The 72,089-nt window shown below is 37.0% G+C and overlaps 2 pseudogenes; both read left to right on the top strand.

Annotated features, from left to right (window-relative positions):
• The first annotated feature begins 19,341 nt into the window (after window positions 1-19,341).
• Window positions 19,342-19,812, top strand: LOC140498506 (PAT complex subunit Asterix-like; annotated as a pseudogene).
• Window positions 19,813-52,293: 32,481 nt separating this feature from the next.
• On the top strand, window positions 52,294-53,563 carry LOC140498505 (V-type proton ATPase subunit C 2 pseudogene; annotated as a pseudogene).
• Window positions 53,564-72,089: the final 18,526 nt, after the last annotated feature.

The following is a 72,089-nucleotide window of genomic DNA, read 5'->3' as shown; positions in this document are numbered from 1 at the left end:
ATCTTCCTGATTCCAGGACTAGCCTTCTATCTACTGTAAAAGCTATCTGGCTTCAGATTTCTAATTCATGCATCCTTTTGGAGTATATTATGGTGTGAGGTAAGGCTCCATTTCTAATCTGGTCAAAATGCTTTACTAGTTTTCCCAGAAATTTTGGTCAAATAAAGAATATTTACCACAGTAAGTGGGGTCTTGGGGATGCTAAAACATAAAAACATCTTCTATTGTGTTCTTTTGCTCCTCTACATGTGTTCTGAATCTGTTCAATTGATTGACCTCTATATTTTTAACCAGGACCAAATCATTCAATTGATGACTGATTTGTAGGTAATTTGAGATCAGGTACTGATAGGCTCCCCTTCCGTCCCACTTTTCTTTATTTCCCACCAGCTTCTCTGCTTGTTTTCAGTTCCATGAACACATCAAGTGTCCTCCAGGATAAGGTCATCATCCAAAGTCTCTTGGAGATTGCTGCAGCTTTGGTACTCAACACCTTCTCAGTGCCCTCAGTTGCCTCTCCTCTCTCATTAGAGAGCTAGACTCCTCCCAAAACCTCACTTTATAGAGGTCTCAGAAGTTCCAGCCACCTCTTTGTTTCTCACCAGCTGCTCTGCTTGGTTTCAACAACATGACCATCATCAGGTACCCTCCGGTGACCCCTTCTCTTTCTACCTTTCCATCTGTCTTCCATATAAACTCCTTGAGGACAGGGACTGCCTTTCTTTTTTTTTCTTTGTATCCCCAGATTTCAGTACAGAGCCTGCCACATAACAGGCATTTAATAAATATTTTTTGACTGTTATTATCAGTGAGATTTTTGGTCTTTTTTTCTATATATGTGACATATTTTGTAAAAGAAATTTAACTCTATGGAATAATCTTTTAGTAATTTGCTTTCATACTGAATAGGTAAATTAAAATAGGCCATATTGTCATTTTCATCCTATTGGTTTAGATCTATGCATGAGCAATCAATTGTCAAATTATTTTGGTCTTTCTTATTTCTGCAGAGATTGGTTTTAATTAATACAAACTCTGAATGTATCTTGGTAAAATACACTTTTTCTAACTTCTTTCTAGTATTTTTGGTATTATACAGATGTTGATACTTCATATGGATTTATTTTCCATCATGAAACTTTGCTGAATTTATTAATTGCCTCAATTAATTTTAATTGACTCTTTAAAGTTTTCTTGAGGAAATTATTTTTGCTTAACTATGCATATGAATAGTCACAAAAAAAAAGTTTTTTGTCTCTTTTTTTTCGGTAGAGTGAGGGAAGGGAAAGAAATAAGAAGTAAGGAAATAATAAATATAAATGTTAGTGTGGACAGTGCCACCACTGGGGAGCCAGGCTGATGCTTTTTGAAATGCCCTCCCTTCACTTTCCTTTGAAGCACCACAGGATTGGAGGGAGGGTTAATCCAGATCCAAACTGGGGATCATCTCATTCAACTCTTTCATTTAACAGATAGCAAAACTGAAGCTCTGAAAGGGAAGTTGTTGTTTAGTCATGTCCAAACTTTGCAAAAAATTTTTAAAAAAGCTAAACAGAGGATTTATTGCTCATAGGTAGATGAGGCAATGGGATAAAATGACAATGTGACCTTAATATAATCATAAATTAAAAGGTAAAATAAGGAAAAGAAGAAAAAACTTGTAAAAATAGAGGTGAAATGTTGAATAAATTTTCAGATGAGACCAATGAATTAGTAGTTTTAACGTAAAATTTTACTTTGTTGCAAGAGACCTCTCAAAAAGTGAGAATAACCTACGTGTAATGTAAAAACAAAATACATCAATAAAACTTTCAAAAAGAACTTCTTATCATCTGAAAAAAGTGATCATTTTGTCTCCTATTTGAATGGGTTTATACTCTCAAATGTTCTTTCTTATTTTATTGTAGAGCTGGCAGTTTTAGGACAATGCTAAATAATAATGGTGATAATAGGCATCTTTGCTTTACCTATGACCTTATTAGAAATGCCTTTAACTTGTGCCTATTACATAAAATGTTTGTTTTGTGTATTAAATTGAGAATATAGGATCCATTAAGAAAAAGCCCCTTTATTACTATGCTTTATTGTGTCTTTAACAAAAAGTAGGTACTATCCTTTGTCAACAGCATTTTCAGTACCTATTGATATAAGTATTTTAAAATTTATTTACATTATTAACATGATTTATTTTATTTCTAGTCTTCCTTATTTTGAACCAATTTACATCTCTAATATCCAATCTACTCATATGTGAATTTATGCCATTCAGATTCATGGCTACGTCTGTTAATTGTGTATTTCTATCTCATCCTGAGCTTTTTCCTCTCCTTGCTTTCACCTTCTCTTTAATAATAATAATAAGGTAGTAAAATAAAGAACTTGACAGATACTTATGATCTATAAATTAAATAGCCTGTTTCCCCCCCCCTTGTTTTTTCTTCTACCTGCTCCATCCCTTACACCAATTTTTTCTTTCCTATTAATCATCATTTGTTGCTCCTATCTGTGACTTTTCAGTATGTCTTACAGTCATGACTATTCCCTAACCTATCTTACCCCCACTCTTATACCCTTCTCCTCCCCTCCCTTGTTCCTATCTCCTTCTACTTTTTTTAATGTAATGTATTCTTAAAACATTATATTTAAGTGTGTATAATTGTATTCAATCTTACTTTATCTAGTTCAGATAAATTTCCCTTCCTCAGTATTTAAGTACTCCTCTATTATGTTGTAGTGATTTCCCTGTTATTCCTCTTTTCTTCCTCAATATGCTCCCCTGTCTTCTCCAGAGATCATCAAAATGGGGGAGGGGGAATGATCTTCTAGTCCATCTGCCATGTTTACCCTTCTTTATGACTTTTGAAGATATTAGGCTTCCAATATTTGTTTCTTATCATATTGTTAGCATAAAAACAATTCATTCACACTTAGTACCTTCCAAATGAACAATGTATATACCTTTCTGTTTCCCTGGGATCTCCTGTTTCCATTCAAAATGTCTATTTATATCTGGCCTTTTCATTAGAGGTGCTTGAAAATTCTCTTTTTCATTAAAGATTAATGTTTCTCCTATGAGATTATGCTTGGTTTTGTCATATAGGCTATTCTTGGTTGCAACCCTTAATCTTTTGTGTTTTGGAAACTGTGTCATTTTCCTCTCCTTTATAGTGGCAACTTCCAATTATTGTGCTATCCTTAATGTGGCACCATGTTATTTGAACTCTGTCTAGTTTGTATTTTTTTCTTTGACCCAGAAGCTCTGAATTTCAGCTATGATATTCATGATAATTATCATTTAGGGTTTCTTTCAAGAGGCAGCCAACGAATTCTTTCTATATCTACTCTGCCCTCTGTTTCAAATAGATCTGGAAAGTTTTCATATGAATTCTCATATCCAGGTTGGGGGGAGACATGATTTTCAGATAATCTGATAATTCTTAGATCATCTCTCTTGACTTGCTTTCCAGGTCAATTTCTTTAACATCATATTTCATAGTGTTTCCCATTTCTGTCCTGTTAGATGGTGAGCTCCTTGAGAGCAGGGGCTTAATAAATGCTTATTGGTTGATTGTTTTTTCCATCTTTTGATTTGGTTTTAATATTTCTTGTTTCATTTAGTGACGATTTTCTCTTTGACCTATTTTACTTTTTGTGGCTTTCCATTCTTGGGTACAGGTTAGCCCACCCCATCATTCTTAGGTTATCAATGCTGTTTGCCATTCTTTCTTTGCTAGTTATTATACTGTATATCTTGTATGCTATTTCTTCCTTGCAATCTCAAATCATGGTGGCCAGGTCATTTTTCTTTCTCTGAAGTTTTGCTTGCACTTGTTGTGGGGTCATTCTCTTCTTTATGGAGTGGCATCTCCCAGACCCAGATATTTCCTCATAATATTCAGGATCTTCCTTGATTTGCATATCTCAGTAGCTTGGTATCTAGGACAGAGGCACTGTTCTTGGGTTAAGAACTCTTCCCTCCTTCCTGAATGGCATGGATAGGCCCTATCTAGTCCTGAGTGTGATACTGATACTCTCCTTCTCCAGGAATTATTTGGACTTTTCTCTTGCTATATTCCAGGTCCAGGTTACCTGATTGTTATATGAGGTCAAGTTTGCCTGGATGCCATTCAGGGTCCTTCTATCATGGCCAGACTTCCAGGTAGGATTGTTCATGAGGCCTTTTTCCCCTGCTGCTGTGGATATTTCAGAGCCAAAATTAGGATCCCAAATGAAGTTGGCATGCTAGAGCAATGGCTCATATCCTAAGACAAAATTTAATAAGTTTAACACAAAGTATGATATCTGGGTTTTAAAAATTGACTGTATTAATATAGTATTTGGCAGTGATATTGCCATACATTCATGTATAAGAAGTAAAGATCTTAGTGAATTTCAAACTCAACAAGAATCAACTTTCATATAGCATCTAAACAAGTAATTCAATCATATGCGATTTTAAGATCCATAGTATCCAGAATGCAGAAAGTGATCATTCTACTGTACTCTGCCCTGCTCAGACTACCCCCTCAATATTATTTTCCATTTTGAAGTCAGAATTTTAAGATGGAAATTGATAAGCCATAGTAAGTAGAGAAGTGGGTAATTAGGATATTGAACGACTGGAAACCAATGTTTATGAAGACTATTTGTAGTAACTGAGGTGTTTACTTCAGATAAGAAGAGATTATATTATATAAGTATCATTTGAAGCCACTGGGAATTTTTGAAAATTTAAGGAACACATAATAGGTGTTTTCAAATACTCAAAAGGTTGAGAGGCATTTGACTGTTTCTGCTTAATCTCAGAAGACAAAACTAAAAGTAATAAATAAAAACTGTAGAGAGGCAAATTCTAGTTCATTTTAAGGGAAAACTTAAAGGTTAGGCAGTGCTATGTGCTACTTCAGAAGGTAGGTTGTTGTCCTCACTAATGGTCTTTAAGCAAAGACTAGACTGTTCTTTGTTAAATAAATTGGAGAAGACTCTAAATTGCCTCTGATGTCCCTTGTGTCTCTGAGATTTTGTGATTCTATGAGTTAAAAGCCAGAATAAATGAGGCAATAGTAAAAGCATATCTAGCTGCCCTCAATGAGTTAAAATCGCCAACTCTGGAAGACCTACATTCCAGGACCTGAAACAGCTAGCAGATGTGATTGTTAAATGATAAGTGATATAAAAGATCATAGGAAATCCGGGCATGGCAGAGTATTCCTGTAATCCCAGGTACCAGGACTGAGACTGGTGACTAAACTGATCATGCATCTGCACTGTCAGAAATCAATAAAATAATAAGAGGCCAGCAAGCAGCCTAAGAAGAAGCAAACTAACCCAGGTCAGAAACAGTACAAGTCAAAGATCCTGTGCCAGTTGATGCTGGTATTGGGCTCAAGACAACCCCCTATACTCCCAATCTGAGTGAGAAAAGAGGAAAAAAAGGAAGGGAGGGAGGAACAGAGGGAAAAAGAAAAGGAGAAAATTGGTGAATAGGAGCAACCCTTTGAACCATAAAAAAATGAAATGAGCATAAGGATGATGTATATTATGGGGGGAGAGTATTTGAATATTTAGAAAGTGAGGCATCAGTTGGTAAAAGCCACCATGGTTTCATCAATCTTATTTCCTATTATGATATAGTTATTAAACTATAAATCAGGGGAATGCTGGGAACATGGTATATGTATACTTTTATTTTTAAAAAGCATTTACCCAAATTTCTCATGATTTCTATTTGACCAAAATGGAGAGTTTGAAGCTAGATGGAAGTCTAATTGGGTGGATTCAGAATAGATTTAGTCACTGGACCTAAGAAAAACAATCACCGATGAGTCAGCATCAACATAAAAGAGGGACCCTTCTGTAATTTCCCAGGGATACTTTACCCTGAGCTGTTTAACATTTTTATTGGTGATTTCGATGAAAGTACATGTTCCATGCTCATCAAATTTTCAGATGGCACAAAGCACAATGAGATGGTTAATGCATTAGACGACAGACTCAGGAACCAGATCTTAACAGGCTAAAATGATGGACTTTTGATAATAAGATGAAATTTCATGAAGATAGGAAATGCTAGCTATCTTTGATTACAAAGCTGTCATCTAGAAAACAAGACTTGTTCTGGTTGACAACAGAGAGTAGAATTAGGAACAGTAGGTATAAATTGCGAAGAGGTAGATTTAGTAAGAAATATTTCTAACAATCAAAGAAGAAATCTACAGATATATAATAATGTATATAATGATCTCTCTCAGGTAATCTGTTCCCCCTTATTAGGAATCTTCAGGTAAAAGCTAGATGATTTTATTATTAATATTGTAGATGAATTCCTTTTCAAATACATCTTGTGCTAAATGACCTCAGATTCCAAATCAATATTTCCCCCTCCCTTTCAAATCCTTCCCTCTTCCAAACTTCTTAATCACTATCAAGACACAACTCTCCTCCCAGTAACCTAGATTCACAACCTAAGTGTCATCCTTCATTCTTCAATGTCTTCTCACCCCACCCACTTCCAATCAATTGTCAAGTCCTAATGATTGTACTTTCACATTATCTTTCAAACATAGGCCCCCTTCTCTTCTGATACTGCCATGTTTCGGGATAATGCCCTGGTCACCTAATGCCTGAGTGATCACAATTTATCGCCTCCTGTTTGGTCTCCCTGCCTCAAATTTCTCTCCATTCCAATCCATCTTCTACTCATCTATCAAAGTGATCTTCCTTAAACTCAGACCTAATCATGTCACCTCACTATCAATAAACTCCAGTGGCTCCCTATTACCCCTAGGAATAAATATTAAAGTTTCAGTTTGTCATTCAAGACTCTTCAAAACCTGACTCCCTCATACCTTTGCTGTCTACTTATACTGTACATACTTATACTGTACATATTTCTAACATATTCTATGATCCAGAGACACTGTCCTCATTGATGTTCCTTGACTAATACACTAACTTGCTCTTCTCTCTGCCTTTTTTCCAGTTTACCCCCATACCTGAAATTCTCTCCTTCCTCAAACTCTTATATCCTGCCTTCCCTAGCTTCCTTCAAGTGTAAATTAAAATATTGCCTTCTGCAAAAAGCCTTTCCCCATTTCCCTTAATGCTAGTTACCTACAATTTATTTCATAGGCCTATATCTTTAGGTCATCTACCTATTTGTATAGCTAAATTCTGATATATAGATTATATCTTCTTTTACACGTTTGTTTTCATGTTATCTCCCTCAGTAGATTGCAGGCTCCTTGAGGAATGGGAGTGTTTGCTTCTTTTTGTATCCCTAATGTATAGTAATTGGTACATAGTTGGAACTTAGTAAATGCTTGCTGACTTGGTGATTTTGTTTGTGAATCCAATCAATCATTGCCCTCTAAATTCTATATAGAAACTCCTACTCTCACCAAGAACAGAGATGTTATAGGGGATAATGTACTACCATGTGCTGGAGAGGGAAAATGTTCTTCAGCATTTACACTTGCTATATCTTCACACTAAATATCTTTTTGTATAAGCAAAAATAGATAGATAGATGAATAATTCATTACCCTCAAAATTTACAAGGATATTGCTTAAAGACCTTTTTGTTCATTTCTGAATGAAATTATATTTTAACTCACAAACCTGTTCGCATTTCACACCAAAGTTAAAATATTTTCCCCTGTTGAGATCTCTATTCAAGGCATATTACCTTACCTATAGGAATAAGTATACCTGCTAGTAGAAATAAAGGAAAATTCTAACTCGTTAATTTACTGTTTTTTCATTCTGGCTCTCCATCATTAGCCAGTGATTATCTCTCCCTCAATCTTTAAAATGGAGATAATGTCTACACTACATATCTCCAAAGGTTATTTTGTAAGGAAAGATCTTTGTAAAACATTAAATGATATATTAAGTATTAGTACTAGATTTATAATGATGTCTTTACTATTATTAATATTATTTAAAATTTTTTGGTCTAGAATTTTAATTTCATTTATGGTATAACGAATACCCCAGTGAGGAATCTCTCTCTACTAATGCAAATCAGGAACTGTTCTGCAACCTAAAGTCTTCCTGAGTTACCTGGAATCCTGAGTGGTTAGGAGACATTTTGAAAGTCACCCATCCGGTATGTATCAGAATCAGAAATTGAACTCAGGTGTCCCTAACTCCAAGACTGTCTTTTTACCCCCTACACTTTAATGTGAACTATGTTATTATCTGACCTTGGAATATATTTTGCAAAAGTTACTACACCAAAGGCACTGTGGTTCAGGTGGAAGCAGAATAGTCTGAAATAAGAGACTTGTTTCTTTTGTTTCCTCCAGGCAACCACTCCCTATGGAATAAAATTTCGGGAAGTGAAGAAAGGAAAGTCAGCAGGGAATAACTAAGAAAATTAATTAGCAAAGACTTTGCTAGTGACAAGCCTGTCCAGTGTAAAATGACAGCTTGGAATTCCAATGGGTATAGTTGTTCTGTAGACAAAATATTCATTTTAAGCCATTCCTCACCAAAATTTTCAGATTAGGAATTTGTTTTTTTTTTTCTCATCATGACAAAATTTCTGAGTAGTCACATAATACTAGGTCCTACCTCCATTCTGTCATATAACAAAACAAGAGTTTCCTTCTTGGGGTCCAATTCGATTAGATATGGCTGATATGAAATTAAATTCTCTTTTGGGGAAAAATTGATGTCATTGTCTTTCTTCTGAGATCCTTGATCACTTTCTAGTACATTCAAACCGGTTGAAATTTGCAAGGGAATGCCCAGATTCCTTCAAGTCTCGTTTCATACCTCTTCTTTCTGGATTCTGCTAGTTGTGAGTCACCCCCACCCCGCCCCCACCAATCCCCAGGAAGTCACTGTCCATTTCTTTTGTATTTATTAACTGTGCCCTTGTTGTATTCACACAGCAGAACACAAGCTCCTTTGGGGATAGAAACTATTTTTCATCTTTCATCTTGCTGTCCCCAGCACTTTGCATAATACCTGGCACACAGGATGTATGTGTGTGTATACTACATATGTGTGTGTATGTACTTATATATATATATATGTATGTGTGTGTATATATGTGTGTGTATGTATATTTATGTATATATGTATATATACAGGTGTGTGTGTGTGTGTGTGTATAAATGTATAGTGCTTTCTATTTCCAGGAATTCTTGACCAAAGGTGTGCAATCTTCTTGGTTTTTTTTAATATTTTACCAATTATATTTCAATATAACTTGTTTTTTTCATAATTCAATATATTCTATCATATGCATTTAAGAGTATTCTGATAAGGGATCTACAGGCTTCAACAGTATACCAGAGGGGTCCATGACACACAAAAAAGTTAAGAACTTCTGATTTAGACAAACACAGGGCAGATAGGTGGTACGGTGGATAAAGTTCCTGGCCTGGAATCAAGAAGACTTCATCTTCCTGAGTTCAAATCCTGTCTCAACACTTACTAACTCTGTGACCTTCAGCAAGTCATTTAATCCTGTTTGCTCCAGTTTTTTCATCTTTAAAATGAGCTGCAGAAGGAAATGGCAAACCACTCCAGTATCTTTGCCAAGAAAATCCCAGATGGAGTAATGAAGAGTTGGACATGACTGAAAAATGACTGAACTGAAATTTAGACAAACAAAACAGGTGGCTTAAGTTAGCCAACGTTTCTTTGTTGGAGAAAGAATGGAAAGAGGACAAAGTGACAAGTCCCTATTTGCCTCTCCTCTCCTACTATCCTCTACTTTCTGATAACTCAGATTGTCTACTATATCCTGTTTATGTCACCCTCAGTTTGAATCTCTTCTTACAATTCAGAGATCGTGCTACATGATGGTGATGATGATGGTGCTGATGATGATGATGATGGTGATGATGATGATGATGGTGATGATGATGATGGTGGTGATGATGATGATGATGATGATGGTGGTGGTGATGATGGTGGTGGTGGTGGTGATGATGGTGATGATGATGATGATGCAGCATCAGAATAGAATTTTAGTGTAGTACCTCAGCCTCTTCTTGGGTGAGATAAGCATTTCTGAGCTATCCTGGGAATCTAACTACCATTTACACCATTGTTTCAATGGGAAAGATTCACTCAATTCCAAAAAATTGATTTATGAACTAATTTCTGAACTGGTAACTTCCTGTACTTTATAATAGACATTGAAAAAGTCATTTTTTAAAGGCCCAGAGGGGAAGAGGCAAGAATACTCTTTCTCACTAGCCATATCTCTGAATTCACACAGGAAAAGTTTATTCCTGAGGGAGACTGACCTCTAAAAGTAGCTTTAAGCTTTTTCTTATTTCTAGCTCATTATGCTCCCACCCAAGAGTAAAACTGTGGAGAAAATTTCTAAAGTAAACTTTCTGAATAGCTCAATATTGGTTCCCCCAAAAGGGATTAACAAGGTTGCTTCTAGAAAGGTATTTGATGAACAAAATAGTACAAGTGTAGGATAACTGTTTACTTGCTCCCCTACCAAAACAATGCTCAAAACACAAAAGTCTCATGATGATCTACATTGATGAACATCAACAATATAATATCATAATCCATCAACTCTTATTTTGTACCCCTAAGGTCTTGATAATTAAAAATATCAAGATATCCAAAAGAGTTAGTGGGACAGTTGAATAGGTGCCTTCACCATGGAGCTATACTGTATCAATATTTCAAAGTCCAGATCTTCTGGCAAACCAGGAGAGGCTTTATCTCATCCTCCTGTTTGGTGTCATCTTCTCCAAGAAGTATTCTAGCTGCTTCAGGAAACATTTCCTTCAAAACATTTAGCAATCTCTGAGGAATCCAGGAACCCCTTAAATCCCAAGACAGCCACTATGCTGGAAAAGACTTTGCAATCCAGTCTTAGAATCACTAGATAAGCATACACTTTCACTGACATGTACCAGCAGCTGCCACAACTGGGGAAGAATCCTATCCCCTTACACACATCAAAATCCTAAGGGAGAATTGATTGAGTACTGTCATACATTCAGAAGATATGAAAAGCTATTTTCTCTCCTTTTAAACTTTATTAAGTATTTTGCTTTTTTGTATTTGTATCCTTAGTGTTTATCTCAGTACCTGGCTTATAGTAAGCACTTAATAAATGCATTTCCATCCCCTGAGCCCTGGGAAAGGAATTAGTTCATAGAGAACAACCAGAAGCATCTGATTGCACATGACCTTTATTAAGACTCTGAAGCACAACTTACCAGAAGTTTCTAGGACATACACTCAGTGACATGCATATTCCATAGGATGGACCCCACAGGTACTTAAGCATGCACCGACCATTTGTAAATATATCCATCCCTTCTCCCGATCCCACAATCCTTCTCTTGTAACAAAAATAAATTAAAAAGAGAAGGGAAAAAAGCAACTAAGCAACCTAATCAATATAATTAATAGAGTCTGAAAGTATGTACAATGTCCTCCTACCAACTTGCTACCTGCTGTCAGTGAAAGGACTGTAGTGTATTTTCTCAACTCTTCTTTTAGTAATCTGAAACCTACTCTTAGGGTGACTCATTTCAAGACAAAGTCATCGATGATCACTAGACATAAACATCACCAATGCCACTGAAAAAAAGAGTGAATTCTGTTGTATGAAGAAAGGTATGACTAGTCATTTTATCATGACTTAGATGCAGGACTCCCAGCAAGAATATAGAGAAAGGAGAAAGATTAAACTGATTTTCTAGGTAAAAAAGGACTGTATACCATCATACACAGAGAGGCCAAGGAGGGGAAAAAAACTCCTTATGACTGTGATTGTTTAACTTTTCTAGGCTCTTTGGAGAAAGAGCATCTCCCAGTGTTCCTTCCCAGAGTTTTTCAGCAAGACAACCCCTCACTGGAATGGTGCTGGGGACAGCTCCTTTTGGCTCCGTGTGGAGAGAAGTCTCTGAAATCTGGAATTATACCCTGGGGACAGTTGTTATGAAAGGGGTGTGGGGAGGAGAGCTCATGCAGCTGTTTATGACAGGCTGTTTTCCAAGTAGCTTTCATAGCAATTTGACACTTGTGAAAAGATATGATAAAAGCCATACTATGATACAGAACATAGACATGTACTGTGAGAAAGCCAAAGGCACAAACAAGGAGAAGGGAGTAAATAAAGGAAGACTGACAGACAATGACAGTACAGAAGGAAGGACTGTGGAATAAGAATTGTTGTATGGAACTATGTTAGACACACAACTATATTTAATTCATCATTTAAATACAGTAACATTCATTATCTCAGCATACAAATGAGTAGTAGTTATACCTTCCTCGGGCTGTTCCTAAACAAAAAATTTACAAAATAGTAGTAACAACTTATACTTATTTAGCTATTTGTCACCAAAATTACTTTCTCAGATATTATCTCTCGCGATAATCTCTCGCGATACTCACAAATAGTCAAGGAGGAAAATAGAGCAGGTGTAACTATCCTCCATCTTGTGAATAATAATAATGATGATGATAGTTTATATTAACAATGTTTGAAGACATACATGCATTTCCCACAATCCTGTTAAGTAGGCAGCTCAAATACAATTAACTATTAATAACAAGAACAGAATACTTTAAGGCTTATAGATGATTCTCAAAACACCTACTATGCCCTCCTCTCTCCAATGCAAATGCAAGTATTATTATTCTCATTTCATAAATTAGGAAACTAAGACTGAGAAAGGAAAGATGACCAGACCCTAATAGCATAGCTAATAAGTGCTAGAGTTAAAACTTGAATGCCAATCTGGCTCAAAAATATAACGCTATCTAATTTACACTATACTGTACAGTTTATTCTAAGTCCTCCCTTCCCTCCCCTATTCCTTCTCTTGCTGGCAACTATCCTCACCTCAGTTAGGCATCTAGTGCCTGCATGCTGTTTCCCTACCAGCTATGAAAATGTCCTCCCAAGAAAGGACCAGATAGGTAAGCTTGCTCTTGCTATATTGTAATTGATTAAGTCTAATATCTTAACTGTCTTATGAGTATTTGTGCACCAAGAGGACAAAATTTTAAACCAAAGTGATGAATTTGTAAATAGTATTTTATTTTTCCAATTACTTGTAAAGATAGTTTTGAACATTCATTTTTATAAAATTTTGAGTTCCAAATTTTTTCTCCTTCCTTCCTTCCCTTCCTCTCTCCCCAAGACAGCAAGCAGTCTGATATAGGTTATATATGTGCAATCATGAAAACATATTTCCACATTAGTCATGTTGTGAAAGAAGAAACAGAACAAAAAGGGAAAAGCCATGACAAACAAACAAAAAAAGGGAAAAAAGTATGTTTTGACATGCATTTAGACTCCAAAGGGATGAATTTAATGGTGGGATTTCAGGCCTCAGTGATATGGCACATGAGATGTTGGGTGGGGAGGAAACTCAGAAGGAACTTTTGCTCCCCTTAATCTATATCATGCCTAATCAAGAATTCCACTTACTAACATGACCAGCCATGAGTCTATTACATCCTAATTCTTGCCAACAGGCGTTGTGAGCTAATTTAACAGGTCAGCTTCAGATAAACAGATCAAAGTTGAGTCTGGAGTATAACTGCATCATCACTTATTCTTTCAACTGCAATACACACCACGGATGGACCCTGGAACAGAATAGTTCGCAAATTCTGACCAACACAGACACCTGTGAAAACCCTTCCCATTCATCACAGTAGAACAAAAGAGGAAGAAAGACCTGGACCCAACGACATGGGCATGGAAACTATGCCACTGCTATTGGTCCCTTCACCAACAAACCCCTCTCCCTATGCTCATTCTATTTATTCTCACCACATGCTCATCTGCAACCTGACAGTCTGATCCATGATTATCCAGCTAAATTCCTGTTCTTTTGATCCTAAAGGCAAAAGTAGATTAGTCTCTACTCTAATCTCCTCTTCCCCACAATCTTGAAACCACCAGATGATGCAAGGGAGATCTGTATTCCTGAAGGTGGAGTACCCTATTTTTCTTACTCTAGTGATAGTAAAATCCCCCACAATATGCATGCCAGATTTTCCCACAAGAACTTTCTGTCTTTATATATTATCTTCATATAAAAGAGGACAGATAATAGTAATGCTCTATTTTGTAAAGACATACCATTGAGTTAGTTTTCCAATGTGTGATATATTCATATGCTCTTCCCTGGGTTCCTTTTGTAACTACCTGTGTATTTGTAAGATGACTGCTTGAGGTAAAAAGGGCAGACCCTGCCAGGGAGACAGAGAAAAGTCAAGTAGACAAAATGAAAAACTCACTCATTCCCCAGGGACTCATTAGCACAGTAAGCTTGCCAGTTGAGATATTTGGCCACAGACCAATCAAAAATGAGATGAAAGGGCTTCTGTAATATTCTGTGGCACAATTTATGACACAGTTATGACAAATGTCTCAGCCTATTGCTTTAACCACTTCCTACCCTTTTCTTCCTAAAATGCTATAATGTGATGTCTCATGAGGATGGCTGGATAAAAGTGTGCCTATATTTTGGTATCTACTTAAAAGTAGATGTAATGACTCTAATAGTAACTTCCCCTCCTCAGTTAAAGATGAAGCCCCAGGGAAGCTCAACAAAGTGTCTCTAATGGATACATAAAATCATATACAATCCTTGAAGATGCAATAACAGAGATAATTTTATTTTATGACCTTCTGATTATCACTGTGGATCAAGTCATAAAATGAGACATTTGCTATCCATTGCCTTTGTTCTACACAGACTTCGCTACCATGAAATATGTATTGCACAGAGTACAAATGGAAGCATTCCCTAGTAAGTTTCTCCAAATTCTCTAATTGATATGAAGCCCTGAAAACTACAGAGCCTTCCAAATGAATCTTAAAATGATTCACAACTTCAGCTTAACAATCCAGACAGGAACACTAAGTAGAAGAAAAGTACGTATTGTCTGGTTAAAAATAGGTAATTAGCTGAACAACCCATTGATCTAGCCTCAAACACAATTTTTCAATGCACTGCAGATGGACAGTGACAATACAGAATTAAACAAGAGGAAGAGAGTGGGCTGGATTGCATTTGAAAAATTATGTAATACATTCAAAGAGTCCAAACTTCTGCCTGAAACAAAAACTCAACTTTTAATACCAATATTCTTCTAGTAATTCAATATGGCTGTAATTTATCAAAGAATCACAATTGTGGATACTCAAAAGGCAATATAAATGTATATGGTAAGTGTAAGTATGCCACAATATACTATTACCAGTGATGAACTTCACATAATAAAGAGTGAAGAGAATATTACCAGAGCCTCCCAAAAACATCCTGGAGTACCTATTATAGGTATTTTTTTATTAAACCTATCATTTCATTTGTGGAACTGTCATGTCATGAAAGCAAAGTATGCAGCCTGCATGCTGCATCTATGTTCCAAAAGGTTAAGAGAAAAGTACCCAGTATGTCTAGTATATTACCCGTGAAAACATTTTTAGGATATGAAAAGTATCACACAAAAATAGAAGTTGTAAATGGATTGTGAGAGCACCACTGCAGAGATGCACCACTGATGACATCATAGATCCACCAAACATTAAAGCATAACTTCCAGCTCTCACACTAAGGAAAATCTTCATGAAAAGAACCCTCCTTTCCTCCCGCCACAAAAAAAAAAGAGAAAATGTAAGCATTTTGAGGGCAAGTAGTATCATTCTTATCTTTTCATCACCAGGGTTTAGTACAATACCTTGCATGTAATAGGAATGCAATAATTTTTTTTTAATTGAACTGATGGATAGACTTAAAATTTCTACAAACATTTGGCCTTTTTCATTTTTTAAACCAAAATTATACTTTTTAACATTGTTTCTATTGTGTGCCCACTTTGTAAGGAATATATGAAGGACTGAGGTAAATGTTGACTTAATTTAAAGGATCTTTATAGAATTTCATACTCCCTCTTCCCCTACAAAAGGTATTGGGCATGAACTGTAACTATCTTCCTTGTGGTTCAACTACTTATGCTTATCATGAACCCTACAAAATAAGATGACCTAGTATCCCTGAAAATTATGTTTCTTGATTCCTGAGAAAAATAATGAGAAGTCAGCTCTGTCACATCCTTTATTATCATTTTGAGGGGAATCTATGAACCATCCTTCCCTTCAGGTATGACTATTTTGTGTCTTCTCCTTAATTTATAATGGGAATATCAGCATGAATGTCACTCATTTCCCTCAGCAGTATATCCATCCACTCTTCGGTCATTGGACAAAGGTCTCATATTGAGAATGTGAATACTTAAATTAACATTCATAGATGGTCTAAAAACAGATTCTCAGCATCTGCTCCCTCCTTTAAAATTTCAAACTGCATAGTTTCTTCAGAGGGTTAGCAGCTTACTGATGAATTATTTTACCATGACTCCAAATTCCTTCTTCATTCCCTTTCTAATTTACATTTTTCAGCTGTCTCTGGATGGTTCCTTTTAGTGAAGATTAAGAAAAATAAGCCTTTACCTTTTTTCTTTGTTCTCAAACTAAATAACTCATACTGTCTCAAATAGTAAATGTTCTTCCAAATGACCTTTCATTTTGTCTTTTATGGAAAGTTTTCCAATTCATCTTAATTTCTTCCATTTTAAATCAGTCTTCATCATTCTTTTTTCTTGTGCTTTCCCCCTTTTCTTCCAGACAAGCCAATTTTACTTTATTCTGTATATTTGCTTCAACAAGTCCAATAGGTAGAGCCCAATAATAACTGATGCCTATTTAGAGTTTTAAACTTTACAAAGTATATTACATATGTTACTTCATTTGAGCCTCATAAACACATTCTGTGGTAAGTATTATGGGTATTTTTTTGGATTACACCTGTGATATCATTGGTGAGGAAAATCATTCTACCAATGAAGATTGGTGCTTGCTCTGAAATTTATAGTCTTGGAGAGTTGCCTGGGGCACTGAGATGCTAGATCACTTTCTCAGAGTCACATCACTAGTACATATGAGAGACAGGACTTGAATCCAGGTCTTAATGATTCTAAGATTGATCGACCATCCACTATTTCTTATTTCCTTTTTATGATAGGTATTGTTATCTTCACTTACAAGTGAATTAATTGAAGTTCAGAAAAGTTAAGTGACTTGCCCATAGTCACTGTCATAAAAGGACTTTGAACCCACATCTTCCTGACTTAAAATTCATTATGCCATACCACCTTTCATATAAAATTCATTTATTCATTTCATATAAAATTCATTGCTACTACTGATTAACCAAAGTATCACTTTATTTCAATACTTTGTGGATCCATGATTTCATTTATACTTCATCCATTGATGCAGGTAGCAACCTTTTCATACTTTAATAGATGTGTGAATGAGGCATTTTGATCAAAAATAAAAATTGACACCTAGTAGTCAACCCTCTCCCTTAATTTTTGTATTAGAAAAAAAAATCAATAATCTAGCTCATTTTCAAAGCCTTTTGAAACTTTAGAGAGCACTTGAGGACATTATGCTGTGTTGGCCTGGCCATCGAGAAAGCCAGTGATCTCCTCTCACCAGACTGAGTCATCAAAGCAGGACTTCAGTGGAACAGATCATTGGAGGGAGTGAATTCTTGGCTGTACTGAGCATTACTCACTGCTGGTAGACTGTCAGTGATAGGCTCCTATCTCCTGATGTTAAGTAGATGACATTCAATTCAACAAACACTGGATTAAACAGATAGAATGTAAGACTCCTAAAGGCAGGGACCTTGTCATTTTCATTTATCTTCATAGAGCACTTAGCATAATGCTGGGGAACATATTAAACACTTAATAAATGTGTGTTTAATGAAACTGAATGGATAGAAACCAAGTTTAGTTATCTCATTTTGGTTATAACGTTATGCAAATAATTAGCATTAGAGCTAAAAATTAAAGTGAAGCCTAATGAATTACTTTTCTGTCTTCTTCCTTTGTGAGTGATCTTTCCATTGATCCCCATGGTACTATCTACCTCAATGATACCTCCCTACTTTAGTAGATATTCTTCATGAGTCTGTATGGCTAAAAAATAACTTCTTTTCTTGGTCAAACCTCTGATTAGGAGCTCCCTGTACTTAACTAGGATGATAATCTTTTAAATGAGAGAAAAGCAGAATATCTACTTTAAGCCTTTACAGCTTGGTAGGATACTCCAGAGTTAAATTCTGTTGTGACATTGCCTTCAAGAATCCAAGGTCACCTCTATTCCAACATGAGACATCAGAAGGATGTTAAGAAATAGCCCTTCCAACAGCTACTAATTTTTTATAATAAAGGGTAATGGAACATATTGATTCCTACTAATCAATTTCTTCTTTCAAGATATTCCTGAATCCTAGGTGGGCACTCCAGGAGGTGACTGCCTGAGATACAATTCATAAAGTCAGACAGCACCTTGAGTCAGTCTATTCAGGCAACACTCCCAGCTGCAAGATAAGATTGGGAACTCCATTTTTACATTTGTGCTAGTAGCAAGAAATATGCTTTCCCAATATATCTCTGACACTTTTAATAAAGAGTTCCATCTGTAAAGTATTTATCCATCATTAGGTACTAACATATGTTTGCTTTGGGATCACATGTTAACAAATGCAAGCAGGCAGGCTGCAGCATAAGATCAAAAACATTCAATTGTTTCAGAGTTCACCAGGATTGATATGGTAGGTGCTTATGCCTGTATGAATGCAATACATATCCCTGTATGAAAAAAGAGCCAAATGTTAAATTGAATTGTTCTGGAACTTGGGTAAAGGTGATGATGGTGATGATGATGATGATGATGATGATGTAAAGATTATTATTAAAGGTAAATTGGTCTTTCCCATTTCTGGTGCAGATTCTCTCATTAGTACCTAATAACTGAAACTGAATTCTGAAAATAGTTCATAGTGTTTAAAAATATATCTGTTACAGCTCCTATGTAAGAGTCAGATGATTTATAGATTGGCAGATGGTACCAAAAGCTGATTAACTCAGATAAATGAAAGTTTGATTCAGGACCAGAAAATAATGGAATTAAAAATAGTAGGTCACAATAATAGAGCATTATAAAGTTTTTTTTCTTAAATTCCCTCACAAAAGCCTTTTGAGGTAGATAATGCAAATATCATACACATAAGGAAAATGAGACCAAGGAAAGTACAATGAATTGTCCAAGGTCAATAAATGTCAAGGCAAGGGTTCAATACCTGGGATTATAACTTCAGCTTCAGGTTCTTCATTAATATGATCCGCTTCCTCAAAATTTATTAAGTTGAAAAATAGCTTGCAAAAGTTTACCTTTAAAACTAAATGATTTCTGGCATGCCTCCCCAACCCCCCGCTGCACACTCCGCCCTTCCTGGCCCGGCAATGTCTACTAACATGTCAGACCCCCGGCGGCCCAACAAGGTGCTCAGGTACGAGCCACCTGCCTCGGAGAACAGCCTGGCCCTGGAGGATCTGACCCCAGACTACATGAACCTGCTGGGAATGTGTGGCCTCATGCTCAAGTTGAAGTGGTGTGCCTGGATTGCGGTCTACTGTTCTTTCATCAACTCTCACCAACTCTCGAAGCTCTGAAGATACCAAGCAGAAAATGAGCAGCTTCATGTTCTCCATTTCTGCTGTGGTGATGTACTACCTCCAGAACCCCCAGCCTATGGCACCCCCATGGTAGACACCAATCTCCTAGCTCTTCAACCTGGACCTCAGAACCCTAGGGCATTTACTATTGGTTACTGGGCCAGAATAAAGAAAAAGCCAGAAACTGGTTTATTCGTTACTCCTGTGTTCACCTCCCAGCCTCTGCTCCAAATCTGGGGCCTCAGACTGTGAGTCCATGGTGGAACGTCCCTAATCACCTTCACTGAAAGATTGCATGTTCTTGGGCCCTGATCCTGTCAGTGTCCCGCATCCCCAAATTCCTCTCCAGCTTCCCTGCCCCAGGCACCTTGGAGAGAAGGGGCTCCTGTGCCTGCCTGGCCTCTCATCGCAGTGTCTACCCTTCCTCCTGGGCCATGGTCCTTGCCAGGAGGCTGAGACTGGGGACAGATGCCCTGGGGCAGGGGCTGGGGGTGCGGAGCTTCACCGCTTGTAACTACTTGTAGTAACCAATACAGACAAATGTATAAGAAAAAAAACACTAAATGATTTTATTAATTTCATGATTTTAACTTGTCTGGGTTCTTAATCACTTCACTGTTATTTAAAAGACAATGTTTCCATCGTTATTGTAATCAATGATCATTTTATTATTCTCAGCATCTGTATTAATATTATTTTACTTCAGCTGAAGCTTAATAAATTCTGCTTCAGAACTTTATTTTAATTCTGTGTGTGTCTCTCTGTTTCAAGTGTGTTTCTTCTAATCAGCACATTGTTGGATTCTGGTTTCTAATCCATTCTGTTATCCATTTCTGTTTTATGGGTGAGTTCATCCCATTCACATTCATAGTTATGATTACTAACTGTGCATTTCTTTTAATCATATTATCTTCTGTCTATCCTTTTCTCTCTCTTCTTATCCTATCCCTCCTCCAAAGTCTCTTTTGTTTCTGACTCTCTTATCTGCCTTTCCTTTTATTACCACTCACCCCCTTTTCTTTTATCTCCTTCCTTCCCTCCTACTTCCCAGTGGGGTAAGATAGATTTCTATTACTAAATGAGTATGTGTGTATATATATATATATGTATATATATGTATATATACATACATATATACACATGTTTATATATATGTATGTATATGTGTTCCCTTTTTTAACCAATTTAGAAGTGAGTTTCAAGCATTGCCCCTCCTCCCACCACATTCCCCTCCATTGTAAAAGCTCTTCCTTGTGCACTTCTTTTATGTAAGATAATTTTCCCCATCCTTCCTTCCCTTCCCCCTTCTATCTTCCTTTCCTATCCATCTTTTTAGACCATATCAACATAACTGATCCACTCCTATATCATCTGTCTATGTAAGTTCCTTCTAACTGCCCTAATAATGATAAAGTTACCCAGGAACTTTTATCCCTTGATATTTCTTCTTAGGGCCCCTCCTCCCTTGGGATCAGAAATGATACTGTTCCTTGGGGTCAGTGATCCCTTGGTATAAGAAGTGATACTATCCCTCAAGGTTTCCCCTCTCTATTAACTAAAAATGCTCCTTTCCAACCTTGAACTATGACCCAGAAATGGGGATAGACAATGAAGTTGACAAATAGAATTGGCCTTGTGTCCAGTGTTAGCACAGGGTCATCCTGGAATCTCTTTCTGAACAGCTACAGGGTGCCTTTACTATCTGTGGCTAGAGAGTCCCCAAACTACCGCTACTTCTGTCACTGCCACCTAGTCCCACCACTGGTGTTTCATCTAGATGGATGGGCCAGTCTTCTCCCACCATGTCACAGATGTCTCTTTCTGACTTCCTATGTTTTCTTGAGTTGGAAGAATGTCTCATTCTGACCTTTTGTTGGTTCTACCATTCCAGAATTTTATTTGAGGCAGTATTTTAAAGTTGTTTGGAGGGGAATCTTTATTAATATTATTGTTATATAATACTTCTAATTTTTTTATGGAGTTCAGATAGAAATACTCTGAGAACAAGTCTCTATCTTGGTGTTATTCTTTTATATCTAGTGTAAGGTAGATGGCTGCACATGAGTGTGTGATCAAAAAAGTGATCACTTTTAATAAATCAATCAAAATATTGGGACATAAGTTGATTCTTTGTAGGCTCAGTAATAGCATGACCCAGGCAACTTCACTAGTAGTCAGGATATGAAGAATTCATGTAACTTGACATTGTCAGATGGTTTAAATTTGTTCCACTGTCTCTTTTAAATTTTTAAGTCTTTCATTCTGTATGTTTTAGAGATTATGAATATTCAATTTGGTTACATGTGATTAAAACATTCTTCTTAATTTTTATGCATCAAAGTTATGTCTGGGAAGGCATAGGAAACATCTTTTACTGATGGTCTAGTTCAGTAGTTTATTTGATGAATTCTAAAAAATATTTTGAAGTTTCTATTTGTAGTATGATATGAGATTTATTGCCTTAGTTTATAAAGGATAGCAAGATTATATTATATAATTCTAGCCATCTGGCTATCTATTTCTATCTAGATATCCAATAGATGTTCTTTTTTCTCTTTTTTGCAACCTTTAGTGATATGTTTTATTGTTTCTACCATTTCTTGCATAATCTACATTGATCAATAAATCCAAGGTCCCCAAGAATAAACTTTCTGTCATTTCTAGGGACAATTACCTGATCCTACATAGTTGCCATAAACCCTCTGTTTCTTTAAACAAATCCTTATGAGTCATTCATTCATTTACTACTTCCCTATCAATATATTATTGCTTGAGTCCATGTAAGAATTGCTGATAGAGCAATTGTTGATACCATTGTGGTATATGAAACTTTTCATAAGTTCAGCCCAGAGACAATGCCTTTTTAGGTATTTTCAAGAAACCCAATGGTATAAATCCATTGGTTTCTAAAATGAGATCTGTTCGTCCCAAAACAGTTTTTTAACTTTATCACATATTCTGAGAATATCTACCAATCTTACTCTTCCTTTTTATGGCAAAAGTGTTAGGCTTTTTGTAGCTGCCTTGGGGTAAGGAGCTCTATGTTTCATTAACGTTGCATAGGTTCTGGTTTGGCTCCCTTTCTAAATCTACCATGCTCCATCTTAAGCCTATTGCTGGATTAAGTGTTAGTTACTCCAAGTGTGCTTTGACTCCAGGATCCATCAATCTCTTAATAGACACAGTTTCAGCTCTCTTCTTGATGATCAATGTGTTTTACTTTGAGAAGCCTAAGGTATTTATGGTTCAATTTGACCTCCAGATTAAAGCTCAAAGCCTTCACTGTCTATTCCTCCTTGGCACTGTGAATTTTTTTACATTTATTGGGGAGAAATGGCATTTTAATATTATTGTAGAAAGTTTTCACAAGAGATAGTAGCCATTCAATGTGTTTTGAATCAGAGCAATATAAATTGATACCAATCCTATAGAGTTAACGATAAACATGACATTTTGTCCAACTCCTTCTTTGAGTTGCAAGCTATACTTGGCTCTATTCCAAAGTGATGACAATGGATTTAAGGTTAGGAAGAAGTATAGAGAGTTTAAATTATCTTCCTGGAATATTCTAAATTTTATACAATATATTCTACGTTACTGAGGTGGTGGCACATTTCTAATAGAGGACATTGTTTCAAGTAGACAATAAATGTTTTAGCATTCTTACCATGTTTGGATCTAAGACGTAGTTCTTGCCCTTGTAGAAGTTTACAGTATAGTAGAAAACATGCAGACATCACTCTGACACGCAGTATAACCTAATTACAGCAGAGCTGTTTGCAGAAATGTGCAATCACCATCCCATCTGAGCCTTAGCACAATCCTATATAATGGTACTACAAGTATTTGTTACCCTCATTGTGTGTAAGAGGAAACTGAAATTAAGAGAAGTGACTTCCCCAAGTTGACACAGCTAGTAAGGTCAGATCTGATCCCATGTTTTTTGGGCTCAAGATTGAATCCAATATTTACCATGCCTTGCTATTTCTCTGAAGGAAAGGTATTGCTCTCAGAGCTAAAAAGGAATCTTTGTGGTAACAAGCAGAACAGGCCTCTAGTGGGAAAGGAAAGATGATGAGAAGATAGAATGAGGCTAAAGCTGCTGTTGGTAAGATCTTTGAGATGCTTCCAATATTCATAACACGTCTCATGTTACAAACAAAGGTTATTGGAGTGCAGTAAAATAATTTTCTTAACCTCCTTAAGGGAAAAATTTTGTATTTTGAAAATGTAGAAAGGATGAAAAGAAGAGAAGGAACATATCAGAGAGGTTTTAGATATCTAAAAGAATCTTGAAATTCCTAATAGATGCTTTGGGATTCAACTCTTCTATCATTTACCCCCCAAAATGAGAAATTACTTTGTGTGTGTGTGCCATTTCCATTTTAAAGCAATAGAGATAACACCACAAGCCACCAGAAGAAACATCAATCACTTTAAATGTTCTGTAAAGTAAAATAACCCTATCTCTCTCTAGACATATCAGCCAGAAAAATCATTTTCCCAGTCTCCTCTCTACTAGTATCAGTCAGATTCAATCTGATAGGCAAGAAGGAGGGGAAGTAGTGGACTGAAGAAATGGAATATTACTATCAAGGGTCATATTTTCAATGTCCATTTAAAATTCCTGCTTGTTCACTTCCAATTTTTCTATCAAACCTTTAAGCTTAAGCTTAAATCCCCCAGCTTATTGCTGGGCTGCTGTCTACATGTGTGTCTATTTCCAATATTAACCATTTCAACATCCTAACTGAGGACACAAAATCCTAAAAAAAAAAATCCCCATCCCTTTAACATCAAGATATTTTCAAGCTAACACAGTAGCATTATGATTATCAATATGAAACGGATTCCAGAAAGGATTTACACTGCCTAAAATGATTTAATAAACTGGACATCTGGTATCATAGAAGATAAGTGAATCCATATATTATTTAACCTAAACATCTTAAACGCCTACAGTCTCTAATGGAGTATAGCAAGGCTCTAGATTTGAATATGTCCTATTCAATATTTTTACCAATGGCATATGTGCCTCTAAAATGTCATATTTATCCAGTGACAACATTCTACGAAACAGATAATATACTGGATAAAGAAATCAAGACACAAGAGAATTACAAAAGGCTAAAACAATATGCAATCTAATAAATGAAATGAATAAGGATAAATGTAGATCCCTGCATCTAGAACTAAAATCATTTCCTCATATGCATAATATAGGACATTTACATGAACCTTGTAAATTTAATATGAATCACCAAGGTGACATTCATACTAAAAAAAAGCTAATTCAAATCCATTTTCTGTTAGAAGTCTTTCCCTAATCTCCCATTATGCTAATACATTCCCTCTAAGGTTAACTCCAATTTATCCTGTCTAGAACTTGTTTGTGCATAGTAGTTTGCATGGTTTTCCCTATTAGATTGGGAGCTTCTTAAGAACAGGAACTGTTTTTTTTTACCTTTCATTGTACTCTCAGTACTTAGTATAGTGCCTGGAAACACAACAGGTACCTCATAAATGCTTGTTAACTTGACTTAGGCTTCATTAGTAGTTCTACAACCTAAGTGAGATAATAGTCCTACTGGCCACCATAATTTTAAAAACTTTGAAAAACTAGAGAAATTCAAGAGCAGGAGGACTTTGATATTCAATGGATTCAAAATCATGCTTTGTGAGGATTTGTTGGTACCGCCTGAGATAGATTGGGGAAGATAAGATAGACTCATTCAAATCTTTGAAGGGTTGTCATTTCAAAGAAAATTCTATTCCGTGCAGCGCCAGTGGGGTGGCATTAATTACAAGGAGACAAATTTTGGCTCAGATAAAGAACTATCTTGACAATCAAAGTATTCTAAAGTTAAAATGGGCTATCTTGTAGGATAGTGAGTTCTCCTGCATGGAATTAATTCCATAGTTCATAGGTTAAGTGTCCTCAGAAATGATCTAGACCAATCATTTCATTTCACAGATAGAGAGCTGAGGTTCAGAGAAATTGAGTGACTTGGTCAAGTCATGCAGATAATAAATATACTGAGAAGGAAGTTGAAGTAGCTCCCTAAATTTCTCAAGTTCACTCCAACTCTAGCATACATTGAAAGACCTGGGTTCTACTTCCAGTTCTGTATAACCTTGGATAGGTGTTGACATGCATTGGTAGAAATAGCATCTTCTCTTAGAGTTCTCTAAACCATTGAAATTACTAGACTATTTTTAAGAGCATAAGAGTGGAAAAGGAAGGAAGGAAGGAAGGGAGGAAGGAAGGAAGGAAGGAAGGAAGGAAGGAAGGAAGGAAGGAAGGAAGGAAGGAAGGAAGGAAGGAAGGAAGGAAGGGAGGGAGGGAGGGAGGGAGGGAGGGAAGGAGGGAGGGAGGGAGGAATGGAGGCAGAAGAAAAGGTCATTTCCAACTGGATAATTATTTCATGTTTGCATCTGGGTACTAAGGAAGCTAATCTTTCAGTTGTGTTTTTCCTGTATTTGGAATGGTCTTGGACTGTATTTCCTCTTGTTAATGTGTTAACACCTCATTTTTTCAAAGATAAACTCACAAAAATCTTGGAAAAGCTTTCAGTGTTTTCCCATAAGTATCTCCCATGGCTCATTTGAAAGGATTGCATTTCCCTTTGGAATCTGGAATTGTGTTTCCAAATCAGTTCAACTTTGTCAGATTTTCTTTCATTCAAGGAAAGGAACAAACAGAATCTAAAAGTATATCCTGGATCACAAACCAATGGGTCAAAAGGACCAAAAATGATAAAAGGAAATGAAATTCAGACCTGGCCTACAGTCATTAGCAAAAAGACACAAATTGCTAGATTAAAGTTTAAAATAAAGATCTCTGGTACAGAAAGAGAATCTACAAGTATCCTAGCAAGATTCAATAGAGTTTAGAGTGAGTCTATACCAGGATTTCTCATTTCAGGGTTTCAAGTTTCCTGCTGGCTGTTAACTGCACCACTCCCACTTTCTGACAGTCTTGGAGGCTTGTATGTCATTATAACCACTGGCAACACACTCATCATCCAGTGATTATTTCATTATTCTAGTAGTACTTGCTTGAAAGAGCACACCCAAACTTCAACTAACTTCAATATAAGGAAACCAGTCCAAACATAAGCTTTCTGGTTAAATACAAGATCTCTCTTTTGACAAGACAGCTCTTTCTGAAAGACCGCTATACTGATATGACTAGGCTCCAATACCCAAACAAATGTTGTTTTAAATATGGTAACAACACAAGACCTTCAGGATTAACTCCTATGGGGAAACACCAAAAACTGGGTCAAAGACTCACCAGTATGAGGCTGGGGAAATGGTTGACTTCCTCATTGAGAATGAGATTTCCATTGACCTTAAGGCTGTTTAGTTCTTGGCCAGTGTTGGGAAAGGGTCACATGGGGAGCAGATTCAAAGTAAGAGGATGAGGAAATTAAGGTATTTAATGAGGGCCAGATCATCTAGGAAGATCCAAGCAGCATATTCCATGTTAATCCAGCTTGGTGGAATAGAGGAATAAATGAAAGGGGGAAATCACTGCTTGTGGTTACTACAAACTGTAAATAAAATAGGGTCACTGGCAGAGATGAGATCAGTCCTTCGGCTTAGAAGGAGCCAAGGACCCAATTTGCTGACAAATTTAAGATTGCCTACAGTGATGCAGCTTAAGGGTATCATCCCCAAGTGGCTTATTTTCCATCATTCCCAATATATAATATATTGATTTATTATCACAATAAATCAAACTTGTATTCATGTATCAGGGGACAACAGGGAACCCACCAAGACTGATCAACCAACAAGGAAAATCCTATTCTACATTTAATTCTCACTTACAGAGAGAGGAACTGGTGACTGAGGTAGAAATGAGAGGAATCTTCTAGGGGAAGAAACCAGTCCATCTCAGAATTTGTGATACAAGCTCTTCTGTTCAGCATTTGAAGTCCATCTCAATAAGGATCCAGCCTCCCTTCTCAGGCTGATTACACATTGCTCATCTTCACACATTTGCCAGCCAAACTAGCCTACCTCCTATTCCTCACATAGGACATTCAAGGATCAGTTGGGGGAGGGAACACAAGTAGCAAAAATCAAAAGGGAAGAGACTGAGCAAAGTACATTACATGTCACAGTTAAGAGTTTATAGATAACCTTGGAGTGAACAGTTTCTTTTGAGGGCTAAGAACTGAAACCAAATTAGAAGGGATTAAAATATGAGTGGTCTATGAGGAAGAGGGAGTAATGTTCCCAATGTTTCTTTTTCCCCTAAGAGTTTCATTGCAAAAAGGAATGGAATAGTATGAACAAGTAAAAGATGGTATGGTCAAGTGAAAGATCACATGGTTCAAGTGAAATTCTTTGAGAATAGTGATTATCAATTTTTTTTCTTTGTGTCCCCAAAGTCTTGCACAGTGGCTACTAAGCAATAAGCACTTACTAAATGCTTACACTCCACTTTGTACTTGGCTATCTTGCCCACTTTTAACTCCACAGAACAAGATGCCCCTGCCAGGTACCACCTGGTATCTTATCCTCTCCTCCTTTCATGCCTCTATTTGTATGTTGTCTTCCTCTTTAGATTATAGAATCATTGAAGGCAGGAACTGTTTTTTAAAAACAGTTATCAGGGGGCTGAGCCAAGATGGTGGAGTAGAAGGACAAAGCAGTAGATGCTCTTCCCCCACATCTCATAAAATACCTGTAAAAATGACTCTAAACAAATTCCAGAGCAGCAGAAGCCACAAAATGGCAGAGTGAAAGAGATTTTTCAGCCCAAGATGGCCTGGAAGGCCAACAGGAAAAATCTATCACACCAGGCTCAGAGCAGAACACAGCCCAGCCTTGGCCTCACACTGAGGCTCAGATAGGTCTGGAGCAGGCTTCAGGGCATGGAATCCTAGGTAGCAGCTGCAGTTGCCAGATTACTCAACCCACAAATGCCAAAGACAGCTTCAAAGGTCAGTAAGAAAGCTGTTTCACCTCTGTGAGAAAGGAACAGAGTCTGGCCTCACCCCAGGCAGTGGCAGAGTCCATTTTTGGAGCCTTGGGGTAAAGACACTGGGGGAATTGAGCTGCTGATCTGGATCTCAGCCCTGAGTGGTAGAACTGAGGTGAGGAGGAGCGTTGGTGTGGTGGAGCTAGTGGAGGCCCTGGAGAGGGAATTCTACTCAGATCCTGGGCAGAAAAGCTTGGGGTTGCTGCCAGACCAGAGCACACTCCTCTACCTCAATTGCGCCACCTTGGAGAAACTGAGAAGTTACAGATCCCTAGAGTACAACTTCCTCTTGACAAAGGACTCAAAAGTCAAGTAACTGACTGGGGAAATGCCCAAAAAAAGGGGAAAAAATAAGATTTTAGAAGGTTACTTTCTTGGTGAACAAGTATTTTCTTCGATCCTTTCCAGTGAGGAGGAGCAATGCATACCATCTGAGGAAGACATAAAAGTCAAAACTTCTGCATCCAAAACCTCCAAAATAAATATGCAAAGGTCTCAGGCCATGGAAGAGCTCAAAAAAGGATTTTGAAAATCAAGTAAGAGAGGTGGAGGAAAAGTTGGGAAGAAAAATAAGAGCGATGCAAGAAAATCATGAAAAGTGAGTCAACAGCTTGGTAATGGAGACTGCAAAAAATGCTGAAGAAAATAACACCTTTAAAAATAGACTAACTCAAATGGCAAAAGAGGTCCAAAAAGTCAATGAGGAGAAGAATGCTTTAAAAAGCAGAATTAGCCAAATGGAGACTGCCAAATGGAAAAGGAGGTCCAAAAGCTCACTGAAGAAAATAGTGCTTTAAAAATTAGAATGGAGCAGATGGAAGCTAATGACTTTATGAGAAACCAAGAAATTACAAAACAAAACCAAAAAGAATGAAAAAAGAGAAGACAATGTGAAATACGTTCCCTCCTTAAGCCAAATGTGATGAGAGCACTAGCATCACTTTTTCCCTCTCGCCACCCTCCTTTCCCCACTCCATCAAAAAAGCTTTTTTTTGCCTCTTTTATGAGAGATAATTTGCTCTATTCAATTTCTCCCTTTCTTCTCCCTATATATACCTCTCTCACCCTTTAATTTTATTTTTAGATATCATCCTTTCCTATTCAACTCACCCTGTGCCCTCTGTCCGTCATGTCTCTACTCTCAGTTTACATCACTAGATACTTTGGGGAGTTTCCAGGACCACTCTTTGGGTTAAGTAGTTACCTCACTCCCAAATGAAGAGCTCCTTTACTCTGTATTATCTGATATATATTCTCCTCTGCATGTCTTATCTGATTTCTGTTGTGCTATGATAAATGAGTTTTGCTACAGTAAATAATCTGAAGGACTTCAAGAGTGAACAAATAAGGAGGCAATTTTGGCCCAGTTAATTATTTCTCCTCACACATATGTCTATTTATTTTCATGTCTATTTATTTTCATAAGAAGAATTAAGTCAAACCCCAAAAGTCAATATATGAGAAAGAATATATTGATGAGTAATTAAATATACAACCTTTGGTTCAACATCCTTTTCTTCTCTAAGAGAATGTATCTTGTAATGCTCACAATAATGAAATATATCCTAGGCTTTTTAAAATTTATTTTATAGCCTTTTCTTGGAAACAACACTGTTTCCTATATTCTTTCTGAATATTAGCCCTTAAATTGTCCTTTTCACATTACACAAAATAGTAATATATTTATATTAAAAATAAAAATTGTATACCACCTTAATTTATAAATATTTGCTAGTTTGGATTTTCCAAAAGACTGTAACATTTATTCACTAAAAAATCCAGAGTCAAGAATAAATCATGTCCTGTGGTTGCAAGATAACAATCCAAATAAATTTTTTTTCTCTGATCTAATTGTTCCTTATAATTATATTGACTTGACTGTTCAAATTCGATTCACTGGTGTGAGAACAGCTGTCTTACCACTAGAATTGTATCTGGTCGCTGTTTTATACTTCAGATAAATAGCCAGACTCTACCTGTATTAGCATTCACTTGACTGTTTGTGTGTCTGGATAATAACAGCCCTTCAATTAAAGACTCTCAGAATGGAACCCTTTTTCATATGAACTCAAGGAGGAACAGGGAAAGGGAGAAATATTAAACACTTGAAAGTGTGGATTTGTACACATTTGGGCACCTAATGTGCACTCTGTGGAGTATACAACAATATAAAAGACAAAGTTTTTACCTTTAAGAAGCTTCCAATTTAGGGAGGAAGATGAAATACAGATAACTGCTCATTAAAGTCTTATATAGTGGTTGTCATAAAAAGAATCAAATTGTCAGCCTGGTTCAGGAGAGAGATCACTTTGGATTGGGGTGACAACATAAGTCTTCATGGAAAAGGTAGCGTTTGAGATGAGTAAAAAATAGATAGGATTTTAATAGGTAGGGAAAAAAGAGTAAGGTTTTTCAAGTAAGGGAGATAACATGAAGGAGAAGGAAAAGGTCAGAAGGCACAAAGACTTTTGGTCAAAGAGCAAGTGGAATATAGAAGTCCCCAAAGGATGAACAATGAGTAAAACAATAGGTTTTCCTGGATTTTTTCAAATCTTACCTCAAGTCTTACCTTCTATAAAGAGCCTATCCTGGTACCTTTTAATTTTAGCATTTTCCCTTACAGATTATCTCCAGTTTGTCCTTTGATTGAGCATAATTTGTTCATATTGTCTCCCATTCTATATAGTAAGGTCCCTTGTAGTAGAGACTATTGTCTCCCTTTCTTTATATTCCTAATATTTAGTATAGTTTCTGGCATATAATAAGTACTTAATAAATGTTTACTGTCTTTTTGACCTAAAAGTTTAAACTTAATTTAGTAGGCAATTGGAGTCATCAAAGATTTTTGAGAAGCATACAGTGATTGAAGAATGCTATTAAAAACATTAGATAGCACAGGAGTAATGGAGTCTTCCTTAAATGATAAGTAACATCCATCTAAAATCATCAGAAAGCATTATATGAAATGGGTATAAGCTAGAAGCATTTCCAATAAGATCAGGGGTGAAACAAGGATGTCCATTATCACCAATGTTATTCAGTATGGTACTAGAAACATTAGCATTAGCAATAAAAGAAGAAAAAGAAATAGAAGGAATTAGAATAGGCAAAGAAGAAATAAAGCGGTCACTCTTTTCAGATGATATGATGGTATACTTAGAGAATCCTACTAAAAACCTACTTGAAATAATAAACAACTTTAGCAAAGTTGCAGGATATAAAAAATGCCACATAATCATCCACATTTCTATATATTACTAAAAGCTCAACAGTAAGAAAGAGAAATTCCATTTAAAGTTATTGTAGACAATATAAAATATTTGGGAGTCTACCTGCCAAGACAAACCCAGGAACTATATGAACACAATTACAAAACATTTTCCATCCTAAAAGGTCAGATCTAAATAACTGAAAAATATCCATTTTTCATGGGTAGGCTGAGCTAATATAATAAAAATGACAATTCTACCTAAATTAATTTACTTATTCAGTGCCATACCAGATCAAAAACTATATTAAAAAGCATCAATCATCAAAATGCTTGTTACTAGCTAAGAAACAGAGTAGTGGATCAGTGGAATAGGTTAGGTACATAAGTCACAGTAGTCAATGACTATAATAATCTATTTGATAAACCCAAAGACCTCAGCTTCTAGGATAAGAACTCACTATGTGACAAAAACTGCTGGGAAAACTGGAGAATAACATGGCGGAAATGAGGCACAGGCCAACATCTTATAACATATGCCAAGATAAAATCAAAATGGGTACACATTTAGATATAAAGGCTGATGCTATAATCAATTAGGAGAGCAAGGAATAGTTTAGCTGTCAGATTTATTGATAAGGGAAGACCAAACAAGAGATAGAGGATATTATGAAATGCAAAATGAATAATTTTGATTACATTAAATTGAAAAGATTTTGCATAAACAAAACCAATGAAACCATGATTAGAAAGGAAACTAAAATCTGGGAAACAATTTTTACAACCAATGTCCCTGATAAAGGCCTCATTTATAAAATAGAGAACTGAGTCAAATTTATAAGAAAACAAGTCATTCTCCAATTGACAAATGGTCAAAGAATACAAGCAGGCAGTTTTCAGAAGAAATTAAAACTCTCTCTAGTCATATAAAAATTCTCTTAATCACTATTGATTAAATAAATGCAAATCAAAACAACTCTTAGGCACCACATCCCACCTATCAGATTGGCTAACATGACAAAACAAGAAAATGATAAATGTTGGAGAAGATGTGGGAAAATTGGAACATGAATTGTTGGTAGAGTTTTGAACTGATCCAACCATTCTGAAGAGCAATTTGAAACTATGCCCAAAAGGCTATAAAACTGTGAATACCCTTTGACCCAGCAATACCACTCCTTGGTCTGTTCTCCAAAGAGATCATAAAAATTGGAAAAGGATCCCATGTACAAAAATGTTTATAGCAGCTTGTTTTGTGGTAGCCAAGAACTGGAAGTTAGGTGGATGCCCATTAATTAGTGAACAGCTGAACAAGTCAGGGTATTTGATGGAATTCTATTGTTCTATAAGAAATGATGAGCAGGCAACTTCAGAAAAACCTGGAAAGACTTACATGAACTGATGCTGAGTGAAGAGAGCAGAACCAGGAGAACATTGTACACAGTGGCAGCAACATTGCTCAATGGACTAACTTTGGTGGGCAATGAAAGGATCTAAAACAATTCCAAAGGAGTCAAAATGGAAGATGCTATTCACATCCAGAGAGGGAGCTATGGAGCATACTATTTGCATAGTCTTTAAGACCATAAGCTAAGACTTATAAGTAATAGATTCTCAATCAACATCAATCAACTCACAGCATGAGTTTTTTTATACTAATCGCATTACTAGACCAGAGTAATATTAGCCTCTAGCTGAAACAGAAATTAATACTAATGGATTCTTCTGTTTTCTCTGTGTGTGTGTCTCTCTCTGTCTCTGACCGTCTATCTGTCTCTCTCTATCTCTCTCTCCGTCTCTGTCTCAATCAATCAATAGAAACAGATAACAAGTAAGAATATATCTTTAGCTAGTTCATAAGTCCCAAAATATGTTTCCTAAATGATTCCTGGTTGGACTGAGGACTAGAATGAAATTTATAAGTATGAAATGCTGGTGGCTATGTAACATACCCAGAGGCAAGAAAACAGTATTTTTATTCAAGTGATTTTATTGCTAGAAATTGACTACTTGAGAACATTTGACAGAATCCAATCTGTAACCATTCTATTCCACAGCTCTGATTCATAAAGGTCAGGAAACCCCTCCTATGCCTCTTCCCCTCATCCATAAAAGTACAAAAGGACAGTTCATGTAACCAGATCTAGACTCTGACTAGCTATGTGATGTTCAAGAAATCACTTAAACTCTCTTGATCTCAGTTTCCTCATCCATAAGTGAGGGGAAAGTGAGACTATTAATGGAGAATTGATTGTGTTATCAATGAGAAAAACAACGATGTGAATCCCATCAAGACATTATCTTTTAAAAGTTATTCCACCGAATGGTAGTCAATCCCTGAAGTCTCTATAGAAAGAATCCATTTGGAGTTCTCAATCCAATTCAACAAACACTTATTAAGCACATACTAGACTCTGGGGACACAAAACCAAAAATGAAACAGCCAATATCCCATTGGGAGCAGTTGGGAATGCATAGAAAAAAAAGTAAATACCAAGTAATTAGAGAGAACTAATAAGTAGAGAGAGAGAGATAACCTCTGGGAGAAAGACCCTGTCTAAGAGGTAGCACTTGGGGTGACTCTTAAGAAAAGTCAGTGATTCTTAGAGGTAGAGACAGGCAAGAAAAGAGGGTATGCATTCCAGGCATGGGAATCAGCCTATGCAAAGATACAATGGAAGATAGAATACTAGACAGAAGGAACATCTACCTGGAAAGGCATACCTGAGCAAGCTTGTGAGAGGTTTCAATAAAGGAGTTAGTATTTGATCATAGAGGCAAAAAGGAGTCATTAGGGCTTCTTTCTCTAAGATACAGTCAGACTTTTACCTCAGAAATATCCATTTTGCAGCTGAATGGAGAATTGATTAAAGAAAAAGATGAGACAGGGAACCCAATTAAGAAACTTTTGCAATGATCCAGGAGAGTGGTATTGAAGGCCAAAAGTAGTATGATATGGGTGAATGAAAAGCCCTGGACAGATTTTGTAGACATCTTATGAACCTCCTTCTCTGTAGTTAAATTTAAATGAAGTAAATCGCATACATTTTTACTTTATAAAAATATTGAGAATGATACTAAAATAATTTGCTTACAGGTCTCCAGTTTTTACTTTAAAACCAAAAAAAAGTGTCTCCCATTCATTTCCCATGACTGACACAGAAGAACAAATAGGCATCTGAGCTTAATTTAATTGATGGCTCAGACCAGCAATAAAACCTCTTCAATAATACAATAGGACAATGAAACATGACATTCATTTTCAATTTTAATCATAATATATCTGCTCATTCTAAACTTCCATTGTCCTGAGATTTAGTCAAAATTATTCCTATCCATTATTCAATTGTAAGAAAACATAAACATGTCCCTATTATCATCTGAAAAAGAGTATTATAGAGGTATGGACATGTTGATACAGCCAAGGTTCCAAATAACTCTGGTGACAGACAACTTAGTGAAGATAAAAAGCACTTTTAAATACAACTTGAGACATTAAATAAATCAAAGAACTCATGAATATGTAGAATCCATAGCTAATAAACTGAAGGTTTTGCAATGAATCATGTTAAGACTACAGTGTCAGATACACTAGAATTGCGTTTCAGTGTGCAATACTTTTAATTAAAACCTAATACCCACAAACTTGGACCCAATCATAAAGTTCTGGACTGTTTCCCAAACAATCTGCCACATCAATTTGTACTTTCTAGAGCTTATCAATCATAGATTCATAAACCTTTAGAGCTGGAAAGGATCTTAGAGATTATCAACTGTCTCCTTTTTCAGATGATATATTATACCTGGTATATCTAGCCAACCTAGGTTTTCTCATGTTTTTTTCATATTTCAAAAGGATAACAGAAGTGAGAGGTGACAGTACTAGGACAAAGACAAAAGGAAGATATCAGAAGTTTATATGCTTTTATGTTTGCGTGTACATATGTATGTATATGTCTACTTAAACAACACAACCAATGAACTATTGAAGCAACAGTGTTTATTAAACCCTAAATCAGAGAGCCTTCTATAAAGCACCATTTAGGATGAGAATTTTAGATGTAAGATATGCCTATGATATGAGCTAACCTGAGTACTATTAATAAAGCTATAGGATTTAGGACTGATTTACTCACACGAGTAAAATCAGGAATCTTGCCATGTCACAGTCACCTTGGTCTACCACAAATTGATGCACTAGTAATTAAACTATTGCTTTTCCTTTTCCTTTAAAAAAAAGTTTTATTTATGCATTATACTTTTACATCATTGGAATTTCTAGATTGATCTATCCCCTTTCCTGTTGTTCAAAGGCAAAATATGTGCTTGCCAAAAACAATTTAATGGAGAACTCACACAGGTCAAGGGTTCACTTGGTGGTCAGTAGAAGAGATAAAGGACACTCTCAAGGTCTCTCTTAATTTCAGAATTGATTGTGTGACATGGGAAACACTGACACAAGACCCTTCAGCATGGCATGCTCTCATCCAAGAAGGTTCTATGTTCTATGAGCAAAGCAGAATTGAAATAGCATGCAAGATGCACAGATTTGGAGAATCCACCCCAATGCTCATATAGACTATTTGTGCCTGACCTGTGTACAGCATTCCGAACTCATATGGGTCTGATCAGCCACAATCAGACGTACTGAAACTTGACTCTAACATAGTAATGTCATTTTGGTCCTCTTCGAGAATAGGACAACCACCACTCCCTTAGAGCAATAACAATAAAAATTACATTAAGCAAAACCAACCAACACATTGATCACATCTGACAATATGTGCAATATTGCATAGCTATATAGTCTGTCATTTTTCTAGTGGAGGAGAGAGATACATCTGTTCACCTCTTTTCCAAGGCCAAAATTGGTCATTATAATTTTTATTATAATTGCATATTATTATGTATAATATATAATATAATATATATTATTATTCTAATTCCTAACTCCTCTTAATTCAAGTGCTTTCTCTTTTCAAATAATTTCCTGTTTCTCTCTGTCTCTCTGTCTCTCTCTGTCTCTGTCTCTCTCTGTCTCTCTGTCTCTCTGTCTCTCTCTCTCTGTCTCTCTCTCTCTGTCTCTCTCTCTCTCTCTCTCTCTCTCTCTCTCTCTCTCTCTCTCTCTCTCTCTCTCTCCCTCTCTCTCTCTGTATCTTATTGGTACATATTTGTTTGCCTATTGTCTTGCTCTGATCCTTGAGGTCATTTGTCTTTCTATATGCCCAGTTCATAGCCCAGTGGTTGGCAAATAGTAGGCACTTAGCAAATGTTTGTTGATTGACCTCCTTGGAGTAAATGTACAACAATTATTAAGGTTCAAAGTATGGGAAATTTAGCTACTTATCTAACATAATTCCAAATTGTTTTCAAGAAATACTGTACCAATTCACAGCTCAACCAGAAGTGTATTTGTGTGACTGACTTCCCATTATTTCTGCCCTTTGTCACATCTGCTGATTTGATTAGTGTGAGATGAGATGCTCTAATTTTATTATTGATGCTTTAAAGCATTTTTTCACATTGATTATTTGAATTTCATGTTCTGAAAATTGTTGGTAATATTCTTTTGGGTGTTTATATACTGGAAAAAACCATGAGTTTCTCAAACATTCTAATAACAACATTAGCTAGCATTTATATAGCAAATACTATGTGTCAAGCACTGTGCTAAATGTTTTGCAAATACTATCTCATCTGATCCTCACAGCAACCTAGGATGTAGATGTTATTATTATCTCATTGTATAGTTACGGAAACTGAGATAAACAGAGATTAAGTGACTTGCCCAGGGTCACATAGCTAGTGTCTGAGGCCTTATTTGAATTCAGGTACTCTTGACCCCAAGTCTGCTCTATCTACTGTACCACTTGGCTGCTCAAACAACTCCATCATATAATAAATGAATGTGAAAATTTCTTGAAAGGCTCTTCCGTTGACTTTCATTTAGTTACACATTACAAAGCCAAATATCCATACTCTGAATTACGCAGTTTGGTGTATTTATCTCTTCCAATGCTGACTGCACATTTAAGTCTGAAAAAGAGCTTATAAGTATTTTGTTCAGTCATTTCATTCATGTCTGATTCATTGTGATGCCTTTTGGGCTTTTCTTAGCAAAGAAATGAGTGATTTACAATTTCCTTCTCCAGCTCGTTTTATAGTTGAGGAACTGAGGCAAACAGGCTTGTTCAAGGTCACACAGTTAGTAAATGTCTGAAGCCAGATTTGAATTCACAAAGATAAGTCTTCTTGACCTTAGGCCTAGTGCTCTGTCCAACGTGTCACCTAGCTGACCTAACTTATCTATAGAGTCACTCTATTACAGTGATTTTTACTAAGTGGAACAAGAGGCAAACAAACCTAACCAGCACTTACTTATAACACCTTAGCTCCTACAATGAAAACCATTTCTATTCTCACCTTCTCCCAATGCCAGCTTCTTCCCAGCCTGGCAGATGGAGTCATAATAGAGGATTCATGCTGTCCACTAAAAAACATCAGTCATAAGAAAATTCACCTTTGTGTACTCACGCAATGTGCCAGTGGTGGCTGCTAGAACTATCTTCAATGGAAACTTGGGGTCCAGGGGCTCATCCTCCCTTAGTGAATTAGAAGGGCAGTCATTAAGCAAAAGAACAAAGGCGTTATTTCATGGGAATTTCAATACAGTATGAGAAAAACTGATTGAAAAACATTGAGGAATGAAGTAAACTGTTGAGGAATTCTCTCATTTGAAAGCATAGGAGAGATAAGGCAAAATGTCCAATCCTTGAAGAAAGGAAATGATTTATGGTAGTGGTCCTTATATCCCCAGAGCCTTGTTCAGTGACTGGAACATAATAGGTACTTAATGCATTCTTGTGCAATTAAAAGGTAAGAACTTAATTCAATTAAACTCCTTTCCCGCCTTTGATTTGATTTCTAGTATTCAGTGAATTGACTGAGTTCATCGCACTCACACCAGAATGATGACAGTGAAATCTCCATTCATTTTTCCCATACTTTTTTTGGACCAGATCTATGATTTTATTGGTATAGGAAACTCCCAACCAAAAATAAAATCTTCTGCCAGTGCATAACACCACCTTTGCTGCACTTTATGTTCTTAGGCAATTACCTGGAGCACTGAGAAATTCAGTGATTTTCCCAAGTTCATTCAACCAATATATATCAGAGACAAGACTTGAACCCAGGTTTTCCTGATTAGACTGAGGATAGCTCTCTGTGTACTAACATAATACTGCAATTTCCAGTGAAATCACAAGCCAGTAGAAGCCTTTTTTTTTACTTACATTTATCTTTACCTGAGTGGTCTGCAAAGAAATTCTCTAGGAATACTCATTTAATTTCCTTTTAAGATAGATGCTGGGTCCTCCACATTAATGGCAGTAGCAGATGCTGAAGTGCTGCTCAAATCTGACCCTCACAGCTTTTTATTTCACTGTGTCAGCCCCTGTCAGCACATGAACCCGTATCCTGCTGGTCTGGCATTACCCAGACGTTGGTAGTGGCAGACTTGGAGTATGAAACAGGTTGAGAACAAATTTATCCAGCACACCAACCCTCTCACCCCAGAGCATACTAACAAATTTTGCCATCTTACAAAACAGCCTCTTTATGAAAATAACTCAGGTCAGCTCAATTCCAGTATATGCAAGAAGAGACAAGATTGAGTGACTGTCAATGGTGTTCTGATTATGACTAAGCTTCATTTACCAGAGATGCTACTACTATAACTCAGTGCTATTTTTTTCCAACTCCCTGGTGATGGCATTAATTTATTCATTCATTTGATAAATATTAATTAAGTGCTTATTATGTTCCAGGCACTGGGGATACAAAAAGAGACAAAAGACAGTCCTTGCTCTCAAGGAGTTTATAATCTAATGGGAACACAACTTGCAAACATACATACAAAGTAAGTTGTATACAAGATAAATAGGAAATAATTAAAATAGGGAAAGCACTAGAATTAAGGGTAGCTAGTAAAGACTTCCTATAGAAGGTAGAATTTTAGTTGGTACATAAGGGAAACCAGGAAGGTCAGTAGCCAAAGTAAAGGAGGGAGAGAATTATGGCCTGAGGGACATCCAGGGAGAATACCCAGTGCAAAGAGGAGTATCTTGTTTGTGGAATAGTCAGGAGGTCAATGTCACTGAACCCAAGAGTATGTGTTGGATAATGAAGTAGAAAAAGACTAGAAAGGGGAAGGGAGCTAGGTTATAAAGGGCTTTGAATCCAGCAGAAGAAGCAGTAGGACTCAGACACTTAAAGACAGAGATACAGAGCAGCTCTCCAAGAGTGGATCATTGATGACTACAGTTCTGAACCCTCACAGTAACCACACATTCTAGCACATATCCTAACCTAGGGATTACAAGGATCTCTTTTTGGTTTGGCTTCAGGAAAAAGTTTTGTCTGTGACCTCCCACAACTACAAAATGAAAGTTTCACCACTGTTTGAATTATATGATGATGCACCAGGATGTAGACCTATCATTCCAAGCCTTACTTAGCTTTTGAGCAGGTTCCACTTTATTTACAACTGAATTCCTGAGCCAAAGAGAAGTAAAAGAAGCCATCTCTGTCAAAATGGCCCTACAATGGAAAAGAATAAAGAGAATAAGAAGTTCATTTTTATTTTCCCTCCTTCCTGTTTCCCAAATTGCTTCATACTTCATATTATTTGTATTGTAAAATGAATCTGAAGAACTACCCTATATGTTAAGATGTATTTCACTTATGTTTCTACTCATACTTTTTATACATTAAACAAAGTGGGTCTCAAAAAAATAGAAAAGGCAAAAATTGGACTAGATGGAAAGTCAAATTAGATGGTTCTGGGGTCCTAGAACCTTACGTACTTTTGAATTTTTTTTTCCTTATTCTGAATACAGTCTCTTGAATTGATTTGTCTTTTGCTTATACTTCATTGCCTCTGTCGAATTTGGTTCCTTTCCATTTATCTCAAATCCATGGAAATGACAACTGGGAGCTTTATTTTTGCAGCAGCTATCCTTAGAATCAAAAAAGAAGAATGCCAATTGCATCTGAGTAAGATTCTTCAAACCATTTTTCAGAAAACCAATTATAAGAGATGCCAGAAAACATAGTAGCATAGCCACCAGATTCAAAAATGTCAACAACCAGGAAATGACCAAGAGTCAGAGTCGGGTTCTTTCTTTATCCACTTTAATTGTCACCTTCACCAGTCTTCTTTCTACTTCTGACACAACTGTCTTAGAAGATGTTCATAAGGAGGATTTATAATGAATAAAGACTATCTTAGGAAGCAAAGTAAGATCGTAGCTGGATAAAATGATTTCATACTCTCCATACTAATGTCATGAGAACGAAACCAAGCCATTAGCTCCACATGAGAAGTGGTCCATCATCTGTACACCTTCTTCCTCGACTTCCAAGGCTATCTTTGCTACAGATTATTGGACAATTTAATGAGATTTAAAAAAACATATTCAGTATTTTTCTCAGATACCCACTGAAAGAAAGGAAGAAAAAGAAAGGGAGAGAGGGAGGAAGGAAAAGATGGAAGGAAGGAAGGAAGGAAGGAAGGAAGGAAGGAAGGAAGGAAGGAAGGAAGGAAGGAAGGAAGGAAGGAAGGAAGGAGAGAGAGAAAGAAGGGAGGACAGAACCCCTATAATATATAAGGAAAGTCAAGTAAAACATATACCCATATTGATCCCAACCAAAAATGAATCTCTTATTCATATTAGCTGATCAGCATCCATAAATCTTTCAAAATTGTTCATTTTTATAATATTGATGTTACAGTGCCAGAGGACAAGTCTGTGTTTATAGCTTTTGTAAATGCCTTATTTATTACAATGCAGGGTTTCTACTTGGTTGGGCTAGAGATTGTCAGTAAATAACATCAATCAGCTGTAGCAACAGAAGCATTTATATAGCATTTTAAGATTTGCAAAATACTTTACAAATATTATCTCATTTGATCTTCACAATAAGCCTGGATGGTAAGTGCTATTATTATCCCCATTTTACACATCAGAACATTGAGGCAAACAACATTTAGATCATTTGCCCAAAGTCACATATCTAATAAGTGTCTGAGACAGAATTAGATTTCAAGTCTTTCTGACTCAAGGTCTAACATTTTGTCTCCTATGCTACCTAGCTGCCTATGTAATGATAAAAATTTTTAAAGCTTCAATGAAACATTTTAAATGAACAGAGAAAACCAAAAGAAGGTAATTCAAACAAAAATATTGTTACCTTATTAAAAATAAGTGATATATGTATGTAGATGCTTCTTAAATAAATTGTACATTGTAGAAATCCACAGGTTCTTGTACAATCCACTTCTTTGTATATTGGATTTTTGTGCTCCTTAAGGATTTTTAAGTTTACAATAAAAAAGAATATTTTCAAGAAAAAAATGCTGAATTTAGACAGTAACCAATAGCAGCATTGGAAAGCTGGAGGTCTTAGTGACATCAAAAGTGTTGGGTCATTTCTTTATATGCTGTTTTTGTGACTCCAAGTACTCCTGGAAATAACACTGGCAACCTAAGGGCATGATAGCAGGAGTGACAGAAAAGAGTTTGACAGGACAGGTTCTCAACCTCAGCCTCATCTTTTTTTTTTTAATGGGAATAGGCAGCCACCATTTCAGGGTGATTTAAGGACCACTGAAACCTCCTTCTTCTCACTCCCAAATATCTCTGCCATTGATCTTACCCTTATGCCTGAAATCCTCAGATTCTTTCCTCATTGGCTAATGAAGGCTAAAGTTATCTATTAAAATACAAATATTCTCTAAGAGGAGTTTTAAATGCTATGAATTCATTAGATCAAATTAGTTTTTTATCCTAGACCACAATACAGACAAAGCTAAGCAAAGAGGGGATATGGCTAGAACACTGTGGAAATAAAAGGATGGTGTCTCATCTATGGAGACAAACTGCCCTTTTCCAATGTTCTGGGCTTATATGATATCTCCTGATCTTACTGCATGCTCACCTCCCCCTGGCTTGGGGTTTTCTAACTTCTGTTTCTTGATTTCTGTCTAACCCCCCTGCAGCCTTTCAATTGTTTATCATAGGGAACTCTTTGGTTTGTTCCAGGAACAATAACCCAACTCCCCCCTAACCCCACAGCAGGTTGTGCCACTCCTGGCCTTATAATTGTGCCTAATCATTAGCATGAGTTGGGCCCTTCTCCACAATGCAAGAAACTCAGCAATTTTGTCTCATCCCACCCCACCCCCCCCAAACAGGCCTCAGATATTGGTGCAGCCAGTTACCTGCCTGACTGGTGTGGGGGCTCCAGAGCAAGGTGAAGCCAAAGCACTATCCTCCAACAATAGATGGACCAGACTATTGGAAAACCAACTACGTACCAAGGAACCTTCAAGGTCTTTCAGGCATCAAATGACTGGTTCCAGTACCAGTGGGAATAGTTTCCTTACCTACCTAGATCTTTTCACACACACACACACACACACACACACACACACACACACACACACACACACACACTTCTTTGCCCCCAAAATGAAAAAGAAAGAAAACTAAAGAAAATCATTATTATAAACTCATAATCAAGAAAAAATTGGACATGTCCAAAAAAAATTTCAATCTGCATTTTGAGACCATCAGCTCTTAGTTAGAAGATGGGTAGCATGTTCCATCATGAGTCCTTTGTAATCATAGCTGGGTATTGGATTGATCTGAGCTCCTTTGTCTTTCAAACTTGTTTGTCTTTACATTATTAATGTTATCGTGTGTACGTTGTTTTCCTGGTTCTACTCAATTCACTGGGCATCATTTCATAGAAGTCTACCCACATTTCTCTGAAACTATCCTCTTCATCACTTCTTATGGCATGATAGTGTTCCATCACATTTATATACCATAGTTCATTCAGTTATTCCCCAAATGATAGGTATCCCTTCACTTTCCAATTCTTTGCTCCCACAAAAGAGCTATTACAAATATTTTGGTACAATCTTAGAGTTTGTGTTATTTAGAACTAATTTCTCTATTAATCTACTTTCCCTCTTATTCCCCCTTCCTTTTCTTGTCTTTTTCTCTTGTTTCCTTGTTGAATGAAATATATTTGTGTACCCTACTGCATATGTGTAGTCTTTTTTCCTTTGAGCAGTTCAGATATGAGTGAGGTTCAAGTGAAACTCTAGCCCTCCCCTTCCTCCTTATTTGTATAAACTTCTACTTGTGGACTCTGATTTTGTCAAGTTATTGTTGGTATCCTTCTTGCCCTTTCCCCATCTAATATATTCTTCTTTTCCTCCTTTCCTGTTCTTTTGAAATAAAACATCAAAACATAACAGAACTGGGCCCTCTGTATAATTATACTCCTTTTATGACCTCCAAAGGTGATAGGGTTTTGTGAGGACACATGAGTCATCGACCCCTCTTAGAATGTAAATAGCTTACCCTTGCTTAGTCTTTATGATGTTTACTCAAATTTACTTTTTTATGTTTCTCATGACTCCTGTGATTGAACTGCACATTTTCTAAGCACTATTAGTTGTTTTTTATCAGGAATGATTGGAAGTCATCTGTTTTATTCAAATACCCCATTTTCCCGGGTAGGGTTTTTATAATGGTAATTTAAATGGGAAGATCTTTCCCATTCATTAATAGTCCCATATGACCTGCTTAAATCACATGAAAGGCTAAGTCACATGTGGTGGGAGGAGCTTGTTGAATGGGTGAAACAGGAAGGACGGAGCAGAACTGGGAGGAAATTATTGAGAGCATTTAGGGTGGAGAGAGAGAGAGGACACAGGCAAGCAGGCATAACTAGCTAGACTTGTGAGTGTTTGTGGGAAAGCCCCAACAGCAGGGGGAATGGAGGTGGGAGGGTTGGGAATGCCCATATCCCTTGCAGTGAAAATGTGTATTGACTTCTTGGTTACTATGATGGATTTGACTTTTTGGTGTTGGGATTTGGCTTTCTGGTGTCTGAACAACTGTTTTTCTTCTGCTTTCTATATGGAGAGTTTATTAAACTTTGTCATTCAGAACTACATCAACATATTCATAGTCACTACCAGTGCTGTGAATATTGCCTTGGAGATACAATTATATTCCATTTTGCTGGGTAAATTATTCTTGATTGGTGAAATGGAAAGATCGAGTCCAATATACTCCCTTTGGGGAGTGGGAGTTAGAAAGACTTTGGTAGTAAAGAAATGAAGGGGAACTAAGCTAACTGGATGCCATATACCCAGAAAAGGGTCCAGTCTGAGTCAGAATGGCCAAAATAGACAAGATTTTGTTTCATCCCTTTCATGCCTCCTTTTTATACCTACTCCATTCAACCCTGTAGTGCCAAGAATATCTCCTCTGTACATGTGTCTCTGGACAGTATATTTTGTAGATGGCAAACAGCATCAACTTATACTTTTAAAAAATCATTCACAAGTTTTTAACTAATGCCATATAGAATATTGCATTCATTTTTTGGGAGGAAAGGGCGAGGCAGTGAGGGTTAAGTGACTAGTCCGAGTTCAAACAACTAGTAAATGTCAAGTTTCTGAGGCCAGATTTGAACTTAGGTCCTCCTGACTCCAGGGCTAATGCTCAATCCACTGCATATCCTATCGGTCCCTACATTTGATTTTCATAGCAATACTATGAGACAAGCAGTAAAGGAGTTCTTGGTATTTCACAAATAAGACTCCCAAGTATTTAACTGATTAGCCAAGTGATAGAAATGGAATCAGAGCCCAAGTTAGCTTTCCAAAAAGCAGGAAGGCATTTGCCTGAATTTCTGATGCTTTTCCATGATAGAGAAGCAGTGATGCTGGCTCCCAATGGGCTTTAGACATCCTTGTGAAGAGGGAGAAGAGAAAAAAACCTTTTCTATCTCAGCCCTGAAGTTCTCTCACAAGTGTTACCTCCCCCCAGTCAACCAGAGAACAGAGACTGTCTTTTGTATACCCAGTACTCAGTTCGTTTTTAGTCATTCATTCATTCATCCTTGGATGCTCAGAGGTCTGACATCCCAAAAAATTATCATCTTGATGCTCTCCTCCACCTTGTGTGTTCTCTCTTGTCTAAACATATATACCCTCTAGGCCTACACCCACATTCAGTCTGTTGTGATGCTACTCTCCATATCCTTCTACTGTTTTCATACTCCACCCTCTTTCCTCATCTTCTCAGTGACAAGTATCTTCTTAGATCTCTTGCCTACATCTTCAGCCTTGATCTCTTGCCTGAGTTCTAGTACCACATTTCTCACTGCCTACTAGATGCTTCCATTTAGATACCCACCATCAATTCAAACTCAACATGCATTGAAACCAAGCCTTTTTTCAAAGATTTATCCTTATGAACTTTTCTATCATAGATAGTTTTGATTGCTGCCTCTGTTTTCACATCTAAATGCTATTAGTGCTTCTTTTATAATGTCCCTCAATTATCCTTTTCATTCCACTGCCAAGTACTTATCCTACCGTAGTCCTTCACAAGGGGACTATCAGGAGCCTCCTCAAGAACCTCCCAACATCATACTTCTACACTCTGTTCTTATGCAAACACTTCTATCAGATTAATCTTCTTAAGCCACTATTTACCAGGTGTCTTTCCCCTTAAATGACTTCCCATTGCTTACAAAGTAAAATTCAAATTCCTTTAACCATTTAAAGCATTCAGAGCATCTAAATTCTCTTGGGCCCACCAAAACCAACTACAATGCCATCTCAAAAATAGCATTCTTTGCTTCACTCAAAAAATAAGTATTTGTTGAGCACCTATTACATATAAGCCAGTGTGAGAAAAACCAAGAGTCTTTGGCTTCACAATTAATAAGCTTTTGTTCAGAAGTAGAAAGCATTGTTGAAACATTTCAGAAATAGGATTTGATGGTGTTGACCTGAAAACTTAATTAGAGAAAAGGCAACAGGCTAAATGCATACATTTTATGATTTAATTAATTAATTGATCAATTCCCTATTAAAGACAACGGTAACATAATGCATTATGGAGCCAGAAATGTTCTGGCTACCCAGTGCAGAAATCTTCTGGCTTATATACATTTTGCCATGAGAAAGGAACTCTCCCAGTTGAACAAATCATAAATTTAGTAAGACAATTAACAAAGTAATGTTGGTCAGGCCTTGGGATTCCAGCTGGGTAAACATATGTCTCGGTGATAAAGAAGAAAATCCCACCACTAGTAAGTGGCAGGCTTCTTGCCCTAAACAGATAACTGACATAGGAAAGGGTAAACAAAGTTCAATAGAAATTATGACCTAAGATGTCTATATTTTCTTTACCATTAATATGCCATAGATAATAAGATACAAAGGAAAGTCCCATTATTCAAGATATAGTGTCTTAGGTTAAAGGTCTCCTAAGGAATGTAGAGTCAGTCTTGGCTTTTGCTGACATAGGAAGAGGCACTCTCTGAGTTTACTTCAGAGAGAACAAAGAGATTATTCCAAAATTTTATATTAAACATTATCAATGGATATTTTAAGAGAATACTTGAGTCCCTGATGATCAAAGATTAATATTTCCCTCATATCTCCCATTTTGATAAAAGAAGAAGGAAAGGAAGAAGAGGAGGAGGAGGAGTTGGGAAGTTGCAATCATGTTTTTCAATAAATACAAAATAATCACCTTCCATCTCAGTGGAAAAACCTTTTAGTCTCAGACTGCTAACATGGCAAAAAAGTTGAGTTAAAATTAGCATTCCCTACACATTATCAAAGATTGTGGTTGTTTGTCCCCCTCTACTAACACCCTGTCTATTCCAGAAGTTCTAATTAAAGTAGGAATAGGGATCTTTCCAAAGCCATTCATCTTTCTTCTTGTTCACTTGACTTAGTACTTGCAAAGAATTTTTCTATGCCCACCATGATGAATGGTATAGCATCTGTCAGTGAGGTCATAGGATGATCTATTAATTCCTACTTACTAATAAAAATTAATTGGCCTTATAAATAAACATCCCTTTTGCTGTGACTGAATTCCAAGCCAAAACATTCCCAGACAAAATTTAAATTTCAAAAGCTGAAAAGATCTGTGGAAAATTAACATAGAAAAGCAATCACCAAAGCTATCATTTTTGGTGTCCTTTCATACCTGAACATACAGCTCTGCTTCCCCACTTTCTATTCCAAAAAGCATGCTCCAGGACTACTAATTCCACAACTTTTCAGGAGAAAGAAGTCCTGTTTTTTATACTTACCAATTGAATGACCTTGGGCAAGTCATTTAAAATTCTCTGTTCTCCAGTTTCCTCATCTATAAAATAAAAAGCTTAGATTTGATGACCTCTAAGGTCTTGTCTAGATCTAAAGCTAAGCTCCTATGATCCATGCTAATACTCATCCTAAAAGGTCTATCCTGAACTACGTTTATTTTATTCAAAGAACAATCTTCAATACTGAAAAGATATCTTTTTATTTTTATATACCTAAAAAAATTACAGCTGCAAGACTTCAAATTTCCTAATTTATGCCAGTTTCCCAAGAAACTTTCATGTGATCTTATAGCATCAGACATATTCAAATTCTAGATACTGAACCTCACCTGCTTTGTACTTCTTCCTCATTGCCTAATCCTAAATCCCTGGACTCTAGCTCCTAGACTTAATTCCACTCACTCAGAGTTCATAATCCTCTCCTCCCACAGTCAATCATTTAAACAATCTCTCTGTCTCTCTCTCTCTCTTTGTTCCCCCCCACCCTGCTTCTCTATCTCTATCTCTCTCTCTTTCTCCCTTCCTCTGTTTCACTCTGTCTCTCTTGATGTGTCTGTTTGTCTCTCTGACTCTCAAAATACATACACTGGCCTCTTCTTCACATTACATTCTACACATTATAAATATTACCCTTTCATCCACCTAGAGTCCATCACAGGTACAGTAAATAGCTATTGTTTTCAATAAAAGTTCAATACTAAATTAATCCTCAAAGATCACTGGTACCCTATTTCTTTACACTTTTGAACATAAGCAAAGAAAGGCTATGAAACCTTCATGTTGATTTATGTACTGAAATTATACCAAACAGGAATTATGAAATTATAGTGGTTGCATTTAACATCATCCATCCCAGGGATTCAGTAGAAATTTATTCAAGCTCTTTATAATTTGACTCACCTGGCTGCAGTGACTGAATTCTAGGAGCCATTAAAGCTACTTGTGTTTAAGTCTCACTCATAGCAATACAGGCACACACACACACACACACACACACACACACACACACACACACGGGTATACAAAAAAAAGATCATCCTAAAAAGCAACACCCTTGTACTAATAGGCCAATCAAGTTGAGTGACGGTAGTAAAGCAGAAAGTACTCTCAAAAAGGAAAAGTCTAAAAGGGGCCATTTCTTAAATTATAAAATTTAAGTGCCTTAAATCACAAAAAATTTTCTTCAATTTTATAGACACTTTTGCACCCACTTTCTCATGAACACCCCATCCTGAAGCAATTTATTGTTCATAGTTTGATGTCTTTGGCTATTTTCATGGTCAATCTTAACAACCAATTTTAATTCAGGTCCACAGCTCACTGCATAGATGGCCTCCAATTTCTCAGTCTTTTCTTGAATGAGTGTTATTTGAAAGAGTCCATTAGTGAGTACCTGGAGGAACACAGGGGGGATGGATAGCATCCTTAGCTTCAGACATCCTAAATTATTTTTTTCACTCTGCATCCATAAGTATAATAGTGAGATGTGTAGATATATATTACTTATAAATATATCTCACATTTGCATAGCTTTATACCTGGTGTAGTTGATAGAAAACTGGACTTGGAACTAGGAAAAAATTAGATTCAAATTCTGCCACTGTGACTCAACATCTCAGCCTCAGTTTTTAAATCTTAAAAATGGGGATAATAATACCGATAGTACTAACTTCATAGGGATGCAGTGAAACTGAAATAAGATAACCTTTTTAATAACTTTGTAAACTTTAAAACACACCATAAGTATCAATTGTTATGCATTATCTCATATGATCTTCACAACCACCCTTCAACTAGACAAAAGGAATTACTATCCTCATTTTACAGAAGAGGAAATTGAGATTCACACTAATTAAACTATTTTCCCAAGGTCAAACAATTAGTAAGTGGCAGAACCCAAACCCGAGATCCCTTTAATTCCAGCTTAAGTACTTTCCCAAATTAGTCATTTTTTGTTGAAATCTGACTTATATTTTTATCTTCCCTAATATCAATCTTATAAACTAATTGAAAGGTGTCATATTTTTATATTTTTAACAAATAGGTTTAAAACCTGCTGAATCTCTTCATTTGGAAAAAAATAATTTAAATGGATTGGAAAAAGTATGAATACTATAAATAAATATAAATAAATTCATATCTATAGATATATAGTAAGTATGAATATGTGAGAGTTTTTAGTAGACACATATTTTTCAGTAACAAAAGTTTTGTTTTGAAATGAAATATTTTGAAATGATGGTAGCTTTATACTAATCCTAAATTAATAATTTACTAATTGTGCACATAAGTTCATATTTCAAAAGTATTAATAATTTTGAATTTTGGAGCAACTTTTTTTTACCATATTTGAGTAGATCATCAATTTTGTCTTATAATGTGGCTTACAAAGTGCTAATACTAAGGTCAGTGCTGTCATTTTCTTGGCATTTGCTTATGATTGGATTATTCTAGTATATTTAATCCATAGCTTCTTTAGAGTCCTTTATAAGAAACTTGTTCATGTTGTGAGGGTTAGTTTAGTAAAAACTATTATAATCCAAGTAAACTACAATATTCTGAAAGCAAGTGACCAAGGGAAGGCACCACTGCCAATATCTCTATGTCTTGGAGATGCTACTATTCCCTCAGGATACTTCAAATATCATATGTCAGGGCGACTTCCTAACATAGGGACCAAATGATAGCCCCAGCATCAATCCACAAATTAAATATTAGTAAAGCTTAATTTCTCTTTTTATACACAAATAATTAGAAATAGAAATCCCAGTATTTTCTTCCCACATCCCAATGGATCATCTTGTATACCTCATTTTTGGAGACCATTACTCTATACTATATATATTTATATATGTATGTATGTATGCACACACACACATATGTGTATGTATAAACTTCTCTGCAACTTGGTCATCTTAAAGAGTTGCTTAGTGCACTGACTGAGAGATTAAGTGAGTTGTCTAAGGTCACACAGACACTAATGTGTCAAAAGTGGGCCAAAATGAAGAAATCAAATCCCTTTTCCATGTGACAGCACTTCAAATACTGGAAGGCAACTGTCATGTCCATGCTTCTCCCCAAAGTCTTCTCTTTTTTATCATAACTCTCCCTACCAGCTACTTGCTTCAATCATTTCTTATATGGCTTCAACCCAAGGCCTTCACCATACTAGATGTGCAAATCAGAGAAGAAATATTGCCGAATGGTTGGAGTCCTGGACTTGGTCTTAGAAATACCTAAGTCTGAATTCTATATCAGAAACTTACTAGCTCTGTCATGCTGGGCAAGTCATTTAACCTCTCTGAGCTTCAGTTACCTCATCTGTAAAAATAAGGGTGCTGATGGTACCATCCATCTCAAAGGGCTGTTGTGAGGCTCAAATAAGATAATGTGTAGAAGTATACACATATATGTGTGTGTATACATATATATACACACATGGAGGTACACACATACATGTATATATATATATACATTTACCTCTCCATATTTTAATAATGGGATTTTTAAAACTTCCATTTACTTATCTTTTACTATGATTTATTAAAATAAATTCATATGTATAGATACATAGATATATGTCTAGCTATAATAATTATTATAACATAATTGGTAAAATGCCAATATTATAAATAAACATGGTTAAAAAGAAGTAAGTAGGGAAATTACATGATGTTTAAAGATAATGAAATCATTCTGATACTGTGTATCAAATAGTTTAACATCTAAATACTTAAATGAAAAGATAATTAAATGGAGAATGACCAAACAAATGATGTCATATGTAATGGAATATAACACCATAAACACTGTTAATAAAATCAATTCAGAGAAACTTGGTTGTAAGAACTTATGTGAAAATGAAGTAAGAAGAACCAGGAAAATTATTTACATGACTACAATAATGTAAAGAAAAAAAACTTTTAAAGAATTAATAACTCTGGCAGGAGCAGCTGGAGTTGCAACTGCCTGGGAGCCAGGTCTCACGCCCATCGGGTACTGATCTGGGCAAAGGGGGTAGCACCTGTCCTCTAGCGACCCCGGCAGCCAGTTGTGGGAGGCAACCCAGCACATCCCAGTCCCCCCCCCACCCCGCCTCCCGCCCCACCTCGTCAGTGCCTGAAGAGACTCCCGAAGGGTGGGAGAAGCCCTCACGCCAAGGCTGCCAAGGCGGATCCAAGGCATCGTCCAGATCCCAGAGCTCACATTCACCTCCCACCTCCAGTCTCTCTGCCCTCAGTTCTTCACACACACTGGCATGGGAGCCCCCTTCATTCTATACCAATAACCTTGACTAAAAGGGAAGACTTCAAACATGTTGTCGGAATTTTGGTTAATTTTTGCCCCTGGAGATAAAGAGAATTTGGAGACTCTGGAATGGATGAACAAAGTAACCTCCAAGTCTAATCTATCCCACCACACCAAATTTCCATTCCTGACTTCAAGATGGGAACCTTGGATTCTCTTGTTGGTCTCTTCGATGAGTTGGGGAAACTTGATACTTTCGCTGAAAGCCTTATAAAGAAGATGGCTCAGAGTGTAATAGGAGTTATGGAAGATGCAAAAGGAAGAGTTCATGAGAACCTGTTGGCCAATGGAGTTGACTTAACTTCTGTTGTGACCCGCTTTGAATGGGACATGGCCAAGTATCTTGCCAAGCAGCCATTTGTGGCTGTAGTGGACACATTAGCAGAGCAACTGGCACAAATAGAACCAGACCTAAAAGCTCGAATAATTGCCTACAGCACTCTGAAACGAAACCTGGAGAATCTGGAAAAGAAATCGACGGGAAATCTCTTCACTGGGACATCAGCTGATACTGCGAACAAAGGATTTTGTGCTGGATTCAGAGTATCTCATCACTCTCCTAGAGATAGTTCCAAAGTCAAACTATTCACAGTGGCAAAAAAATATGAATCTCTCTCAGACCTGGTGGTACCCTGATCAACCAAACTGATTGCTGAGGAAAACGAGGGAGACCTCTTTACAGTCACAATGTTTCGGAGGGTGATCAATGATTTCAAAGCCAAAGAAAACAAGTTCATTGTCCGTGAAATTTTCCTATGATGAAAAAGAAATTAAAACCAAAAGGGAAGAGATGCCTAAGTTGCTCTCTGAAAAGAAGCAACAGGATCAAACTTCACGTGTTGCCCTTAAAAAGAGATCATCCGGATCACATGGTTAAGGTAACCCTGACAGGGAACCCTGGTAGGCCCACTACCGGGGCAGACAGAGAAAGAAAAAGAGAGTGAGGATGAGGGCAAAAGTGAGGGTCCCCTTTTGCGCTGACTCAAGGTGAACTTCAGTGAAACGTTTCTTGCCTGGATTCAGCTGAAGGCTTTGAGAGTATTTGTTGAATCTGTGCTAAGGTTCGGACTACCTGTGAATTTTCAGACAGTGCTTTTACAACCCCACAAGGTCAAAAAACGTTTAAAAGAGGTTCTAAACTCAGTCTTGAAATACTTGGATGAAGTAGCAGCAGCAAGCACACTGGATGATTTTGTGGATGTTCCTGGATTACAACTAAATCACCAAGACTGGTTATTTATGTCTACTTCCACATTGATCTTAGCCTTCTTGACTAGCTTTTTTTTTTTTTTTTTGAGTCCAATAACTCTTAGTAACTCTAGAAATAGCCTTATTTCATGTCTTCATTATGTAACTAAACTGTAGATGCTGTCTTCTCTAAGAGAATTTTTACAAATAGTTAACCTTCAGAATAGAAATTGCTTTTTTTTAAATGACCTAGGATTTAGAATGTTACAAAAATTACTCACAAAATTAGTTATGGTTGTATTTATTTTTTGTAAGTTACAATAAAAAAAAGCTCTCAGAAACCAGGTGGTGAAGTATGCTTCCCATCGCTTGGCAGAAGGATGATGGGACAGAGAAGGGCCAGAGAAGATATACATATTCAAATTCAGTCAATGTATTGATTTGTTTTTCTTGATCATCCTTTTTTATGAGGGAAATTTTCTATTGGAAGAGTTGGTTAGTGGCAACAGCAATGAAAAATAAGGAAAGAAAGGAAAGACTGCTGCTGTCTCATTTGTCAATATACAGAAGCAAGCAAAAGGAAATGTAGAAGGAGACAAAAAAAAATAGTAGTTTCATTACTGTCATGTTAAATTTAATATGCCCATTCCAAAAAATCTCTACAGAATTGCAGATGTTCTGCTTTATGTAACAAAATGCTTATGTTTACTGATGCTTAAAGTTTATTTTTTAAAAAGACCACTTTTTTAAAATAAATTGAAAAACATTACTTAATCTCTTCCAGGATTTTCCTGTGACTCTCCTAAGTAAAAAGATTCTTTACCTAACCTTCCTTAGAACACCCTAAATCCATACTTGAATTTAATTCCAGAACTGTTTTCCCAACTCCTTTGCTCTCTGAAGCAGTAATGTTGGGCAGAGATATACCTCAATTTCAGATGGAATTTTCCATCCTCAGAGTCAGCCAGACTATGTCATCCTTGATTTTTGACCTCAGATTTTTTTCTAAACTCATTTCTCCTTTCTTCTAGAAACAGAAGATCCTTCAATCTGCCACTGCTCCTTAAGTCACTTATGCTCCTCATCAGATCCTCTCAGAGCCTCAAACTTGCAGAACTTTTCCCCTCCCTCTTTCCATTGGCAGCATCACCATCATTTAGTCAATTTCCATTTCCCATCCTGAATCCCCACACCACACTTGGGAGTCACCTCTGCCAAGTAATTGTGTCTTCTCAGCCCAAAATAAGACCTTACAACTTAATTATACTTGCATATATTCTGGCCCTAGCTAAATTGGAGTCATTTCCAAAGTTACATATGACTTTGGGGTGTTGAAATTGTTGCCTCAATGTTCTCCCAAGATCTAGCTGCACCAAATTGGACTCAATGAGCCTTAGAGAACAATTGGTTAGGCTCTACCTCAGTGTATTTAGAATCATTTATAGCATTGTATCCTGGAGCATGAGGAGGGCTATTGCCCTGAGGCATACTTCAGTGTTTTGAGGGTAGAAAATATATTTTTAATATAATTACCACCAGAGTTCTAAAATCTGATATTCATTAAGTCATAGTTAGTTAATCTCTTGACACTGAGAATGTTGTTTCTATTAGCAATTACTTGTACTGTGTTTCCAAGCCAGAATCCTACAGATGCCTTGCCTGCGGGCAGTGGACTTGGTGATTATATGAGCTCAAACACTGACTATTCCACAGGGAGATAGCAGTTTGAAAGACAAGAAAGAATGCTGTCAGTTACTGGGTACCCTGAGGATGTCAAAAACTACTAATGATATGACATAGGGGAGGGGGAAGGGAGAGGGCAGCAAACTGAAGAGAATTATGGAGAAAAGGGAGAAAAAAAATCTGTTTTCTATGGATTAGAATTAATTTCTACCTGGATGGTAGCAAAAAAAGAAAAGTAGGCTGCTGAAAAAGAACTGTTTCAGTTCAATTAAATACCTACTATATGCCAGGCACTATAGTAGACAATGAGGTTGCAAAGACAAAAATAAATCAGTTTCTACCCTCAAGGAACTAATCTTTACTGTATAAATGATTCCCAGACCGCAAAGATTTTCAGTAGTTCAATCATTCAACTTTTTTGACTCAGTACTATACACTAGAAAATTGTGAACTATATTCAGCCTCCCTAAAGAATCTCAGACTCATAATGAGAAAGGAAATTAAAGGCCAGGCAGTCTAAGATATACATGAACAAGAATTCAGCAGCCCTGCCCCCATCACCACCACCACATACCTGATAAATTCTTATCTAGTTTTTGTTCAAAGATCCTTCAGTGAAGAAAAACCCACTAGCTCTCAGAGAAACATATTCCACTTTGAAATACTTTTTATCATAAGGATTTTTTTTCCTTAGGTCAAACCTAAATTTTCCCTTGAGCTAAACTAGATAAAAGATAGGTCATGGACTTGTGATTTCACAAATGAAAGAAGGATTTCCAATATATGAGCATATTCTCTCCCCATGCAGGTCAGGAACATTCTGCATCTTGGTCATCTTAAAAAGTTGCTTAGTGCCCTACCTAAGAGATTAAGTGATTTGCCCAAGGTCACACAGCCACTACTAATGTGTCAGAAGAGGGCCAAAATGAAGAAATCCAATCCCCTTTCCATGTGACAATCTTTTAAATGCAAAAGGCAGCTATCATGCCCATGCACCACCCCAAAGTCTTATCATACCATAACTCTCCCTGCCAACTACTTCCCTCAGTCAGTTGTCATATGGCTTCAACCCAAAGCCTTTACCATGCTAATAGTATGAGTAGAGAGTCAGCGAAGTAACATTGCCTACTGGTTAAAGTCCTGGATTTGGTCTAAATTCTGCATTAGAAACTTACTTGCTCTGTCATGCTGGGCAAGTCATTGAACCTCTCTGACCCTCAGTTATCTCATCTGTGAAAATAAGAGAGCTAATGAGAGCTAATAAGCTGCAATGAGACTCAAATGAGATAACATCTAAAGGGTTTTTACAAAAGTTAAAGCACTGTGTAAATGTGAGCTGTCATTATTAGACCTTAGATGTTCGAAACTTTCTAAAATGAGTGCCCCCAACTGAGCACAACACTCCACATGAGGGACGACTCCCTGGTCATAAGTCAAGTCCATTCATCCATATGTATGTGTCTCATCTCCTCAACCAGATCATGACTTTCTCAAGTTCAAGGATCATGTCATACTTAGAAGTTAATGCATTTTAAAGTTTGAGAAAGTTCAACAGTGCCAAAAATACTCTACTTATGACTGAATGCAGCAGCAGCATTAAACAGTAAGCCACTTATCTACTAAAAGAGCTTGGTAGTTCTAGGAAAGTTCATGATAGCACATGGACTCTTCTACTCGAAAGTTGTGCTTTCTGTCTGTTCCCAAAGACTAGTTCAGTTTCATAACTAATTTATGAATCATGTGCTATTACCTAAAACTAAGTCATAGAATTTGAGCCCCTACTTAAGTATCTATCCCAACACATTACAGTCAGGGTCATTCTGGAACACTTTGCTCAGTCACAAAGGCTAAATTCTTTGGGATCAATCTCATTCCAAATTCAGAAGGATAATTTCCAGGACCTCCAGGGAGAGGCTAAAGCTGACCTCGGGGCTCCAGCTCTGTTCTAAGTAGATCTGGCCTTCTTTCTCCCCACAAAAATAAGTCTGACCTCCCTATGGTCCCCCAGCCTCTAATGGCTGATATGCAGTACTCCATGCACCATGGGTTCTCAGTGATGTAGTGGTGGATTTAGAACAAAATAAATGTGCAAACAATGAATATTAGGCAGAAGGGTCTATAGATCTCTAAATAACAGCCAGAATACCAAATTTAAAAAAAAAAAACAGTTTTGCAAAGTACAAAAAGGTCTGCTGAAACACAAACCTCTTCATATGTGTAAGCATGAAGAAAACTATTTCCAAAGCATTCTTTTAAAGCAAGAATGTCGTGCATTGTGGCAATGGTGTGGACATGTGTGAGGACATATGTGTAAGGGACAAAGCAACAAAGAATGACAAAATCCAAGCCTCCTAGATTCAAAGTCAAAGTGAGGGCATAGCTAAGAAACAGGTTACTATCTTAGAAGGGAAAACAGATAAAAATTTAAATAAACATAATAGAGGCACAATATGCATACTTGTATTCATTATCATGACAGTTCTTGATAATTTATAATATTGTTTGAGAGACTAAGAGTGATTCTGCCTTTCCTAGACAAATGATAGAAAAACAGTGTGCAGGATTTGACTAGAGAAAAAGATTTAGCATAAACCAAGATAAGGGGAAAATGCACTATAAAAAGAAGTCTAATTCATTTTTCTGTGTTCTTTTGTTAAACTAATAGGCTTTGTCATCTTTCGAATGGTACATCAGTCTGCTGCTCTCTTGCTCTGTTTCTTCATTCATCTAAAGTTTAAGCAATGGGGGGATGGAGCACAGTAGGACAGATGATTATGAAGAGGGCATTTCTTTAATTTTCATATGGAGTAGCTACTTTTTTAAAGCATGTTTACTCTCATGGATGCCTCAAAATCAAGTCAAAGTCAAACCAACAAATATTTACTGAGTATTAGTTATTATGATCATGGTCTTTACCTAGGCACTATACAGGGATAGAGAAATATAAGACACAGTCACTGCCCTTGAGGAGTTTCTAATCTTATTGAGGGGACAAAACACAAACTTGTGAAACTAAAACAATAGTTAGGGAACAGCGCGATATAATAATAAAAGAGATGGGAAAAGGCCATAATTGCCCCTAAAGTAATTAATTGCCGAATGAAGTAGCATGGGTTTCCTCTAGGCCAAGCTGACCAGGGAGGACTTCATGAAAGAAAGGGGATTTGGGATGGGTCTAGAAGTGTGAGAGTTGGGATTAAAAGAAAGAGGGGGAATGGGCATGCCAGGGAAACAATAGGACAAGGATAACAGCATAAAAGAAGCATATCTGAGGCACATTCAGGATAGTGAAGTAAATAAATTTGACTAAAGCAATTTTCAGGTAATTATTATAATAGCTGACATGCATATAGTGCCTTAAGGTTTGCAAAGCACTTTATACCTATTACCTAACATTTGCGCATCAAAACAATGCTGTCAAATTATTAGCTCCATTTTCTAGATGAGGAATAGGGCTCAGACAGGTTAAGTGACTCGTCCATAGTCACACAGCTAATAGTTGCTAAAGGTAGAATTTGAAACCCAGGCTTCCTGACCCCAAGTCTAGCCATTTTACCCACGCTGTTCTAATAAAATATTTTAAAATAATGGCTAAAAAGAAAATTGAAATAAAAACTGCCTCTAACGTCAGACCAAGGCATTTAGTGTTTATCCTGTTGGTCATGGAAAACCATTCATGGGGTCTGAGCTAGGGAGTAGTAATATATTTAAAGTAATATCTTAGGAAGATTCATTGGGCCAAAATGTTCAGGACAGGTTAGAAACAGAAAAAGCTAATTAAGAGGGTTATGACATATATAAACATGAGATAAGTTCCTGAATTAAAATGTATCCCATGTTGCTATTTCTTTAATTTCCACAAGAGGATTGCATGGGGAATCAAGAGACCACTACATGATCTCTTATTTCCAGCTCTGTCTTTAATTTCTTGTGTGCGCATGGACAACACTTAAGCTTTCTAGGCCTCAGTTCCCTCTTCAAATATGAATTATTTCAATAAAAACATTCAGGTTTTAAGTCCATGTGCATACATATAATACATTTATTTATTTACACATCGCACGTATATATGCGTGTGCACATGTGTATCTTTTTGTATTTATATAGCGATTCAAGATTTGTAAAATGCTTTATAAATGTTATTTCATTTGATTATGATCCAAAAAATTTGGTAGCAAGACTTGCATTCCATTAAACTTCTTAGACAGAAGAAGTGCTTATTTCCTCCAAAAAAACATTGACTTGTGCTCATAAAGTAGATTTTTTTTTCATTTAGTTGGAGAAGTTGATGTTGGAAAACAAGATTGCAGAATGGAAATGCTGGAGGTGACACAGTTTGGGGGCATCTATTCTCATGCTTATTAAAAGAAAGAAAAATAATTAGAAATAAGTTTCAGAAGTAATCAAGAAAACAATTGACCCATTTGCCTATTTTCTTGCATCTCTAATATCTTTAAGATAATGAAATAAATAAAAATCTAAAATATTCGGGATACATATATGAAAAAGGAACATGCAGGCTTCCACAGACAATAGTCTACAATAAACTACATTTTTGCTATCATGCAACTGACAAATAATAAAATATCCTGCTTTGTTTATTGTTTATTAATTACTTTTTTTAAATAGTTGATTCAGTAGACCAAAATGCTGTTTCCTCCAGCAAATTGTTATCCCTGCATAAGTCATAAATTGCACAAGATTAGAAAGAACAACAGGAAAAACTTTAAGGATCCTTTAATCGTCACCACTAAGAAAGGCATAAAATAGTAGATTTTATTGCCTGACCTATCTGTCACTATTGTAGAGTTTTTCTGAATCAGAATTTAAATTAAAAGATACTTTCTTTCTATAATAAGGACCTCTAAATGTTCTGTTAGCTGTGCTAATTGTATCCTGAATAACACATCCTAGAATATTGTAGTATTCTTGAATAAGAATAAGCCTCTTGAATAAGACCCACAACCACTCAAGAGTCTGGCCTAACAATTCACAGAAGGAAAAATCTTATGGATGAAAAATACCTATTATCAAGATCATGATATATAGTTGAATGGAAAGACCATTGAACTATTCCATCAGTACTTTGATCTTGGACAGATTTCAGGTGGATTATGAACCAGGTCCAGATTTAAAAAGGAGGAAAAGAATCAACTAGATTGAATTGGGAAGTTTTCCCAGGTCTGTTTCCTGAAATAAAATTCTATCTTACTAACACTGATATTCCTCTGTTGACGTTATAGCCGCAAATCATGGGACCACACAATTACTAACGATCCAAAATTTTTCAGCAACTGAGAGATCAATAGAAAGAGAAATTTGGGTGGGCATAAATAGACTGTAGTATATTACCAAGTATGATTTGTATCCATCAAGCAGAGACTGAAAGGCTATATGTTGGATATGGCATAGTAGGGATTCCTTTTATGTATGGATTGAACAAGATAGCCTCTGAAATTCTCTAACTCTTAAAGTCTGTGGTTCTGTGAAGTGATATCATCCAGTAAGTAGATAATCAAAAAAAGTGAGAAGCCAATCCTACAACAAAAGCATTTGTTCTTAATATATAGACAGCTCATCCATTGCACTGGTACCCATGTAATTATGAAAGACCTAGAATCTAGAAGGCTAAATGGAACCCCTAATGGATCTCTGGAAGATTATGGGCAAGAACTACACAAGATTCAAAGACATGGATGATTTGCACGTTGCATCCCTTGAGGGAGTATCTACGTGAATGAGGTCATGGATACATTTAAAATTAAAAGTATATGATATCCCTAGGGACTAAAGACTGATCATCTTGATCACTTCACTTCACCAGTGTCTGAGACTGGATTGAGGGAGAGAAGGGACTACACAGAAGTTTCTGTGATCCCAGGGTATCTGGAAATCAGATTTAGAGAAAATAGTAATGCTTATTTTAAGAGCAAGTTGCTATTGAATGTTGCCTTGATCGATTAATCAATAAGTCTTTCTTAAATCCCTAATATATGCCAAGCATTGTCCTAGGTGCTTGGGATAGGCATAGCAGTGTAACCTGTGGCCAGCCTGGTTCTTTGTCCTCATATACTTCCAGCTTAGGTCTCTTAAGTCCCCTCCTGTAGGATTAGCATTACCTTAAGAGCCCAAGGATCAATCTGTCTCCTAGACATAATGGCTGACTTCATAGAGTATCCTATCAGTAATGTACTTATAAAATATTGTACTCTAGTTTCCTGTGTTTGGAAGAAATTTTGTATTTCCTCCAGGGTGATATACATACGTATATATATATATATATATATACACATATATGTGTGTGTGTGTGTATACATACATACATATATATATACCTATGTACATTTTAAGTGATATATACATATCACTTAATAAATGCTTATTGAATGCATGAACCCTATAGAGCTCTAAATTTTGTGGTTCAGCATCATGTTAACCTTGCTTCTAATCCTGTTCAACTGGACTGGAACCAGCCTCTAACCTATAAGTGAGCCAGACAAAGCAGGCTAGAGACAGATGAGTCAGGATGCAAACAGAAGTTTAACTAATTTCAAAGTGAGGAAAATGCCTCTGAAAGCACCCCTCCAAAGAAGGAGGTTTTAAGGCTGGGGCCGCTTATGTATATATGAAAGGGGTGGGTCACAGAACAATCATTCTTAGACCTTTGGATAGTTCTCTTGGTTGGCATTTCTTGAGACAATACAGGTATTCTTAGGGTCTCCTGGGAAGTCATTGTCTCATGTCTTAAGGGTCCGTGGTCACCCTGCCAGGTACAGAACCAGAGTTCTGTGACAAAAACAGGTGGAGAGTACCTGTCAGTGACAAGGAACAGGGATTATGAATATGTGATGGATGACCCTAGGAAACAGGGGGAGCTAAATTTCTCAGTGAACACCTGGTACTGGTCCAAGCAACACACTTTGTCAGAGGGTGATATTATCCTGAATGCAAAGGATTAGTGTTATGCTAAGCTCAGGGCACAGCCTACTTATTAGGCCTTAATTCTGGAAAACAGAAATCTCCAAAATATTTTGATAGCCCCCTCCTACCTTTCCAGGCCTTTAATACAATACTCCCTTCCACATATTCTATGGTTCAACCATACTGATGCATTGATTCATTATCAAAGGTCACACAGTTGTAAGGGAAAAACTAGGACTCAAAATCCAAAGTTCTGTCTCTTACATCTAGGTCATCTCTACCACACCATGTGTTTCTCAATAAATATTCATCAAATTAATAAATAAGAACAAACAAAAAATCCCAACACAGATTATTTCTAGCATATCTGAATAGTCTTATGGTATTTCAAAGTGTTTTCACAATCATATTTATTTGAATATTTCCTATTGTTCCCAATTTACAGAAGAAGAAACTGAGACCAAGAGATCCTGGCTAGTTTGTCTACCTTCACTTGGCCAACAAAACATTCCTCTTAGAACATGAACTAAGCCTTCTGACTCCAAGCCCCAGTGCTTGTTTCACATTAGTTTATATAAAGTAATTTTTTTTAATTATAAACTGTAGCCTGTAAATAATTAGCAAGATGAGATTTTGGGCAAATCACTTCCTCAGTTTTCTCATCTGCAAAATGGGGATTTAAATAAGATAATCTGTGAAATTCCTTCTAATTCAATTGTTTCATGATCTATGACTCAAAACCAGATTTTTATATTTAACAAGGTGAAAAAAGCCATGAACAGTCTTCGTTCTTACTGAATTTCTGTCTCTGTGACCTCTACCACAATAGAAGCTCAAAGAACACAGCAGCTTGATGGGAAGATTAAATGATCTAAATCACTTTATTAAGCACCTTCTGAGTGTAAGGTGCCCTGCCTAGCACTGGAGTCTATATTGTTGTATTGATAATGTATTTTTTTGTTTATTGTTCATGTAATTTTGCTTCTTAATAGGAAGATATTTCCCATCCATTACTAGACCCATGTGACCTGACTGGGCCACATGGAAGCCTGAGTCACATGGAGCCTGTGGTGAGAGGAATTTGCTGAAAGGGTGGAACAGGAAGAGGCAGAGTTAGAGCAGAACTGAGAAGAAATTGGTCAGAGAGCAGTCAGAGCTGGGAATGATATAGGCTGCTGGCTACTGTGAACGAAAGGGCTTGTTTGTGATTTTGTTTAATGAAGCTGGTTTGTGGGAAGCCTAACAGGGGGAAGGCTTGGGGATGGTATTGTTCTTTGCATTGTTACTGTGTATAGACTCTTGTTACTATGATGGATTTGGCTTTCTGGTGTCTGAATACATGTTTTGGTTCTGTCTTCCATGTGGAGAGTTTGTGGTATTTCATAATTCCGAATTGTGTCATCCTGTCATAGGCACTGTGAATATTGCATTGGTGCTACAATTGTCAGGCACCAAAGTCATTTCATGATTACTTCAGACTCAGTCAATCCCCTCCAGATCACAGAGATCTGACCTACACTTTCTTCCAAAACAGGGACTTGCAAGGTGACAATCCTCCTCCTTGAGGTGATTTAAGTGAAGAGGAGGGTAGACCTGCCCAGATAGACTCCAAAAGGCTGCAACCAGTCAAACTGAGGACAAGTTACAAAGTTTCTGTCATCTCCATCATCCCCAACCAAGGTGCTGGGAGTTTTCACTCTCACTTCTATTTCTATTTCCATGGATTAATGTTGTCCCCTATAGGAATATTGCTAATATCAAGTGTAATATTCCCATCTCTATCTAAAGACCGTTCTGATAGTAAGAAAGTACCTCTCTCTAAACAATGCTAGGAATGCCCTAACATTCCCACTCTTGAGGAAGTTACTCTCAACTAGGTTGGGCCCTGCCTTGTAAACAGATTTAGCTTAGATTAGCCACAGCTACCAAATGTTCTCACTTCTTTTGCTAAAATTTATGGTGACATAGATCATACAGGGTAAAACAACCAGAATGAAGTGGGTTTTCTTACTCAGATTACCTAGGGATGATGGGGCCTCATAAACAAACATCATTCCTCATCCCACCCCCTTCCCTATTCCCCCTGAAAGTATAAAAAACTTTTTCTAAGTTCTCTTGGTAGACATCCACATCAGATATATGGGTGACCCAGGCTCTTGAGACTCTCTTTATCTTAGCAAAAGACATCTTTTTTCCTCCACTAATGAGTCTGACTTATTTCAGGACTAATACTCCCATCCCTGTAACAACAGGGAGAATGTTACCCCCCTCCCTCGCTCGCACTTTCTTCTCTCCAAGGTCTAGGGGCTCTTTGTAGAGTCTTGGATGTTAATGTGCTGAAAGTCTATGAATGGTGATTAATGGAATAATTAACATTTCAAAGGGTTGAATTTCAAAGCACACACCTCACTGAGTTACAAGGTGAGAAAAAAAGTTTGCCTACCCTTCTCACCCAAATGGCTCTTTTTTCTCAAAACCAGCATATAAAGACACTTTCCTGGTGTAAATTGAACTGTTCCTTTCAACACTAAACTTCTCTGTTTACCTTCAAAGGAAATTGTGCCACCATGGACAGCACTAATGTTATACTAGTTAGAAACCTGTATATAATGTGAGCTATATGTGTCCAGATAAACTCAAATGTCTCAAAAATAAACAGCACATTATTTTGTGCCTCATTTTTAAGTTAATAAAATCTTGAAGTAAAATTTAGCTGTTTTTTAAATTAAATTTATTCAAGTATTAGTTTATTTAGTCTCTTAGATCAACAAAATAATATCCTTTGGAATTGCATATTCAGTCAGTGTTTGCCTAAAAAGAAATAAAAAAATAATAATAATCTCTTGCAGATACCTTTAGGAAATGTGTTGTAGTGTAACTTCTGGTGACTTTAGATCTACTAAACCTATAGTCTGTGATGTTACCATTTAAAATATGATAATGTCCATGCTGATGTAAGAAAGGAATTCCCCCTCCCCTCCACTTCAGTTGCTGTGGTCAGAAGCCCAAAATATAACCAGAAGGCATTAAGGAAATGTTAAGGAGTTTTCAAACAACCTACACAATGATTAGGTCAGACTAAATCCTTAATCAACTTGAGAGGCTTACAGAGCCCTTGCCATTGGATGAAGGCAACAGACAGCGCAAAGGAAACACCTTGTGACTGGCTAGGAAAATCAGGCTTGAGCCAACATATAAAAGCAATTTCTTTAGGAGTTTAGAAGTCTAAGCTAAAATATACTTTGTGGAGAAAGATTCCCTCAGAGGGCTTGGGATGGGGGAGGGAGAACTTTCTCTCCTCCTCCACTGGCCAGGTCATTGGAGTTACTGGACCAGTAGGAAATAATGCATTCAGCAAGGAGAAGAAACACTCAAGGACAGACACAGATACACAGAGATAGTCACCTAGGAGAACAAGCAGTTTCAAAAGTGACCCCTCTCCCCCCTTGTAGCAGAGGAGTGCATTCTATTGACTCTAAAAGGGCAGGTCAACTGAGTGGTCTCCACCTAAGGGGAACTGAGTGAGGACTCTACAAAAAAAGGAAGGTCTTCCAATCCATAGAGTAATAGGAGTTGCATTACCCTTTGCCACAGATATTCCTTAAAATCATTGTACTCTAAGGTTGAGCCCAGTCTTTCCATGGGTTCTATATGCATTTGTGGGAGAATATGCCAAAAATTGGGAGGATAGCAGATGCTTTATATTAACTCCTCATACTATAATACCTTAGTAAATGTTCTTGCTAAAAGTTAATCATCTACTGGCTGATTATCAGTATTAAGTACATCAAAGTAATTAGCTACAATAATAGAAGTAATCCAAGAGGTTACTCTAATACCCAAGGTAGCAACCATACTTTGGGTCTCCAAACTTGAACCCAAAAGGTCAAGTTCAAGATGGAGGAGTAACCCAGATCATATTTTGTTTCCAGGAAATCCTCAAAGGTATTTTTCATCAGAAGTATTTCTAATGCTTATAATAACAGAACTGTGAATTTAACCAACTACTCTCAAAAAACTTAGATGCGTACTAAGAAAGTGACTAAAATATCCATACTCCATCCAATCAAAAGTAAGGCTGTAAAATTATAATGACTAAATTGTCATTTGGTTGTTCTTCAGTCACATCCAGTTCTTCATGATCCCATTTGGATTTTTCTTGCAAAGACACTAACATGGTTTTCCATTTCCTTCTCCAGCTCATTGTATAGATGAGGAAACTGAGGCAAACAGCGTTAAATGACTTGCCCAGAATCACACAGTTAGGAAGTGTTTGAGGTAGGATTTGAACTTAGGTCTTCCCAACTCTAGGGCTGGTGCCCTATCCAATGCTCCACCTAGCTTGAACTTTAAAGAAAAGATATAAGGAGCCATCTCCCCACTTTTTTGCAGAAGAAATTCAAAAATTGCTAGACTCTAGGTCTAGCATGATAGGCAGCATATGTCAGATTTTTTGACATATTGGTTAGTTTTCTGAGGGTGGGGTTTCCCCTCTCTTTTATTTTTTTTTACATGTAAATAGCTCTCTGGAAGGAGTACAAATGCTTTGGAATTTGTATATGATATAGAAACACATATAAATGAAATATATGCATATATACACACACACACATATATATATACATATATATATACACACACACACATTTTAAAAAGAACTAAGTAGTGTCAAACTTCTCCCTCATTCTAATGAGTTTTTTTAGCAATGACAATTTTGGGTGGATGTAATATAGAGCAATGGTCTACTGAGCTTTTATTCCTGTCCAAGTGGTAAATGTCAGAAAAAGTTTGAGAACCACAGCTGCTTTAATATTTATAACACTGATTTACCCATAACTAACAAATGTTGGAAGAATTGAATTGAATATAGTGTGAGGGGTGTTTATTAAACATTTACTATATGCTTGGCATTATGCTCAGCACTGTGAACTGGGGATACAAATAGAAAAGCAAGAAATTCTTTGCCTAATCAGGAAGATAGCACATATATGATGGTGATGGCCAGGGAGGGGAGTTTTGCTTGGGAACTCATGGAGACATGAGTGGAACTATAGAGAAGTTGATTGACATAAGTTTTCTAGTATCAATGTCAGGATTAATTTTATTGCTATTCTAGTGCTAGAAAAGAAATGGAGAGGATACATATTCAAAAGCAAGGCAATTAGTATCATTAGTATTATATTAGTTATTAGTATTATTAGTAGTACTATTATATAATATAAAAATATTATTAGCATAATATAATATATTATATATTAGTATTGTGGAGGGTGCTTTGGGATCAGAACAGGTGGCAAGATGATAGCTGCATTAATATTAAAGGTACCTGGGGACATGTGGCAAACTTATTAATGAAGTTAGCTCAGACCCCAGGGCACAGGCTACAGATCTAGGAGGGTTAATTCTCAAAGGAAGATTTATTGTCAGTCTGTAATAAATGTTATTCATTAGACTGTGTCCTGTCCCCCCCCCCAAAGACTCCAGGCTCTCTTAAAACAATCTGATCTAGAGATTTGACCCCAAAGAGTTCATTTTTCTTTCTTGGGTTCTCACCAATAAAATGAATGTTCTCCAAACATTGTTGACTCAGTTTACCATAATTTCCAAATGTAACATTCTCTTAACTTCGGCTTTCCTTTCCTGCACTTATTCCATTACTCACATAATGTTACAAATTCTTTCTCAACAGCAGATATAGACCTGCTGAATCCAGGAAACACCAACTTCCTGGCTCCTCTGAATACCCTGGAGCAGAAGTGGGGAACCTGTGGCCTAGAGGCTGCATGTGGCCCTCTAGGTCCTCTGTAGTGGCCCTTAGACTGAATCCAAACTTCCCAGAACAAATCCCCTTATTAAAAGGAGAGCCAGCTATCAGTGGAGCATCTTCAGGGAATTTCCCCAGTGCTACGCAAAAGGTCACTTGTGCCCTCTTCTGCCTTTTTCCCCTCATACCACCTCTTCATCCCTCTTTGTACTGATTTGATTTTTGTATGACTGCCAATGTTCTTAAAAACATCTCTTGTATAAGGCCCCTTCTCTCTTCTGATATTACCACTACCCTGGTACAAGCCCTTATCAACACATTCCTGGATCATTACAGTTGTCTGTTGGTTGATCTCTCTGCCTCTTCTCTCCCCATTCCAAGCCAAAATTTAGGTCTGACCATGTAACTCACCCCACCCAACCCCCAACAAATTCCAGTGACTCCCTATCACTTCTAAGAACAAATATCAAATCCTCTGGCATTAAAAACCTTTCTTAACCTGGCCCCCTCAAACTGGGGGGGTCTTCTGATGCCTTAAACTGCACCACTGAGCAACGCACACATGCACGCACACACTCTTCATCCAGTGACAATGGTCTCCTTGCAGTTCATTACCCAAGGCACCCATTCTACTTCCTGACTATACATTTTCATTGGCTGCCCCCCCATACCTGGAATGTTCTCCCTACTTGTCTTACTCCTTTGGATTCTATCACTTCCAGAAACTCATTATTCTACAAGGTGAAATCAACTTGAAACTTATACTTCCTCAATTATTCCCCAGTACTGCCACTTGCCTCCATCACACCTCTGAGCTGGGGATCCTCCTCTTCTCTGTTTCAGCTTCTTTTCATGTGTTGTCCTATTGCGTTGCACTTTTCTGTGTATCCCCAGCACTTAGCATACAGTAGAGGTTTAATCTGGATTTATTGACTCTGATTCTGCCTCATACTTCCTGGCTTCCCTGGGTTCCTTCCAATCTCTGTAAAAATCCTGTCTTCTGCAAGAAGCCTTTTCCAGTTCTCCTTAATGCTTGAGCATAGTTGCCTGCATGTTGTCTCCCCATTACATTGTGAACTTGACAGGGAGAACTAAACTTTGCATTTCTTTGTATCCCTAACACTTAGCCTAGTGTTTCACCCATATTAAGTACTTAATAAGTGTTTTTAAACTTGACTTGTAGTCAGTTGGTCTAATTTTGTCTAAGGTAATGTTACCTTAAACTCTGAATTTCTAGGTAACTAGGTTTCACAAGGGGCAGTTCGGTGGCCCAGTGGATAGAGCACAAGGCCTAGAGGCAGGAGGACCTGAGTTCACATCCAGACTCAGACACTTACTAGATATATGACCCTGGTCAAGTCAGTTGACCTTGTCTGCCTCAGTTTCCTCATCTGTAAAATGAGCTGGAGAAGGAAATGGCAAACCACTTTTTAATATCTTTAGCAAAAAATACCCAAATGGGTCATGAAGAGTTGACACAATTCAAATGACTGAACTAGAGGTTTTACAAGACTGTTAAGGCTTCTCAGCCTTTCTAGAATCTGAGCTCTGGATATGGGACATCTTGGCCTGCATCTCTCACTTCCCTCTCATACCTCTGCAGTAATCCCTACCCAGCCTTCAGATCTTAAAGAAGTATTTCACCCTCTGTTTCAATGCTTATAGAACTCCAGAATGAGTCCCCTGGCTCTCTTGATGAAAGTGAGCTTCCATAATGTAACCTCTAAAGATGTCTTCCCTAGGCTTTAGTTACACTGTTACATTGACCTCTGATCTTTATCTCCTTCATTCTCCTGAGAACCATAATAGTTATGGTCTCAGAGGTTTACCATGTTACCATTGACCTTTCCTCTCTGCCTTAATTGATTTGCCTGAGGTAAATCTCTACTGTCATATAACAAATAGCATTTTATTTGGGCCCCATTCTTGAAGGAGGTCAAGAGGCCAAGATGGAAAAGACTTCCCCCCCATTGTTCCCCTTTAGTCTTCATACTTCTCCCACCAATAATCCCCTGAGACTGACTTGTTTTGCTGGCTCTCCTTTCCTTTCTTCTCCAAGGAAAATAAGCCCTGAAATAACTAATATGATTTAGATGGTCTATAAGCAACAGTAGGAAAGTCAGCCTCTCCCAGCTCTTATGTGCTTGCTGTAGGCATCTCCTATATGGAAGAGTACTCCTCAAGGGTACTGGTAGTAGATATTATGCCCCACTTTCTCACCACAACTTTCCTCATCTTTTTCAAACATTAAGACATTCGTCATCATCATCACCATCACTTCCAACACTTGCACAGTCCTTTGAAATTTATAACGTTTACATATATTATGTCAATGGATTATTTCCTTTGCTCCTAACAATAACTTTGTTAGGTAGTTAATGCAAGTTTCTACTTTACAGATGAGGAAGTCTAGTGTCAGAGATGTTAAGTGACTTGCCCAAAGTTGTGCAACTTGTCCAAGATCACATGCATCTATTATATTGTTGTTTGTTCTTCATTTTCAGAGTGGATCTGTGACATCATGGGGTAATATTATGACTTACCTGTGAATTGGATTTAAGTGAGGCAGAACCGCACAAAGTCATCAACCTCACTCTCTCTTCCAGAGTCATTGAAGTCAAGTAGCAGAACAAAAGTCAGAATGAGTACAAGAGAATGACCTTGGTTCTTCAATGGCTGTGCAGTCTCTGAGTATTCAGAGTGCCTGATTCAGCTGCCTTCATGATGGTTGGAATAAATTTTTCTCATCCACCTATTCTGCTGGGGTAAGTCCTCACATGTTTGGGATAACATCTCTGTAACTCATTTCCAGTTTTGAGACCTGTCAGCTTCGCTCAACCTGGCTTAGCCCATCTGCAGAGACAATTTACTGGGGTGTGGCTATAGCTTCTTGGAGTCACAGACATACAAGTCTGTAAGTGTCAGAAGTATCCCCACTGGTGTGCTTCTCTTTGGTAATTAACTAGCCAGATAAATTAGCATTTATAAAAAGTATTTTCCAAGCAGATATAGCAAGGTACATACCCTTCCCCAAAACCAGGGACACATTTGCCCCTTGCACACAAGGTCCCTTGAGAGAGTAAGCACAATCTTAGAGAACAAAACTAGGGAGGCATGGGTGTAGAGAATGCTTGTGGCAAAGAGACTCTCTCCTCCACTCCTGGTGTTGGACTCCAAGGATCAGTGCCTTTCTATGGTCAAGAGCCAATGCTTCTTTCTACCGTAAAGGGTCACACTTCTTAAAACTGCCAGGGAAGACAAGGATGTTGCCATTCAACATCCATTTGCTCTCACCAACTATTGTTCCAGTTGTTCCTATCATCATTCTGCTCTGGCCAGATCTTCTGAACTCGTAGGATCTCCTGGACACTTCCATCTCAGAACAGTCATCCACCTAAGATCAGGGAAGAAGACACTCAGCAAGAGGTGGTCATGTTCTTAGATTTGTCAGAGCTGGGTGAGCGACAAGATGGCTGCTCTTTCTTTTATCTGGCTCTCAGAAGCAATGGAAGAGAGTCCTGGTTCCTTGAAACCTCAAAGGAAAGAGTAACATTAGAGCAGTAGCTCTTTTTATATACACACACCTAGTTCTGCATCAGCAACCCCTGAATTATTCATTCTTCTGATTCTAATGCTAATCAGAAAACTTTCTCTAATCACATAGCAGCAAATTGTTGAATCATGACCAGAAGGAGACTCCAGAAAAGGAATATCTTCACCTACTTCAAAGACTGGATCTTCAAGGTCAATTTATCCATATTACATAATGAATAGAAACCTAGAGTTGGGGGGGGGGGGTCAAGAGATAGAGATCTAAGTTTTCTTTCTGATAATTGTGTCTCTGTGGAGATATTCCCATTTGTCAAAAGGGATTTATGCTTCTGCCTCTTCCTTATAAGAGGGATATGAAAATTGTCTGAATGAAATCCTAAAGATGTGACTGGCTAATATCCACAACAATAAAGATCAAAAAGGAAAATCATAAATTATTCTTTGGTTTGTGCTTCAATATCAAAAGGTATTTGTTAGTTAATTTAGGTCATACCTCAGTCAAAAAGTTTCCAGATTAAAGCGTTAACTGAGCTACATTCCGTGGTGTGACATGCAAGCCCTGTGAAGCACAAACAACATTTCTTAGTAGTGCTTAATAGGTTCTAATTAGAGCAAAACTTTTAGCCTAAGCAATTAGCTTATTTGTTTAACATGCAAGGGAAACAACTAGACATGAATTTTATTTTTTCTTTTTA

This window comes from Notamacropus eugenii, chromosome 4 (genome assembly GCF_028372415.1).
Source record: "Notamacropus eugenii isolate mMacEug1 chromosome 4, mMacEug1.pri_v2, whole genome shotgun sequence".
NCBI lineage: Eukaryota > Metazoa > Chordata > Mammalia > Diprotodontia > Macropodidae > Notamacropus > Notamacropus eugenii.
This window is presented reverse-complemented; position numbering and strand designations above follow the sequence as displayed.